The sequence below is a fragment of the Loxodonta africana genome, chromosome 2 (genome assembly GCF_030014295.1).
Source record: "Loxodonta africana isolate mLoxAfr1 chromosome 2, mLoxAfr1.hap2, whole genome shotgun sequence".
NCBI lineage: Eukaryota > Metazoa > Chordata > Mammalia > Proboscidea > Elephantidae > Loxodonta > Loxodonta africana.
This window is the reverse complement of record NC_087343.1, coordinates 52,883,433-52,955,521: the sequence shown is the minus strand read 5'-3', so window position 1 is coordinate 52,955,521 and position 72,089 is coordinate 52,883,433. Positions and strand designations below refer to the sequence as shown.

The 72,089-nt window shown below is 37.6% G+C and overlaps 1 long non-coding RNA gene across 1 annotated transcript; it reads left to right on the top strand.

The window, feature by feature from the left end:
• Positions 1 to 55,792: 55,792 nt before the first annotated feature.
• On the top strand, positions 55,793 to 63,994 carry LOC111749959 (uncharacterized). Its single transcript, XR_010318468.1, has 4 exons — positions 55,793 to 56,551; positions 56,801 to 56,870; positions 58,736 to 58,842; positions 60,004 to 63,994. It is a non-coding gene; the product is annotated as an uncharacterized LOC111749959 (long non-coding RNA).
• Positions 63,995 to 72,089: the final 8,095 nt, after the last annotated feature.

The following is a 72,089-nucleotide window of genomic DNA, read 5'->3' as shown; positions in this document are numbered from 1 at the left end:
TATTACTCTGCGCAGGAGCAGGGCAGTAACAATAAGCCCAGAGACAAGTGGAAGAAGCAGAAAGAGAGAAAAAGGGAGTGGAAGGGAAAGAAAGTTATTATTATTACCTCATATTTTCCATGTACTGAGATATTTTACATTTATCTCTTGAGAAGAGCTGCTTTGTCTTCCTAAGAGAACATGACAAATTCTAGTACCCTTAAAAGAAATAGGAAGAGTTATCTGATGATAATTTTCCTGCATATAAAACAGTTATTCAAATAAGATTTTAGTTGTATCTCAGAGAAAAGAGAATAGAACCAAAAGTAAACAAAACAACTTCTGAAGTCAAATACTAGTAACCCATATGATCGTATATAAGATGGGCATCCATATATTTGTATATACGTGCTAACAGTCTGGAATGTAATAGCAAAAAAGAAAAGAAGTGCAAGAAGCAAGCCATTAATAAATAAAAGTACATTTGGATAATACTTGTAATATCCATATACATTTGAATAACTACTTAGTTGCCTAATGCTGCCATAACAAAAAATATCACAAGTGTGTGGCTTTAAACAAACAGAAATTTATTTTCTCACAGTTCAGGAGGCTAGAAGCCTGAATACAGAGTGTGGCTCTAAGGGGATGTCCTTTATCTGTAGTTCTGGGAATTTCTTGATGTCTGTCTTCCCCACGTGCATGTCTCCATGTCCAGGCTGGTCTTTTATAACACAGAAGTGATTATGTTTGGGACATACACTGGTATGACTTATTAATGTAACAAGAGAAAAAACCCTATTTCCAAACAGGATCACATCCACAGGTAAAAAAGACAGGAATTCAACACATTTTTTGGGAGGACACAATTCAAACCATAACAGTTGCCTCTACCATATTTTCAGAAATGTGATCTCAGTTGAGTTCCATCTGTAGCCTTAATTCCCTTAGTCATGTAACACAACCACCAGGTATCAGGAAAGAATAGAACAATGGCAACTTTGGGCATCTCAGTCAGAAACTCAGAGATGATGCCAATGACTCCATTTCAAGAACACCATAACTTTCTATCCAAGATTCAGCTTTCTAGGAATGATCGCATGTCGGGTTTTTTTTTTTTCTGTCTGTTAGGAAGGAGCAGGCCACTGTGATTTACAGTCCACAGATGGTTTGAGCTTGACTACTAACTTAAAAGTTGGTGATTCTAACCCACCCAATGGTACCATGAAAGAAAAGCCTGGCAATCTGCTTCCTTAAAGATTACAGCCATTGAAAACCTGATTAAAAAAGAGCAGTTCTATTCTGTAACACATGGGATCACCCCAGTGAGTCAAAATCGGCTTGATGGTAATGATTTTTTAATTTAATTTTATTTTTTAAAGCCAACCAACCAACTCATCACTGTTGAGTTGATTCCAACTCATAGAGACCCTATAGGACAGAGCAGAGCTACCCCGCAGGGTTTTCAAGGGACAGCTGGCAGATTCGGACTGCCAAACTTTTGGCTACTGTATCTCTTAACCACTGTGCCACCAGGGCTCAGTGTGCTATTATTAAAAGCAGAAGAAAGCATGGCTTCTGGGAAGACAACAACAACAACTGATATTCACTTTATCCATGACTAGTGGGTCCACTGGGAAAAGACGTAAGGATAATGGGGCAAGGTCATTAGCTATACGTATGTGTGTATATATATATACACACACACACACACACACACACACTATAGATTCTATCATTAGAAATATAGATGTAAGAAAAATTAAAAGATGAAAAAAAGTATATGTACATAAGAGATGAGTCTCATCATAGGATGCATAGGTGACACGCTAGCAAATGTAGCAGAAGGAGCTAATGTTTTAAGATGCTTTTATATTTCAAGTAAGAACTCATTAGAGAAAATGCCACCAAAAATTACTTTAAAAATGGATGAAATGAAATCTTGGATAATTCTTTGAAAACAGTACTTCAAGAAATTGATAATAAAAAGAAATGATGCAAATCAGAAAAGTGAAACATGAAGCATTGAAATGTATCACTGGAAACCAGATCAGTAAAACTGGATTGGAAATTTAACTTAATTTAACTTTAATTAATAGAGTGGGGCAGAATTCCAATATAATTCGTTGCCGAGAGATGGCAGCCTCATTTGTTTTTTCCACCTAAATATATGTTTCTCCATCCCAAATTTGACATGATTATTTAACATTGTTCAGGCCAATGTAATAGGACATGTATATTAGTTTTCTATTGCTGCTGTAACAAATTAACATAAAGTTAATGACGTAAAACAACAAATTTATCTTCTCACAGTCTTGTAGATCAGAAGTCCAACAGGAGTTTCACTATGGCTAAAATCAAGGTGCTGGCAAGACTGATTCCTTTGTAGAGACTCTAGGGAAGAATCTGTTTCCTTGCCTTTTACAGCTTTAAAGGCTGCCCATATTTCTTGGCTCCTGGCTCCCTTCCTGCATTCCTTCCATCCTCCAAACCCAGCATCAGCTAGTAGATCCATCTAATGTCACATCTCTGATTTCTGTTATCACACATCTCTCAGACTGAAGCTGGGAAAAGTTCTCTGCTTTTAAGAACTCATGTGATTAAATTGAGTCTACCCAGATCATTTCCTTATTTGAGGGTCAGTTGATTAGCAACCTTAATTCCATCTATAGATGTAATGCTCTTTGTTATGTAACATAACATATTCACAGGTTCCAAGTGTTGGAACACGGACATTTTTGGGGAGCTATTTTTATTATTGGAGCCCTGGTGGTGCAGCATTTAAGAGTTTGGCTGCTAATCAAAAGGTCAGCAGTTTGAATACACCAGCCACTCCTTGGAAACCCTATGGGGCAGTTCTACTCTGTCCTATAGGGTCACTATGAGTCAGAATTGACTCAAACAGGAATGGTAATAAAACATGACATTGCCATGAAGTGTAAATACCTACACGAATGAGAGAGAGAAGAACTTAGCTAAATGTTTCTGACACAGATAGGAAAACCTGTTTTTTTTCTTTTTTCCCAGATATTCACAGATTAAATACAAACCACCTAATATTTCAAAAAGGTGATTGGAAAAGAATTATGCTGTACCATATGAGATTGCTGATATCAAACTGCGTTTGACTCATAAAAGTAGCAATTTCATGTGATTCAAATTATGGATAATTTGAATATTTATTGAGTGACAAGAAAACTTTTCATTGATCCTTTATAATCACTTATCCAAAGTTAGTAGCAAAAATAAAATAATACAAAAATAAAAATAATATAGCATTGACTAATTTCATAAATGTTGAGGGAAAACAGAATAGAGGAATGATCACAGTAGGAATTAAATGGAACATAATTCTTTGTGATGGCTTTGGAACTTTTCTTACACATTTCCATTGTGCATTGTCTTTTTTTTTGTTTGCGATAGGATGCCCTGGGCATTCATAAAATGTTTTTATTGGGGCTTCGAACTTCTGCTGAGAATTTGCATTTCTACCCCAGATGTACTGAATCGGAATCTACACTTTAACAAGATTCCCAAAACTCATCGCCGTGTAGTCAATTCCAATTCCTAGCAACCCTATAGGACAGAGTAGAACTGCCCCATAGGGTTTCCAAGGAGCAGCTGGGTGGATTGGAACTGCCAGCCTTTTGGGTAAGCAACTGAGTTCTTAACCACTGCACCACCAGAGCTCCGTGAGATCCCCCCAGGTGATTCTTATGTATAATAAATGTTGAGAACCACTGCTCTACTGGTGGTTTTCAGAACTGGTCCCTAACTAGGATCATTAGCCTCTCCTGGGAACTTGTTAGAAATGCAAATATAGGTAGGGATTTGAACTGGAACTAACTAGTTTGAAGCCCTGGTTTTTACAACCTTCCTGGTTTGCTATAAAAGGTTAGCCTTTTTAAGAGTAAGTACTTTCTGATATGGAATTTTAATACTAATAATCTCTTTGGAAAACACTTCTTTGAAAACTCATTTTGACAATAAAGACATTCTGTGTATAAATATCTTTGAAATGAGTAGTTACAGTGGCATCTCAGAGAAAGTTTGAGGTATTTTTCTCCAGAGCAGCTAAATAGCCTTTCAGCAGCATGTGCCAGGATCTATACTGAGAAGCCAAAATTTCCCTGGAGAATGTAATAAGAATAAAGATGGAATTTTTGTTTTGGTTTAGGAAGTGACAAAAGTCCCCTCTAGAGTTTAGGGCATTCAAATTAAATTCAAAGTCTCAAGTAAGAGAAAAAGCATTTGCCCAAGAGAACAGCATAAAGAATAAGCGAAACAGTTTCTGAGTGTGTCTAAACTAAAATTAAGGGGTTTCTGCCCTAAACAATTCTTGGGTTGTTAAAGGGAGAGCAAGTATATTTCAGCAGGAAAAATAAAGCAATATAAATACACTTTTCCCTCCCTCCAAAATATTTTTATTGTTTTCACAAATACCCAGGGTAGTTTTCTTTTTCTCTTAATCTTTTACTTCTTTATTTTCATTGGGTTTATGTCATTAAATGTACTGTGTTGAGACTTTTTTTCTTTCTCGTTTTTTTCCTTACAAACCCCATTCGCTCAAAAAAGTTGACCACAGGTAGAAGAATATAGACCAAATTCATCATTCAGAAATGATCACAGTGATAAAATACTTTTGGTTCGAATAGTAGTTATAGTTTTTTAAGTAGTTAGCTGTGCACTGTCTCGTTTCACACAGTCCATTGAGGTATGTATGGCAGTTGGTCATACATTCATTTGACTTGTGAGGAAACTGAGGCACAGTGTTGTTCATGAAGTGCTCACTATAAAGAGCAATACAGTAAAACCTTCAAAAGCTGAACCTGGGTGAGGCGCAAACCTATCAGAGAAGGAAAACTCAAATATTTTCTTTCCACTAATAGAGAGCAATAGAAGAGTGGTAAGACTGCACCTTGTCAAAGGTGGAAAACTTTCAAGACCCTGAAAAACAAGGCAGTCCCATTGAGTTCTGGCCCTCGTAGTTTTCACTGTATTAGAACGGGTGAGTCTGGGTTCCTAGTCTCAAGTTCTGAACCACAATTATCCCACAATGCTCATTGTGCGCCTGTGGCTTCCTATGGCAGATGTTTAGTGAGGATTCTGGCCTTTTATTAATAAATCTGGAAAGGACAGCTTTATTCTGTATTAAATATAAAATAAATAGTTATGTGAAGACTCAGAAAATTCAGGAGCCATATGGGTGACAGGGAAAAGAAGCTACAATTAAGGCATGCCAGACTGTTTTTCACCCTACAGCCTTCTGTGCAGACCAAATTGATTCTCAATCAACTCAAAAATTGATCTTGAGCAAGAAGTACATCTTTCAGACTTAGAAGATTTAGCTGAAATGATGACTATAAATACAATATCTAGTAGCTGAGTAAATACCATTGGCTGAATTATGTTCTCCAATTCTGTGACATCCACATTTGTTTCTTGGGAGCACTCTAGCTTCCAAGACTTCAAACCTTTGCTTACTAGGACTCCCTTTGGCTAACGTACATCCTGGGTTTTTTTGTTTTCGTTTTTTCAGAGAAAAGAGAAGGAGATTTTCTATCAAGAAGCAGTGTAAAACACAACACATTGCTATTGTGGTTAGGTGGTGTCTAGTTGGTTCTGACTCATAGCTACCACATGTACAACAGAATGAAACACCACCTGGTCCTGCTCCATCTTCACAACAGTTGCTATGTTTAAGTCCACTTTTGCAGCCACTGTGTCAATCCATCTCATTGAGGGTCTTGCTCTTTTTCACTGACCCTTTACTTTACCAAGCATGAAATCCTTCTTCAGGGACTGGTCCCTCTTGATAACACATCCAAAATATGTGAGACAAAGTCTCACCATCCTCACTTCTAAGGAGCATTCTGGCTGTGCTTCTTCCAAGACAGATTTGTTTGTTCTTTAGGCAGTCCATGGTGCATATCAATATTCTTTGCCAACACCATAATTCAAAGGCATCAATTCTTCTTCTGTCTTCCTTATTTATTGTCCAGCTTTCTCATGCATGATGCAATTGAAAAATACCATGGCTTGGGTCAGGCGTGCCTTAGTCCTCAAAGTGACATCTTTGCTTTTTAACACTTAAAAGAGGTCTTTTGCAGTATACTTGCCCAATGCAATACATTGTTTGATTTCTTGACTGCTGCTCCTATGGATGTTGACTGTGGATCCAAGTAAAATGAAATCCTTGACAACTTCAATCTTTTCTCCATTTAGCATCAAGTATGACAAACTGACAGATGAGTGGTGTAAAATACAACATAAAAAAACAACCCATTGCCGATGAGTTGATTTCAACTCATAGCAACCCTATGGGGCAGAGTAGAACTGCCCTATGAAGTTTCCAAGGAGCAGCTGGTGGATTCAAACTGCCGACCTTTTGGTGAGCAGCTTGAGCTCTTAACCACTGTACCACTGAGGCTCCAAAATATTACATCCCAGTGCTGGTGGATTCGAATATTCTGACAATTAAAAATATACTTACTCCTGGGTTCCACCCCAGAGGTTCTGATTTAATTGTGCCCAGGCAACAATATTGTATTTTAAAAAGCCCTCAAGCAATTCCCTATTGTAGCTAGGACTGAGAGTCACTTCTCAAAGGAAATCATAATAGATGTATTTTTAGAGAAGCTTCAAAGAAAAGATCAGAGGACAATGCAACACCACATGCATTTGAAATTTTAATAGAACACAAATGAAGAACACCTTAATACTGAGAAAATGCCACTTTTTTGAAAGGGAGTCAGGGCTGCAGTGGGAATCTTAATGCATATGAGTTTTAAATGGAATGGGCTCAGCTCTCCTGTTCAGGGAAGCTAAAAAAGAGGCAAATTTTACATTTTACAGAAGGAAGAATGTTTAATTAACTCAGTCAAGACAGGTTAAAAGCATAAGAGAACCTTTGAAAAGGCAGAAGTGAGAGAGGAAGATGTACAAGAAAGGGAGACGGTTGAATTTTTTTTTTTTTTTTTTTATGTGAGTTGAATCAAAAATATGAACTGGTGATGTGTGATGAAAATGGGACCTGGTGAGTTCCTGAAGAGTTCCTCTTAGCACAAGATGAAAGATGTGGTTACAATTACTCCATTATATTTCTTAATATTTCAGGGTAAAGTTCTTACAAAACAGAATCATGATGTTTATTCCTTTCCTGTCTTAGAAAAGGAAAAGTGAAAGTCGTTATTAATCTAATAGCTTTTTCCTAGACAGTTTGCAACACTTGGCAGCAAGTGGTAGTAGGAATAATATGTACTTGGGACTCAGACGGGGAATTATATGCAGACTCAGGTCAGTTATTGGAGTGAGAAAGGATCTTGAGATATTGAACTGTGTGCTTCCCTTTCTTTTCTGCACCGACTGACTGCTCTGTGAGTAAGCAGAGGCATCTACATTGCCTTGAGAAGTACTCGGTAGAGCCGAGAGGTCAAGATAAACAGCAGCTAATTTTCAATTGCTTTTACTTTCAATCTAGACTTTCGGGAATAAAAAGAGTAGGGGGACGGACCACAGGATACGTACCATAATCATTTATCTTTTCCCTTGGGAATACATATTTTTTGTTTTGGTAAATATATATGTAGCAAAGCATTTTCCATGTCAACATTTTTTTACATGTACAATTCAGTGTCATTAATCACGTCCCTCTTGTTTAACCATCACCAGTACCCATTTCCAAATTTTCCCATCACTTTTAGCAGAAGCTCAGTGTCCCCTAAGCAATGAGTCCCTCTTTCTCTGTCCTGTCTGGCCTTCCCTGGTAACCACTGATAAACTTAGGTCTGTATACACTTGTACTTAGGGTATATTACATTATTACATGAAGGTCGTCAGACTAGAGGAGAAGGTGGGAAGGAAAAGAGTGGGGAGACTCCTTGTAAGAGTTCTGAGGGTGGAAGTCTTCCTGGCAAGCAGTGATGTACCAACAGAGAGAGAGAGAGACAGAGAGGCTTTGAAGAACTTTTAAAAGATTTGCTTGAACACTCTCTCAGAGAATCTGGTGTAATTGGTCAGGAAGTGAGGCTTGGATGTCCACACATGTCAAAATTTTCCAGGGTGGATTTGACATGCAGCCAGTATAATGCAAAGCACAATGCCTAGCTGGGAGGAGCCCAATTAATGTTGGTCTCTTGCTTTCCACCTTTTCATTACTTCCTCCATTACCCTTATGCCCTTGTCAAGTCAAATCTATGTTACTGCAAACATGGCCTCACTTATTTCCCAGACTTTAATTTTCACAGATGAAATTATTTCTTTTACTTTGTCATTACTACGACTAAAAAACCACCAGTGAATTTACTCCCACTTTTGGAATAAATACCCAAATCTTTACCTTACAGTTTTAATATTTTCTACAAACTCATTCTTACATATCTATTCTATAATAACTAGCCCTTCAATTGTGCTGCCTTAGGTAAAATCAGCTACATAAAATTAACCATAACAGACAATGTTTCTTTTGTTTGTTTAATGAATAAATTTTATCATTTTTGAAATTTCTCATGCCAGTTACTTTACATACGTTGTCTCGTCAGTTCTCAAAACAACCCTAGAGTGTAGATTAGTCTTTCTATTTTATCAATGCATGTTTTGTAAGATTTCTGAAGAAAGCACTGTGCTCTGTGCTTTTTGGAGTCTTGCTCCTCAAAGTGTGGTCAGGCCCAGCTGCATCAGCATCATCTCTAGAAATGCAAAATTTGGGGTTCCACTCTACATCTATTGAATCTGAAACTCAGAAAAGTCAGTTTAATGGTATCCTCAGGTGACTTATTTGCACATTAACACTTGTAAAAGTTCTACAAGTTTAAGCGCTTAGCTAGGCACTGTACAAAATAAGGTGCTCAGCTATCTGTTGATTGAGAACAGGTAGTATTCATGCTGGAAAGGAGGGACTAGTGGTACTACTGTAGTATATAAATGAAAAATATTCACATTTACTTCCCTATCAAGAAAAAACATTTTTTGAAAATTTTAGTTTGTTTCACCCCATTAAACAAACAGAAAAACACCAGTTTGATTCATTGAGCTTTAGTCCATACAAACAGCTTCAAAGATGCATTAAATGAAATTTGAAGAATTTCCAGATGAAGGATCACTACACTTGATTAGTTTCAAAATACTACATTAAGGACAGTCATTGAAAACTACTGTTGTAACCTTTTAAAGAAAACTCAAGGGGAAAGTTTTATAGCAAAGGAGCTTCATTTTTGTTTGGATGCTATTTAAAAACAGATTTGATCTGTGAAGTTTCCTCTTTCAGTCACCTCATCAAGCAGTAATATTACTCTCATAACAAAAATGCTTATAAGAATTTTTAACCTGACCTTGAGAGACATATGCGTTTGATTATGGTAAGTATTCTTTCTACATTTATTGATGTTTAAATCATATTTTTAAAATACAGTGAAAACTCAGGTCCTTATTTCTGAAGATTAACTAACTACGAGCCTAGTACTTTGGTATACTCTTATAAGATTGCCAAGTGAAAAGTGTCATTGTTGAGTTTGACTACAAATAGGTAATTGTCTTAGTCATCTAGTGCTGCTATAACAGAAATAGCAAAAGTGGATGGCTTCAACAAAGGGAAATTTATTCCCTCACAGCCTAGTAGGATACAAGTCCAAATTCAGGCCATAGGCTTCAGGGGAGGGCTTTCTCTTGTCGGCTCTGGAGGAAGGTCCTTGCCATCAACCTTCCCCTGATCGAGGAGCTTCTCAGAGCAAAGATCCTGGGTCCAAAGGACACGCACTCCTGCTCTTCATTCTTGGTGGTATGAGGTCCCCTACTGTCTGCTTGCTCCCCTTTCCTTTTATATCTTGTAAGATAAAAAGTGGTGCAAGCCACCCCTGGGGAAACTCCCTTTATATTGGATCAGGAATGTGACCTGAGTAAGGGTGTTACAATCCCACCCTAATCCTCTTTAACATAAAATTACAATCACAAAATGGAGGACAGACACACAATACTAGGAATCACAGCCCAGCCAAGTTGATACACACATTTTGGGGGGACATAATTCAATCCATGACAGTAATCAACAGATATCACTAAAACCAACATCTCAAAAGAATGTCCATACATATTCTTATCTAAAATAATAATAATAATGGTAATGAAGTTTAACTACCAGTTACGAATCCATAAAGAAAAATGGACTTATCTGTAGGTAACTTTGTTTATGGGTAGCTCAGGTTTTTAGAAAAATGTGAACCCAATGTTCAAATTGTTGAAGAAGTTCCCCAAAGTCCCTTAAAGTGGTCATGAACTTTGCAGAGACATATTTTAGAACCTGACTTATTGAGCAAGCAATATTTAATAAGTTTTGCTATCTGGTTCTCTCTCAGAGATTAAATACTAAAAAAGAAAAAAATATATTGGAGGTCTGGAAAATGTGAACATCCTCAGTGGCATAGGAGTTGGCCAACTTCTATAGAAGGAAGAGACTTGGACTCTAAAATATGGTCCCAGTACTCTACTTTGATAGTGGATGTTCATCAAAAGTCATCAAGACAATGAGAACGTACATATAACACCCTCAGTTTAAAAAGGCAGAAATGAGATGCATTTAGTAATGATTCATCTAATATTACAAAAATTTCGTAAGGGCAGGGACCACGTTCTTTGTTGTAATGCATGGTTAGCCCAGTGCCTGGCACACGGTAGGCTTGTGTAGAATTTGTGTTTATAGAATAAATAATGAAATAAACAATGCTGCATCTTGGAGCACTAAGTCTTAGTTACCTCAAAAATTTATTTACTTGGGATACAAATCTCTGTCCCTGAGTGTTTAATTGTATTTCTCAGAGGAGCAGTTCATTTTCAGAATGTCAGCACTATAATTTCTTTGTATTTTCTTTAATTTACTAAGTGCACACAGTCCAAGTGCACACAATATAAAATTCTAAAGGGTCCCTACATAAAGTTCCATCACCATCTCATGCTTTCCCTGATGGCAAACATAATTCCTTGCTTCTTTTTCATTTTTTCCTAACTGCTATTAAATGCAAGCAAAATTTAATTTTTATTCAATTTGTCACTGTTTGGTGAACTTTACCCCCCAAAAGTAGGTGTTCCTTTTTATAAGGTAAACTTGTTATAACTAGGATAATTTGCATCCTACAGATTTTTTTTTTTTTACAGATGAAATGGGGCCCAAAATCCAATGATCCAGAAGTGTTCTGTGAACGTTAAAGTAAAAACGTGTATTGTTGTTCTTTATTACCCCCTGATAAAATTGAACTTGGCAAGAACAGAATCTGGGACAATGCCAATTTTATTCCCAGAGTTGCAATCAGAAGGGCAGGCTGTATCAGACTAAGGAAGCAGCATTGTGAATGTATTGGGGACTAATAGGGAGAAGAAAAGGAACAAACATTTATGAATTAGTAACAATCAGAATTATAACTGGCTCCACCACTTGCTGTGATCTAAATCCTAGCCTCCTCATCTTCAAAATACAATAAATAATAGTAATTTCCTGAGTCGATGTGAAGATTAAATGAGAAAATTAGTTTAAAATGTTTAGCTCAGTGTCTGACATCAGATAAAAATTCAGTATATTCTTTTTTTGAATTGTGATAAATACATATAAAATGAAACATTTGCCATTTCAACTCTTTTTATGTGTACAATTCAGTGACATTGTTTACGCTACCACTGTTGTACAACCATCGCCACTGTTTCCAGATTTTTTTCATTACCCTAAACAGAAACTCAATACATCTTGTCATGGATTGAATTATATTCTCCCAAAAACGTGTGTATCAATTTGGCTGGGCCATGATTCCCCGTATTGTGTGATTTTCCTATATGTCGTAAATCCTGCCTCTATAATGTTAATGAGGGAGGATGGGCAGCAGTTGTGTTAGTGAGGCAGGACTCAATATACAAGATTAGATTGTGTCTTGAGGCAAACTCTTTGGAGATATAAAAGAGAGAAGCCAGCAGAGAGACGGGGACCTCATACCACCAAGAAAGCAGTACCAGGAGCAGAGCTCTTCCTTCAGACTTGGGGTCCCTGCACGCTGAAACTCATAGTCCAGGGTAAGATTGATGAGGAGGCCAACAAAGAGAGCCTTTCCCTGGAGCTGATGCCCTGAAGTTGGACTTTTAGCCTACTTTATTGTAAAGAAATAAACTTCCCTTTGTTAAAGCCATCCACTTGTGATATTTCTGTTATAGCACCACTAGATGACTAAGACACCCCTTAAGCAATACCTTTCATTTCAGTACAATCTTGTTATATTTATTATGATAATGTTCTGGTAGATCAGACAATTTTCATTCTTTTTCACTGTGCTTGGAAACTGCCCCATGAAATTGATTTTGATTTTTAGTGGGGTGAGAAACTTAGGCTAGAAATTTCATTGACATTCATTCTCCCTCTTTTATCTCATTGTTAAAATAACAGCTTTGTTGAGGTATAATTCACAAACACCATTTAAAATGTAGAGTTCACTGGTTTTTAGTATATTTACAGAGTTGTAAAACCATCACCACAATCTATTTTAGAACATTTTCATCACTCCTAAAAGAAGCCCGGTACCCATTAGCAGTCACTCTCCTTTATTTCATCTTGTCTGTGAGAGTGAGATAAGGGTCATTCTTTTACTAAGACTGCTCTTGGAATAAAAGGGTGTTGAATAAATAGGCAGGGGGAGGAGAGGGAATATAATGAAATAAGTCTAAAATGTTTTAACAAAATGAATGCAAAAAAATGTAACGAATCCTGTTTGAAATCTATAATGATCTTTGTGGAAAAGGGAACACAGTATTTCTTTTGAGAAAAGTGATACCATTACCATATTATCATTCTTTTTGGCAACGGTCACAAAAATATTCATTATTCTTGACTTAGTAATGTTCTTCTGGGAATACATCCTTAGAAAATATTTCAAATTAGCAAAAAAGATTTTGCAAGAGTTCTGCTTATGATTAGGATATTAAAGGACATTAAAGACTTTTGCTCACACTGAAACAATAAGTTATTCTGTAAACTAAAAATCAGTACTTTTGTTTAAAACCACCATTTTGTAAAATTTCTATTTCACAGATACAAATAAATCTAAAAGAATTAAACTAGTCTAGAGAGACCAATAACTTCATAGGTGAGCAAGAGTTTGAGAACACTTTCACCTGGGTCAGTTGCTGCGGTTGCGGACAGGATAAGAAGGAGAAGGAGCGAGCTGCCAGAACAGGGACAATCTCTGCTTTAAGTAAGAGAAACCTGTCAAACATTTTCTGAACCTTTGGGCTAGTGTGAGGGCTTTGAATCTGAGGAAGGCTTAAATGCAAAGAAAATGCTCTTTCCCAGTTAATTCTCTTACGTGAGTATTTTATTGAGTAACCAAGTCTTGGGTCAGGCCTGAAAAGTGCAGGACATGGCATAACTTGCAAACTTACAATTTAAAATATTCTGAGATCTCCTGATCTCAGAAATCCTGCAGTCTGTAGGACTTGAAGCTGTGTGATCTTGCTGTGCTGTGGTCCCAAAGTATAACCAAAAAAGATTCACCCAGCTTCTATAAAGATCAGAGTTATCAGCCCTAGGGAGCACGGTAAGTTAAAGGTGGACTGAAAACCAAAGTTAGGATCTCTTGGTTCCTGAATTCTGAAGACTTACTAGAAGGCCTTGAAAATACAACACTAGCATAGCTCTGCTCTGCACAAGTACTTCGCCATGAGTTGGAACTTACTCGACAGCAACTAAGAGCTAGAAGAAATAAATTAATAACTCCAACCCAAACCAGCTCTACTCACGATTAGAAACTGATCATCTCTTCATTCTAGTTGATGTTGGTGTTGTTTTTAGGTGCCGATGAGTTGGTTCCAGCTCATAGCAACCCTACACACAACAGAATGAAATACGGGGTGGTCCTGCGCCACCCTCACAATCATTGCTATGTTTGAGCTCATCGTTGCAACCACTGTGTCAATCCATCTTGTTCGGGTCTTCTTTTTGGCTAACCCTCTGCTAAGCATGTTGTCCTTCTCCAGGGATTGGTCAATCCTGACAACATGTCTAAAGTATGTGAGACGAAGTCTTGTCATCCTCGCTTCTAAGGAGCATTCTGGCTGTACTTCTTCCAAGACAGATGTTTGTTTTTCTGGCAGTCCAGAGTATATTCAACACTCTTCACCAACTCCATAATTCAAATTCATTAATTCTTCTTCACTTTTCCTTATTCTTTGTCCAGCTTTCTCAGGCATAGGAGGCAATCGAAAATATCATGGCTTGGGCCAGGCACATCTTAACCCTCAAAGTGATAGCTTTGCTTTTTAACGTGTTCGAGAGGTCTTTTGCGACAGATTAGGCCAATGCAATATGTTGTTGGATTTCTTGACTGCTGCTTCCGTGGGCATTGATTGTGGATCTAAATAAAAAAACATCCTTGACAATTTCAGTCTTTTCTGTTAATCATGATGTTGCTTATTGGTCCAGTTGTAAGGATTTTGTTTTCTTTATGTTAAGGTGTAATCCATACTGAAAGATGTAATCTTTGGTCTTCATCAGTAAATGTTTCAAGTCTTCTTCACTTTCAGCAAGCAAGGCTGTATCATCTGTGCATATTGCAGGTTGTTAATGAGTCTTCCTTCATGTAGTACAGCTTCTTGGATTATTTGCTCAGCATACGGATTGAATAAGCATGGTGAAAGGATAAAACCCTGATGCATACCTTTCCTGATTTTAAACCATGCAGTACCGATTTGTTCTGTTGAAATGACTGCCTCTTGATCTATGTACAGATTTCTTATGAGCACAATTAAGTGTTCTGAAATTCCCATTCTTTGAAATGTTATCTATAATATTTTATGATCCACACAGTTGAATACCTTTGCATAGTCAATAAAACGCAAACACTTTTCTGGTATTCTCTGCTTTCAGCCAAGATTCATCTGACATCAGCAATGATATCCTTCCTTCCATGTCCTCTTCTGAACCTGGCTTGACTTTCTGGCAGTTCCCTGTTGATGTAGTGCTGCAACCATTTTTGAATTCTCTTCAGTAAAATTTTACTTGCATGTGGTATTAGTGATATTGTTTGATAATTTCCACATTCTGTTGGATCACGTTTTTTGGAATGGGCATAAATATGGATCTCTTCCAGTTGGTTGGCCAACTGTCTTCTGTATTTCTTTGCAGAAATGAGTGAGAGCTTCCAGCTTTGCATCTGTTTGTTGAATCATCTCAATTGGTATTTTGTCAATTCCTGGAACCTTGTTTTTTTACCAGTGCCTTCAGTGCAGCTTAGGCTTCTTCCTTCAGTTAATAATTTGTACACCTGTAAAAGGTTGAGTTGGCAAAAGTTGTATGATACATATATTTACAACAATGACAAAAAAGAAAGAAGAGTAGCTGCTGAGGCTGGTATGTATAACCAAACACCTCATGGGATATTGTTCCTTAGTTTGGAGGTTTAGGATAACGGTTTCATGGGATGAAACAGTTAATCGGCCTAATAATTTGTTTAGTGCTTCTGTTCTACCTCCAAGTTTGTTGCAAGTGGCCATCCAAAGCACAACAATTGGTCTCTAATCAACCAGAGCAATAGAGAAAGAAAGAGAGTCAGGAATAGAAGAAGGATACAGAGTGTGTGACTAATTGCCTCCATGAAAAACTGCCTCCTTTGCCATGAGACTGGAAGAAGTGGATGGTGCTCAGCTATCGTTACTGCACATTTGGATCAAAGATTCCATAGACGAATCCTAATCAAAAGGAGGAGAGTGCAGAACAGCGTTTAAAATCCTCACAAACTCCAGACTTTCTGGAGCATGGAGCTTTGGATGAACCCCTGAAACAATTGCCCTGAAATAATCTTTGTACCTTAAACCAAAAATACCCTCTGAACTCATCTTAAAACTGAACAATAGTTTAGTTTAACTAGTAAAAAAGGTCAGCTTTGATCAATATGCTTTTTTAAAAAAAATTCTATTGTGCTTTAGGTGAAAGTTTACAGTGCAAATTAGTTTCTCATTCAAAAATTTATACACAAATTGTTTTGTGCCATTGGTTGCAATCCCTGCAATATGTTAGCACTCTCCCCTTTCCCTTTCTACCCTGGGTTCCAAGTGTCCATTTGTCCAGTTTTCCTTTCCCTTCTTGCCTTCTTGTCTTTGCTTTTGGGCAGGTATGTTGCCCATTTAGTCTCGTATGCTTGATTGAACTCAGAAGCACATTCCTCACGTTTGTTTTATAGGCCCGTCTAACCTTTGGCCAAAAGGTGAACTTCCGGAGTGGCTTCGGTTCTGAGTTAGCAGGTGTCCAGGGCCATAGTCTAGGAAATTCCTCCAGTACCTGTCAGAACAGTCAGTCTGGTCTCTTTTTTTGGAATTTGAATTTTGTTCTATATTTTTCTCCAGCTCTGTCCAGGACCCTCTATTGTGATCTCTGTCAGAGTAGTTGATGGTGGCACCGTCTAGTTCTTCTGGGTTCAGGCTGGTGGAGGCTGTGGTTCATGTAGTCCATTAGTCCTTTGGACTAATATTTTCTTCATGTCTATGGTTTTCTTCATTCTCCTTTGCTCTGGATGTGATAGGACCAAAAGATGTATCTTAGATGGCCTCTCATAATTTTTTAAGACCCCAGGGGTTACTCATCAAAGTAGGATGTTGAATATTTTCTTTACGAACTATTTTATTCCAGTTGAGCTAGATGTCCCAAGAGACCACGGTCCCCAGCCCTCAGCCCCAGTAACTCAGTCCCTCAAGGTGTTTGGATGTGTCTCAGAAGCTTCTATGACTTTGCCTTCATCAAATTGGGCTGACTTCCCTTATGTCGTGTGTTGTCTTTCTCTTCATTAAAGAAGGTCAATAATTGTCCCTTACCTAGTTAGTGGTTTCCCCTCCTCACCCCTCCCCTTCCTCGAAACCATCAAAGATTGTTTTTTTTTTCTGTGAGTAAACCTTTTCTTTGGCTTTTATAATAGTGGTCTCATATAATATTTATTTCCTTTTGTGATTGACTTATTTCACTCAGCGTAACGCCTTCCAGATTCATCCATGTTGTGAGATGTTTTGCGGATTCATCTTTGTTCTTTATCTTTACATAGTATTCCTTTGCGTGTATGTACTATGTTTATTCATTCCCCTGTTGATGTACACTTCAGTTGTTTCCATCCTTTTGCTATTGTAAATAATGCTGCAATGAATGTAGATGTGTATATATCTATTTGTGTGATGGCTCTTATTTCTCTAGGATATATTCCTGGTAGTGAGGATACTGGATTGTATGGTATTTCTATTTCTAGCTTTGTGAGAAGCACCATTTTATTTTCCATAGTGGTTGTACCATTTTGCATTTCTACCAGTAGCACATAAAGAGTTCCAATCTCCTGCAACCTCTCCAACATTTGTTATTTTCTGTTTTTCTGATGAGTTCCAGTATTGTCAGGGTAAGTTGGAATCTCATTATAGCTTTGATTTGCATTTCTCCAATGGTTAATGATCACCAGCATTTCTGCATGTGTTTGTTAGCTGCCTGAATGTCCTCTTTGGTGAAGTGTCTGTTCATATTCTTTGTCCAGTTTTTAATTTGATTATTTGTCTTTTCGTTGTTGAGGTGTTGAAGTATTCTATAGATTTTAGAGATTAGACCCTTGTCAGATATGTCATAGCCAAAATTTTTTTCTCAGTCTGTAGGTTCCCTTTTTACTCTTTTGGTGAAGTCTTTTCATGATTTGGATTTTTAGGAGCTCCCAATTATCCAGTTTATCTTCCAGTGTCTGTGCATTGTCACTTATGGTTTGTATTGTATTTATGCCACTCATTAGGGCCCCTAGTGTCCCTATTTTTTCTTCTGTGACTTTATCATCTTAGGTTTTATATTTATGTCTTTGATACATTTTGAGTTAGTTTTTGTGTGTGGTATGAGGTTTAGGCCTTGTTTCATTTTTTTATAGGTGGACACCCTGTTTTGCTAGAACTATTTGTCAAAAAGACTGTCTTTTCCCCATTTAATGGACTTTGGTCTTTTTTCAAAGATTAGCTGGCCATAGGTGGGTGGATTTACTTCTGGGCTCTTGATTCTGTTCCACTGATTTATGTATCTGTCATTGTACCAGTACCAGGCTGTTTTACTACCATGGCTGTATAGTAGGTTCTGTGATCAGGTAGAGTGAGGCCTCCTACTTTGTTCTTTTTCTTCAATAATGCTTTCCTTATTCAGGGCATCTTTTCTTTCCATATAAAGTCATTGATCGCTTTTTCCATCTCATTAAAGAATACTGTTCGTAGTAGAATTGGCATTGCATTTTATCTGTAGATTGTTTTTGGTAGAATTGACATTTTTACAATGTTCAGTCTTCCTATCTGTGAGCATGTATGCTTTTCCATTTTTGTATGTCTCTTTTGGTTTCTTGCTAAAGTGTTCTGTAGTTTCCCTTGTATAGGTCTTTTATGTCCTTGTATGAATTTGTACCTAAATATTTCATCTTTTTAGGGACTATTATAAGTGGTCATGTTTTCCTGATTTCCTTTTCGAAGTTCTCTTTGTCAGTGTATAGGAATCCAACTGATTTTTGTATGTTGATCCTGTAACCTGCTACTCTGCTGAATCTTTCTATTAGTTCCAGTGATTATCTTGTGGAATCTTTGGGTTTCCCTATGTATAGTATCATATCATGTGTGAATAGGGATAGTTTTACTTCTTCCTTTCTAGTTTGGTTGCCCTTTATTTCTTTTTCTTGTCTTACTGCTCTAGTTAAGACTTTGAGAACAATGTTAAATAGTAATGGTGATAAAGGGCATCCTTGTCTTATTCCTGTTGTCAGGGTAAATGCTTCCAGCCTCTCTCCATGGAGAATGATGTTGGCTGTTGGTTTTGCATAGATGGCCTTTATTAAGTTGAGGAATTTCCCTTCTATTCATAATTTATTGAGTTTTTATCAGGAATGTGTGTTTGACTTTATCAAATGAGTGTTATGCTCTTTGAAGAACTACCTATATGGGATCAAATTGACAATAGCAACTCGAAAGATTAGACAGGAGCTTTAGGGTTCAGTGAGTTTATGTTAATGAGCGAGACACATCTCAGAAAAAGAGGGTGGGAATTGTTGCACAACTTGAAGAATGTAATCAGTGTCGCCAAATAGTACGTGTAGGAACTGTTGCATGTTTTGCTTTGTAAATTTGAAACAACAAAATAAGAAAAAAAAATTTCTGTGCCAAAGAAAGAGGGCAACAGAATAAATGTTATATAATTTATTTGTATCACATTATAGAACAGATCAAACTAATATATGGTGATAAAAATTTGTTAAATCTTTGTTTTGGGGTGGGAAGTGGTGGGACAGGATTAACTGAAAAGGGGCCCCAAGGAGCTTCTGAGGTGATGAAAATATTTTATATCTGTACAGGGGTGGTGGCTACATGGAAGTATACATTTGTCAAAACTCATTTACCTATAGCACTGAAGTCTGCACATTTTATTATATGTAAATTATATTGCAAACAATTTGATTTTGTAAAAGTACCTAAAATTCAAATAAATCTTCCAAAGAGTTATTTGCTGGGAAATATTTGTTTTAGTCTTGCCTAGTACAGACAAACACTGTAGGAAGCTACGTAACTCCAAGTTGGGCAATCGTGCAATCAAAATATGGTGCATTAGTGTTAAAAACATTATGCGAGCAGTTAAAATTCTAATGATTAAAAAACATGGTAATTTTTTAAGATTTAACTATAAACCTTTAACTAGAAAATTTAGACTAAAAAATTGGAATTTTATGGATTACTGATAGAGAGATTCATGGGACTCATTAGTCTAAGCTCTGCTATCTTGAAAAAACCATAATTTTCAGTTTTAGCTGATTTTCTACCTTACTGAAACTATGAAATCAAAATAATCATACTAAAAAGAAATAATAGTTAGCAAACTAAGATAGTCGAAAGTATTACCTTACATTCTTTGGACATGTTATCAGGAGGTACCAATTCCTAGAGAAGGACATGATGTTTGGTAAAGCAGAGGGTCAGCAAAAAAGAGGAAGACTCTCAGGGAGATGGATTGACACAGTGGCTGCAACAATGGGCTCAAACAGCAATGACTGTGAATATGACACAGGAGTGGGAAGTGTTTTGTTCTGTTGTACATAGGTTCACTATGAGTTGGAACCTACTCAATGGCACCTAACAACTAAGGTAGTAGAATAAATCCAGCATGTCTGGCTTATGGGATTATATTTATGAAATCTTATCATCATTCTTTCTCAATAAAATAAAAACCGGTGTGAAAATTTGGTTGCTAAAATTTTCATTTCTAACCTTATTATAAATATGAATATTTGTTGAAAATTTTTCTAATTCATTATGTTCATTTACTTCATTCATCTTCTTCACTAAGTAAAGGAAGCAGCATTAAGCTTATATTTCTGTGTGCTATTCTTTTTATAGGTGATAATATTTACAAAGCTTAACAAACTCCTTGGATCACCTATTTTATTATTACATCAGTTTATTTCCAAGTTCATCAGCAGCCAATACATATGAAGAAAAAATTTCTAAATAAGTCACTATTCCTGGACAAGTTCTGTAAATATATAAAATTATAATAAAACTTCAGCAAGAACGAAACAATATCCTAAAACTTTGAATACATTTATGTCTCAATTATGGACTATTTCTCAGGAGAAAATCCAAAACATTTTATAGGAAAATTTAGGAAATGCATATCAGGTTAAAGTTTCTAGAAAGCAATGCTTTAATGTCATAAAGCCTGTGTTCCTTTGTACAAAAATACAAGAAAAATGGCCTGCATTTCTAACCTACCTGGTATGGCATAAAACAATGTAATAGACAATGATATTATTTACACACATTTTAGCATGGAAAAATACTCACAGGAACAATTCAGCTACTCAGTGCTCTCAGTACCATCAGGAAAACAATCGACACCGACTCTAGTTGTATTTGTACCTATAACCTGTGCTGTACAGTGACTTCACGCAGCGTTTGCAGTGCAGTCGTGGGAAGACACGGAGTAGTAAATACGAGTTTGATTTACATTCTTGCCTTCAAGGGCACAGGATAAAGAATGATTAGGATTTGACCTGTTGTCAGAAGGCTTCAGAATAGTCAGCAATCAAACAAAGTGAGGCTCAAAATAGATCCTACAGATGGTGAAGGGTGCAGCCGGATTTTGTCATTGCAGCTGCATTTAATGAGTGAAAACAGTCTTTTGGTGAATATGTGCAGTCCCTGGCTGGTGCAAATGGTTACGTGCTTGGCTACCAACATAAAGGCTGGTATTTCAAAACTCAGCCAGTGGTGCTTTAGAAGAAAGGCCTGGCGATCTGCTTCCAAAAGGTCACGGCCAATGAAAACTCTGTGGACTGCAGTTCTATTTCTGAAAGTTCACAGCTGCTGAAAACCCTACGGAGCACAGTTCCACTTGGTCACATATGGGGTCACCATGAGTTGGACTTGGCTCGAGGTCAAAAGCTGCTTTTTTTTTTTTTTGGTGAAATATAAGATGCCAGAACTGATATTTACCATGGCTGCTCCTAGACAGAGAAAGAGAGAGAGGAAGATCATATCTCTTTGTACAAACTAGAGCTTTCTCAAGTCTAAAGTTGTTTTCTAGCCCTTGATGTTTCTCGAATGATTTGCAGTTTAAAATGCAGATGGCTGCCCATTTTTCTACTCCTCCCAATGCATTGTCTTCAAAACTCAGTTTCATTGGAAGGCCTTATAACATCTTTTCACAACTGAAAAATCACTATTTTCTGAATTACTTGGACATCTATCCTTAGTTACATATTTCCCAGATACAATATTCTACTTTGCTTTGATAAAATAGGTTCCGTGTGAGTATGTACTCAGCATGTGAAATTAAGTGGTTAATAAAAAGAGGCACGTAGTAAAGTACATTGATTTTTATACATGAGTTGTTTAAAAATTACATTAGCAAACGGGAGGTTCTTGTACTTTTAATGATGTATGTGGCCTTTAATACACAGTATGTGGTTTACAAAAGCGCAGATTTTTGCAGTGGGGAAGTTCTTAGGCGTGATGGAGTGGGCAGAGTTTCACACTAAAGACTCAGCACTGACTATTTGTATACTTAACAAATAGTATCTACAGCATGACTGGAATTGGACTATACTCCAAGGAACCATGGTGAACAAAATCAGTCATGTTTCCTGCACTTACAGTAATTATAATCTAATGGGAAAGACAAGCATTAATGAAATAGTTATAAAATTAAGCATCTAATTAGTGACCATAGTAAGAACCATAAAGGAAAGGTGACTATTTTTCTAAGAATATAGTAATAGACTTGGATGGTGAAAGGAAGATTATCTGAGGAACTTACTACTTAAACTGAAGTCTAAAGAATGATTAGGAGTAAAGGAAAGGTGCTCTAAAATGAGGCATCTGTCAGTGCAAGGGCCCTGGGGCAGAATAACAAGGAGCATTTGAGAAACAGAAAGGTTATAGTGGCTGGAGCTCAGAGTGGAGTATACGAGACAAAATGAAAATTCAGGGAAATCACCACCATTTTGAACCTTGGGTCTCAGTCCTTATTTAATCTGCCTTCTTCTTTCGGTATTTGTAGACCTCTTATGTTTTTTTTTGTTTTTAAAAAAATTTTTTTTTATGTTAGTTTTATGTAAAATGTCCAGGGTTTTAGTTGTACTTAGTGGAGAAATGGGTAAAATACGTCTATTCCATCTTCCAGGAAGTGAAAGTCTACTTGTTTTTCACATTTGTGAGTTTTTTTTGGTTTTTATTCTTTCATGAAAATTCTGTGTATGATTGTTGCATATTTAGCTTATTGAAATATCATTGTTATTTTTATTCCATTACCTATAGTTTAAAATGATTAATAATGTCATATTGGTTGCAAATATTTTACAGCCTTTTGATGGACTTTTAATTTTGCTCATAATGTTAACATATAGAAGTTTTAAGACTTTTGTAATGAAATTCATTGATAGTTTTCCATGTGATTTTTCCCTTACAATAAGCTTGAAAAGTCTTCCCCATCCAGATACCAGATAAACATTTGAAAATATTTTCTTTCCTTTTTTCTTTAATTGTGCTTTAAGTGAAAGTTTACAAATCAAATCAGTCTCTCATACAAAAATTTATATACGCCTTGCTATATACTCCTAGTTGCCCTCCCCCTAATGAGAGAGCACACTCCTCTCCACCCTGTATCCATTCAGCCAGGTTCTGTCCACCTCTGCCTTCTCATCTCCCCCCAACAGGAGCTGCCCACATAGGCTCATGTGTCTACTTGATCCTAGAAGTTCACCCTTCACCAGTATCATTTTCTATCCCGTAGTCTAGTCCAATCCTTGTCTGAAGAGTTGGCTTTGGGAATGGTTCCTGTCTTGGGCTAACAGAAGGTCTGGGGACCATCGCCTCTGGAGTCCTTCTAGCCTCAGTCAGACCATTAAGTCTAGTCTTTTTAAGAGAATTTGAGGTCTGCACTCCACTGCTCTCTTGCTCCATCAGGGATTCTCTGTTGTGTTCCCTGTCAGGGCAGTCATCAGTTGTAGCCAGGTGCCATCTAGTTCTTCTGGTCTCAGGCTGATGTAGTTCTGATTTATGTGGCCCTTTCTGTCTCTTGGGCTCCTAATTCCTTGTGTCTTTGGTGTTCTTCCTTCTCCTTTGCTCCAGGTGGGTTGAGACCAATTGATACCTCTTAGATGGCTGCTTACTGGTGTTTAAGAACCCAGAAGCCACTCTCCAAAGTGCAATGCAGAATGTTTTCTTAACACATTTTGTTATCCCAACTGACATAGATGTCCCCTGAAACCATGGTCTCCAGACCCCCACCCCTGCTACTCTGGCCTTCAAAGCATTCGGTTTATTCCGGAAACTTCATTGCTTTTGGTTTAGTCCAGTTGTGCTGACCTCTTCTGTATTTTGTGTTGTCTTTCCCTTCACCTAAAATAGTTATCTATCTAATTAGTGAATACCCCTCTCCCTCCCTCCCTTGTAACCATCAAAGAATATTTTCTTCTCTGTTTAAACTATTTCTTGAGTTCTTATGATAGTGGTCTCATACAATATTTGTCCTTTTGCAACTGACTAATTTCACTCAGCATAATGTCTTCCAGATTCCTCCATGTTATGAAATGTTTCACGGATTCAACATTGTTCTTTATTAATACGTAGTATTCCATTGTGTGAATATACCATAATTTATTCATCCATTCTTCTGTTGATGGGCATCTTGGTTGCTTCCATGTTTTTGCTAGTATAAACAGTGCTGCAGTGAACATGGGTATGCATATATCTGTTCATGTAAAGGCTCTTATTTCTCTGGGATATATTCCAAGGAGCGGGATTGCTGGATCATATGGTAGTTCTATTTCTAGCTTTTAAAGAAGCACCAAATTGCTTTCCAAAATGGTTGTATCATTTTACATTCCCATCGGCAGTGTATAAGTGGTCCAATCTCTCCATAACCTCTCCAACATTTATTATTTTGTATTTTTTTGGATTAATGCTGGCCTTGTTGGAATGAGATGGTATCTCAATCTAGTTTTCATTTACATTTTTCTAAAGGCTAATGATTGTGAGCATTTCCTCATGTGTCTGTTAGCTGCCTGAATGTCTTCCTTGGTGAGGTGCCTGTTTATATCCTTTGCCCATTTTTTAATGGGGTTAGTTATCTTTTTGGTGTTGAATTTTTGCAGTATCATGTAGATTTTAGAGATCAGATGCTGATTGGAAATGTCATAGCTAAAAATTTTTCCCAGTCTATAGGTAATCTTTTTAATCTTTTGGTGAACTCTTTGGATAAGCATAAGTGTTTAATTTTTAGGAGCTACCAGTTATCTAGTTTTTCTTCTGCATTGTTAGTTATGTTTTGTATATTGTTTATGCCATGTATTAGAGTTCCTAGTGTTGTCCCTATTTTTTCTTCTATGATCTGTATTGTTTTAGATTTTATATTTAGGTCTTTGATCCATTTTGGGTTAATTTTTGTGCATGGTGTGAGGTATGGGTCTTTTTAAATTTTTTTTGCAGATGGGTATCCAGTTATGCCAGCACTGAACATATTTTCTTTTAGAGTTTTAAAACATCTTTATCATTTTGTTTTACTTTACTCTTATCCATTTAAAATTTAGAGGAGACTTTTTTTAACTACAGTTTAGGGAAGAATTTCTTGACTGTGTTAATGATTTGAACATGTTTCCAAATATCCTCAGTTCCAGTACAAATCCTTGCTTTAATAACCAGAGACTGTGCCATTTTGTTTATTACATGGATTAGCAGCACCAGTCCTTTACGATGTGTCTGCATTTACCTCAGTTTACGTTGAGGATAATGGGGAAGGGAGCCTTGCCTGAGCTGTCAGCAATGGCTTCACCATCCCCAGGAAAATGACTAAGCTGAACAGCCTGTGTGGATGATGAAGGATGCCTAACTTGGGCTGTTGGAGGACACTGACTGAGGCACTTGGGCAGGCCTCCTATCATTCAACATGCCATTCCAAGCTCTGCAACAGAAAGTAGCTGTGCTGAGTTATTAATGGAGTGATTTACTTCAAGCACTGTCATTCCAATTGAAGTGTGATTTGAAAGACTAACAAGTGTGTATTATGGGAGACGAGGCTCTTTCGTTGTCTTTAGGAACTCTAGAGCTCAACCAAAGTCATTGTTTTGCTGCTATTTCAGACACCAGGAGACTCTCTAATCATCTCCCGGATTATAAATGGGCCAGTGTGGTGCTGCCATCTTGAGATACCAGGAAGGGGTGTTGGGATAGCAGCCACACAACTAAAAATAAATCCTTTCATGCTTTCTGTCTTTGCTTTTTTTTTTTTAATCCATTGAGTTTCTTCTGTATATATTCTAAGGCTTCATTAAAACCATAGACCGTATAAAACAACAATTCTCTGCTTAATGCATCAGATGAAGGAGAAAGAACTAGTAATTCTGTTATCACCAAGCGAAACTCAGAAATAGAATCAAAAACAGAATGTCACTGCTGAAGTGAAAAAAGCAGTTGTGCTACAACAGATAGACAGCTCTAAAGCCTTTATAGCACCATGGAAGATATTTTATGTTAATATAAAAAAAAGCAAGATGCAAGATATTTTGCTTAACAGGTTGTTTATAGGTGCTGTCAAGTCAGTTTGGACTGATAGTAACCCTATGTACAATAGAATGAAACACTTCCTGGTCTTGCACCATCGTCACAATCGTTCTTATGCTTGAGACCATTGTTGTAGCACCATACTAGGTGATAAACACAAATTATGATAGTAGTAGGAGTCAGGTTTTTTTTTTTTTTTAAATCTAAATTGTGTGTAAGGTTGCATATTTATTATATATCACAAAATCAAATTTTTACAATTTTTTTAAAAGGAGAATTATATAAATGAGGGAGTTACCCTGGTGTACCTTGTTGCTGGTTCCCTAGAGCTATATAAAAAAAAATAGACATAGTAATTTTACAGTAAAGCTTATTTACACAGTTCTACAACCATAAAATACTGAAGGTTGCCTTATCATTGCCTGTATTTTTATTGCTAGACAACTCAACAGTGGATTAAAAATAATAAGATTACAGAGCACAGCAATATTTGGGACCATCGAAATTTAGTGTAGTATGCTAAGAAACATTAGTAGAGCCTATGGCAGCCAACTCTGTACCCTGTCCATGTCCCCTAGTTTTTTAATATTGTAGGGCATGCCAATAGACTTCCAATGATAGCATGTACATCTCTTTGACTGAGAGTTTTCTCAGGCAGCCTGAGGCCGCTCTGCTGGTGTGCGGGTAGAAAGTACTAGGAAATTTATACCCTTCAGGAGCAGCCTTCAGCCATGACTTATGGGAGTTGGTGTTTAAATATCCCAGATCCCTTGACCTTCAACTGGGATAATGCTGAAGTACATTATCTACATTGGTTCCCAAAGCCCAAAATGGTAACTTGCTTAATAACACACCCTTATCATTGTGTATTATTATGTTATTTTGTTGTTGTGGTATCAAAATTGCCTTCCATTCCCTGTTTCACTTCCTCAATCTCCTACCAGTGTTTCCTGTTACACTAGAATCCTTTTTTCAGGTTTACTTGTGCGGGAGCCCAAACTAAGTACAGTGCTGGATTGTGATGATAAAAAAATGGTGAGTAAAACATATATGGTGCCTATACTCATGGACTTTACAGTGTAACGAGTACAGTGGATATTAATCTATCCTTACTCAATGTTTAATTGTGGCAAGCAGCATGAAAGAAAATACCAGACCCTATGTATGAGCGTATGACTGAGGATGTTGATCAAGTCGGGGAGTCTAGAGAATTCTATATAAGAAAGTGAAATTTGAGCTCACGCAGGAAACAGGAGTTAGCTAGAGGCGTGGTGAAAATATTTCAGCAAATAAAAGAGAATGAAAATGTGTTGAGACCTGAGATATCTTAGAATGTTGAAGGAACTGGCAGATGGTCACTGTGGCTGGTACATAGGGACCAAGGGAGAACAATGTGTGCTTGGACCTTTCTTGCAGGCTCTGTTAAGATTATGTTAAGGAACTTGGCCTTGGGAAAATCATTAAAGAATTTAAGTTGAGAAATAGGATAAGACTTATTTTTTAACCAATGACTCTGGACATTGAATTGGAAGACAGATTACTTTGATGTCCAAATAATTTAAGTTAAAGCCTGAAACTAAAGCCCAAGTCACTAGAAATGTCAAACTATTTTAAAATACATTGCTGCAACCTGACTATTTAATAATACATTGAGATTGCAAAGTATTTCAAATTCTTACTTGAGAGTAGTTATAAAAGCATAAAATGAGCAGTCTGTCAGAATGTCATGATTATTTCTCTGCTTCAAATTCAAAGGCACCTCATTTGCATTCATGGAATGCAAATGAGAATATATGTTTTATACACACACACTCATGTTGTTGTTAGGTACCATCGAGTCAGTTCTGACTCATAGCAACCCCATGCACAACAGAACAAAACACTGCCCAGTACTGAGCCATCCTTACAATCATTGTTATGCTTGAGCTCATTGTTGCAGCCGCTGTGTCAATCCAACTCGTTGAGGGTCTTCCTCTTTTCTGCTGACCCTGTACTCTGCCAAGCATGATGTCCTTCTCCAGGGACTGATCCTTCCTGACAACATGTCTAAAGTATGAAAGACACAGTCTCACCATCCTTGCTTCTAAGGAGCATTCTGGTCACACTTCTTCCAAGACAGATTTATTCGTTCTTTTGGCAGTCCATGGTATATTCAATATTCTTTGCCAATGCCACAATTCAAAGGTGTCAAATCTTTTTCGGTCTTCCTTATAATGTGATTGAAAATGCCATGGCTTGGGTCAGGCGCACCTTAGTCTTCAGGGTGACCTCTTTGCTCTTCAACACTTTGAAGAGGTCCATTGCAGCAGATTTACCCAATGCAATGTGTCTTTTGATTTCTTCACTCCTGCTTCCATGGGTGTTGATTGTGGATCCAAGTAAAATGAAATCCTTGACAACTTCAACCTTTTCTCCATTTATCATGATGTTGCTTATTGGTCCAGTTGTGAAGATTTTTGTTTTCTTTACATTGAGGTGCAATCCATACTGAAGGCTGTGGTCTTTGATCTTCGTTACTAAGTGCTTCAAGTCCTCTTCACTTTCAGCAAGCAAGGTTTTGTCATCTGCATAACGCAGGTAGTTAAGGAGTCTTCCTCCAATCCTGATGCCCTGTTCTTCTTCATATAGTCCAGCTTCTCGGATTATTTGCTCAGCATACAGATTGAATAGGCGTGGTGAAAGAATACAACCCTGACACACACCTTTCCTGACTTTAAACCAATCACTATCCCCTTGTTCTGTCCGAACAACTGCCTCTTGATCTATGTAAAGGTTTCTCATGAGCACAATTAAGTGTTCTGGAATTCCCATTCTTCACAATGTTATCCATAATTTGTTATGATCCACACAGTCGAATGCCTTTGCATAGTCAATAAAACACAAGTAAACATCCTTCTGGTGTTCTCTGCTTTCAGCCAGGATCCAGATCCATATGACATCAGCAATGATATCCCTGGTTCCACGTCCTCTTCTGAAACCAGCCTGAATTTCTGGCAATTCCCTGTCGGCATACTGCTGCAGCCGTTTTTGAATGATCTTCAGCAAAATTTTGCTTGTGTGTGATATTAATGATATTGTTCTATAATTTCCACATTCAGTTGGATCATCTTTCTTGGGAATAGGCATAAATATGGATCTCTTCCAGTCAGTTGGCCAGGAAGCTGTCTTCCATATTTCTTGGCATAGACGAGTGAGCACCTCCAGTGCTGCATCTGTCTGTTGAAACATCTTAATTGATATTCCATCAATTCCTGGAGCCTTGTTTTTAGCTAATGCCCTCAGAGCAGCTTGGACTCCTTCCTTCAGTGCCATCAGTTCCTGATCCTATGCCACGTCTTGAAATGGTTGAACATCAACTAATTCTTTTTGATATAATGACTCTGTGTATTCCTTCCATCTTCTTTTGATGTTTCCCGTGTCATTTAATATTTTCCCTATGGAATCCTTCACTATTGCAACTCGACGATTGAATTTTTTCTTCAGTTCTTTCAGCTTGAGGAACACTGAGCATGTTCTTCCCCTTTGGTTTTCCATCTCCAGCTCTTTGCACATGTCATTATAATACTTTACTTTGTCTTTTCGAGCTGTTCTTTGAAATCTTCTGTTCAGTTCTTTTACTTCATCAATTCTTCCTTTTGCTTTAGCTGTTCGACGTTCGAGAGCAAGTTTCAGAGTCTCCTCTGACATCCATCTTGGTCTTTTCTTTCTTTCCTATCTTTTCAGTGATCTCTTGCTTTCTTCATGGATGATGTCCTTGATGTCATTCCACAACTCACCTGGTGTTTGGTCACTAGTGTTCAATGCGTCAAATCCGTTCTTCAGATGGTCTCTAAATTCAGGTGGGATATACTCAAGGTCATATTTTGGCTCTCGTGGACTTGCTCTGATTTTCTTCAGTTTCAGCTTGAACTTGCATAAGAGCAACTGATGGTCTGTTCCACAGTCAGCCCCTGGCCTTGTTCTGACTGATGATATTGAGCTTTTCCATCGTCTCATTCCACAGATGTGGTCAATTTGATTTCTGTGTGTTCCATCTGGTGGGGCCCATGTGTATAGTCACCGTTTATGTTGGTGAAAGAAGGTATTTGCAATGAAGAAGTCGTTGGTCTTGCAAAATTCTACCATTTGATCTCCAGCATTGTTTCTGTCACCAAGGTCATATTTTCCAACTACTGATCCTTCTGCTTTGTTTCCAACTTTTGCATTCCAATCGCCAGTAATTATCAATGCATCTTGATTGCATGTTTGATCAATTTCAGACTGTAGCAGCTGATAAAAATCTATTTCTTCATCTTTGGCCCTAGTGATTGGTGTGTAAATTTGAATAATAGTTGTATTAACTGGTCTTCCTTGTAGGCGTATGGATATTATCCCATTACGGACAGCGTTGTACTTCAGAATAGATCTTGAAACGTTCTTTTTGACGATGAACGTAACACCATTCCTTTTCAAGTTGTCATTCCCAGCATAGTAGACTATATGATTGTCCGATTCAAAATGGCCAATACCAGTCCATTTCAGTTCACTAATGCCTAGGATATTGGTGTTTATGTGTTCCATTTCATTTTTGACGATTTCCAATTTTCCTAGATTCATACTTTGTACATTTCAGATTCCGATTATTGATGGATGTTTGCAGCCTTTTCTTCTCATTTTCAGTCATGCCACAACAGCAAATGAAGGTCCCAAAAGTTTGACTCCCTCCAAGTCATTAAGGTCGACTCTACTTTGAGGAGGCAGCTCTTCCCCAGTCATCTTTTGAGCGCCTTCCAACCTGGGGGGCTCATCTTCCAGCACTATATCAGACAATGTTCCAGTGCTATTCATAAGGTTTTCACTGGCTAATGCTTTTCAGAAGTAGACTGCCGGGTCCTTCTTCCTAGTCTGTCTTAGTCTGGAAGCTCAGCTGAAACCTGTCCTCCATGGGTGACCCTGCTGGTATCTGAATACTGGTGGCATAGCTTCCAGCATCACAGCAACACATAAGCCCCTACAGTACGACAAACTGACAGACACGTTACACACACACATATGTGTGTGTGTAACGTGTATATATATATATATATATCTACACACACACGTATATATCCCCCAAGATGCACTAGCCAGCAGCTTCTTTATTAACAAAAAATAAAGCCAAGTCAAAGCCCAATGTGTATTGAGTGCACAATGGCTTCCACAGCTGCCATAGTCACTACTTGTTCTTAATTTTAAAAACAATTTGCTATTGGTAGAGTATGATGTTCCTCCCTTTATTTGTGATGTATGAAGCTATCATTCTGTCAAAATTGTGAATAGATTAATTCTAAGAAGCCTGAGCAACAGAAAGAAATTCTGTAATACAATTTAAAATGTTTATGTGGAATCACCAATCAAATTTCTATTGTTCTCTTCTTCTCCTCTTTTCCCTCTATTTTCTTCCTTTCTTCTTCTTTGCCTTCTTCTCCATCTCCATTTCATCTCTGACTCCTCTTCCTCCTCTGCTGTTTCTTTTTCTTGCTTCTTCTTCTTTTTCTCCTTCTCCTCCTTTTTTTTTTTTTTACTTTTATACTCCTCTTCCGCCTTCTTCATTCTTTAGGCATTCTTCTTGTGTATTTTTCCCTTTGAGCTAAAACTGTTCTATAGAACTACGTGTTTAAGGGTATTAACTTGCCCATTTTCTCTTCTTGAGCATTTACCCACTGTCTAACACTGAGTCTTATTATACACTAGACAATTGTGTCCTGTTATGGATGGTCTGCTTCGTGATCCATTGCTCTCACAGGACGTCAAGACTGAAGCATTTGGAAGTTGGGGATCCTGTACATAAAATAACATCATAGTATTTTCAAACGATTGTGAATGCATTCTTATAAAGGGAGATTACTGATAAAAACAGGTAATGCACTCAGAAACTTTATTAACAAGAGAGAGAACCCATAGTTCTGATAGGCCAAAAGTGAAACGGCTTTGCTATCAAATATTTCACCAGAAGCTCTCAAAATATTTAATAAATAGGAAAGTAACTTCAGTAAATACATCTTATAGTAAAAAAAAAAAAAGCAAAACAGTTAAAAATTTATTTTCTAATATATAATTAGTTATTTTTGTGATACATTGAAAATGGTAACCATTCTCATTGAAAATGAAAACGGGGATATAAACTAAAGCAATATTAGAAATTTTAGAAATCATAAGAGCATAATGAATAAATATATGCCATTAAATTTGCAAACGATTTAAATGACATTTTTCTCTAGGGATTAAATTAAAATAATCATGCGAAGTTAAAAAAAAAAAAAACCACTGAGTCAGGTAATTTAGTGGTAATGCAGATTAATCTCATTGTTTTCCTGAAGAAAAGATTAATCAAGGGGTGGTGACAGAAGAAACACATACTAAAGAAAAAAATTTTCTCTAGTATTTGAATCACAAAAATTATAACCCAATGTATTATATTTAGTACATTGAAAGAGAAAAACTTTTTAAAATGTGTGTAAATCTGATTTGAAAGTACAATAGGTTTTCTATTCCAATAAAGCTGCAATATAACTTTAAAGACAATAATTATTTTATTCTACTATTCCAATAAATCTATAATGTAACCTTAAACAAAGTAATCACGTTTTACCTTTTCAAGTTCTAATGTTAGTCATATTTGGGACAACAATTCTAAGTCTTGATGAGAATTATTAAGGTAATTATAATCAGGAGAAGAAATAGTAATGATATATGAAAATGAAACATATCTTTTTAATTTGCAGTCATTCATAATCAATTGTTAATACACTTTAGCTTTTTTTTTTTTTTGCCTCTATGTAAACCATCTACTTTACCTTTAAGTCAAGTTATACTAAATGAAGTTCTGGAAAATGTTATGTAAGAAGATGTTTATGAACAAAATTTGCTTTAGTAGGTTTTGCTTAAATTGCGCGGTCACAGTGGCATTGCAAAACATGCTTTATTTAACTACTTATCTTTTGTCTTACATAGTTATTCAGTTTTTTAAGCCATGCAGGTGTGTCTTGGCACAGCAGGGAATACTGACATGGGAGTATTTTAGGAGAAATGGAGTTGGGTAGATTCCTAAAATATTCTAAATGATTCATGTATGACAGTGTAAAGGTGGTTAGATTATGGTAACTTTTTTTTCATTCCCTGAAAATGACTATAATATTTTCCTGCTGTAAAATGAAACCATAAATTAGAATCTAGAAGGCAATGAAAGAGAGAAAATTTGTCAAAACACGTTCAAAATTGTTAAAGATGTAAGTGGATGTGTCTGGCTCAATTCAATTTAGAACTCTTAAGCTTTCCTTTACTTTAAAAAGGAAAAAGATCTTGAATTTTTAAATCTAAACAGAATGATTAAAGAAAACAAGTAAGACATCTTTAACATAGCCAATGGAGCCCTGGTTGTGCAGTGGTTAAGAACTTGGCTCCTAACAGAAAGGTTGGCAGTTCAAATCTACCAGCTGCTCTTTGGAAACTCTGTGGGGCAGTTTTGTTCTGTCCTGTAGGGTTGCTATGAGTTGGAATTGACTCGACGGCAATGGGTTTAATGTAGCCAGTCTTTATGCCCTTAGTTATTTTGATCATTTGTCCATGTCCTGTATCCAATCGAATTATATAACATTTTAATACAAAGACAGAAATTTTACTGAGAGAGGAAACTAAACTGAAGAGACCTAATAAATAAATGCTTTATTGGAATGCTGTAATTAGCAGTGATAACAGCCATGCATAAAGTAAATTATGAGAGTAAAGTGCTTTTCTCCCTACAAGGCTATAAAAAATGTTTTTAAAGACACATTAGTACCATTCCCTTCTTAATGTAAGCTTGGGCATCAGCCCAGGTACTGATTCTAAAAGCAGTAAGCACTTAACAGGGCGCCCTGTAGAAAGAAATACATCAGTCATGTTGCTCAAGGGGAGCTATGCATTCATTCCCAGCGGAAGGACTAAGAAGTCATTAGTGGCACTTATAGAAGTCTTTTGGGCTACTTTCACAGGACAGCAAAGAGGACATGCACTGAATTTCTCTCGAAGATTGATTCTAAATGAAAGGCATGCATTTGCAATTCAAGAAATTTAATGAAAATGGCAATTAATCACATTTCCTGTTTAAGAAAAGATTAGCTAGACTTCAAGGCTAAGATGGCAGAAGAAAAAAAAAAAAAAAGATGGCAGAAGAAATACATGTTAAAATACTTCTTTCTGTGTGCATTCTCTGTGTGTGTGTACACACACACACGCATATATATCTCACAAGTGTATTTATCACACATGGAGCCCTGGTGGTGCAGTGGTTAAGATCTCAGTTGCTAACCAAAAGGTCAGCAGTTAGAATCCACCAGCCACTCCTTGGGAACGCTATGGGGCAGTTCTACTCTGTCTTATAGGGTCACTATGAATCAGAATCTACTTGATGGCTTTATATTACAACAGGTTTTATATTACACATACATACATGTAACTCTTCCTGCTATGTATATAGGTATGTATGTGTGAATTTTATAGGTCCCTAGGTGGTGTAAATGGTTTGTATTTGGTTATTAACTGAAAGGTTGGTGGTAAGAATCCACCCAATGGCACTGTGACAGAAAGGCTTGGTAATCTACTTCCATAAGATAACAGCTATTGAAAGCCCTGTGGAGTGCAGTTTTACTCTAGTGATGAGGACATGGGGTGGGGATGAGTTGGAGGCAGACTTGAAAAGCACTAACAACAACATGTATATATGTATATGCAGGGGCAGATTAACCAGTAAGCAAGGTATGCATGGTTTTACATTAAACAAGGTATGCACGGGCTTACTTGTGTTTATTTACTAATCTGTAGAGCACAATTTCACATGGGCTTCACCACATCTTTCAAAACCATGTGAAATTGTGCATTACAGTTTAGTAAGTAAACACAAGAAAGCCCGTGCATACCTTGTTTAGTGGGTAATCCCTGTGTATATGTATATATCAGGAAGATGTACTGGGAGATACGTTTACTGTATCCTCAAGGTCAAAGGAAGAAAGTAAAGCATCTAGAGGTCTAGCTGCCAGAACCTGAAGGAACGTATAGCAGTGAAGACCATGCAGTGATTGCTACCTAGAAAGTCTCATACAACAAGGCACCCAAACGGGAAAGACTACCTGCAGGCCTGAGATTCCCCTTTCCCACCTAACTTATTAGAACTCAAGTCACCTCATTTGATATTAATGTTCAGAAGTAAGAAAATCACTTTGGTTTGGGTTAATCAGGATAGATTTTTAAGAGGATGTAAAATATGAGCAGGGAGAAATTTCACTGGGTGGTGAGAAATAAAGGGAACATTACAGGTAGAGAAGAATGGCATATATGAAATCCACAAAAGGATAGAAATGAGAAAGCTCATTGCACGCTTTTATATTAAATAAAAGTGAATATTAAAATAAGTGATCCAGGTTGACTGGAACAGAAATTTTATTATGTAGGTAGTTCTCTGCCAGTTTCTTATTCCATTTGGTGCTTGATCTAGTGCTTTATCCATTCATTTGATGCTTAGGTTTCCAGAACTGACGTTTGTATCTGTTTTACTTAGTTTTTTGGATCTTTGCTGTAGAGGGATGACATGGTGCTTCTGTATATAGTGCCATGATCAGGACAAACTTATTTTTAAAGGAAATTTCAAAAATTACAATTTGAATGTCTAGAAAGTATATGCATATTTAATATCTAATTCTATGACATTGCCAAATAAATGAGTTACAACCCTTTTTTTTTTTCATCAAGCACAAATTATATAGCCTTCATATTCATTGGAGGATGTTTAACCTGAGCATCTTAAAATTATTAGTTTTCAGGTTTATCTGAAAATCTGCTTTTGCATTTATTATGAAAAGTATTTTTTCTTGAATTATTTTTCATACCATCTTTCTTCCTTACTTTCTTGCTTTTTTTTATATAATTAGATTTTTTTGTTTTTATTTGCTGTTGTAGTCTCCAAGTTTATAAGTATAATTGCTATATATTTTTTCCAGGCACAGTTAGTCATTGCTGTTGTCAGTGAACATTTATTAAGTACCCACTAAAACAAGCAAGCAAACAAGAAACTTCTAATATGTGCCAGGCACTCCATTAAATTACACAAAGCATTTCATTTAATACTGAAAACAGCTTATAAATTAGGTAATATTATCCTCATTTAAAGATAAGAAAATAAGATACATAGAGATTAAGTAATTTGCCAGCATTTATATAATTGAGAAGTGAAAGGGCCCACAGGCAAACCCAGGTCTTCATTCACTTATTCATTTATAATTTAGGAGATTGGGAAGAATTGACTCTGCATTTCAGCATAGCAACGCTTGAGTTGGCGTTCACCAAGCTACCCACCATTTCCCATGTCTTCTGCTCTGCATGATTCACTCATGGGGTCATTTGCCTGGTCTCTAAGTGAGACCAATAGATCTTGGATAATCCTGTTAATTAAAAAATCCCTCTAGAATAACTCCCAGGGTTGTAAACTTCTGAAAAATTAAAAACCGATATGGCATTCTAAAAAAGCTAAGGACTATACTGTGGCTTCTTGGGATTTTCCGTACACGTACACAGACATCTTGACAAGCTTCTAAAGCTTCTTCTACCTCAGGAATCTTCTGAAGACTAAGGGAATAGGATGTGATTCCAAAGATATCCCCATTTGTGAGTTACTGACAGCTGTGCGAAACTCCAAAAAGAACTATAGGTAGTGATTTCTCTAACTATATTGGCCATCCAATTTAATAACTCATGGAGAACTGAGGTGTTAATTTGATCAACATTTTAAAAATTCAACCTCCAGTGTGAACTTTACATGGTGCAATATGTTAGGAATTTACTGGAAAATAGGTTGGGCAAGGTCTTTGCTCTCACAGAGCACGTGTCAGTCTAGAAGAAAATGATAAACAAGTAAGCAAATAAAACTGTGTAACTGTGGATTTCGAAAAGTGACAGAGCAGTGTTGTGAGAGGAAATGGTATGTTGCTGTTGTTGCTAGTTGCTGCGGAGTAGGTGTTGACTCATGGCAACCTTACTTATAACCTAATGAAATGTCGCCCAGTCCTGTGACAACCTCATAATCTTTAGTACGTTTGAGCCCTTTGTTGCAACCACCATGTTAATCCATCTTATGAAGGGTTTCCTTCATTTTCGTTGATGCTCTACATTATCATCCATGATGATCTTTTCTGGTGATTGATCTTTCCTCATGAGGTGTCCAAAGTTAACAGTTGAAGTTTCCCCCTCCTCACTTTTAAGGAACATTCTGGTTGTATCTCTTCGAAGATTGATTTGTTCATTCTTCTGGCAGCCCAGGGTATACTTAATATTCTTCGCCAACTACAAGGCTTTATTTTAGATTGGGCAGTCATGGAAGGCATCTCTGAAGATATGACCTTTGAAAGATGAAAAGGATCAATCACGTGAGGGGGCAGAAGCAGATTTCCAAGTAAAGCAAATTATAAGAGTAATGTGGTGTGTGTGTGGAGGGGGGGGATGGGGGTGGAAATCTTGGCCTGTTCTAAGAAGAGATGCAAGAGTAGGATAGCTGGAGCTTGCTGAAGAAGGAGGCTAAAGGCAGAAAATGAGATAATTATTTGTTGTTATTAGTTTATTTCATTAATTAAATTGTCATGTTCTGGCAAATTTTTAGAACACAAGTGTGATGGTTAAGATTGTGTGTCAACTTGGCTGTGCCATGATTCTAAGTGTCTTACCCACCCAGGCCTAGTCTTAGCAGTCATATAATGTTGTGATCACTTCCCTGTTGAGATTTGATATGTGATCACCCCAATGGTGGGATCTGCTATGAGTAACCTGTCAGTTGAAAGGGAGTTTCCTTGGGTGTGTGGTCTTCAATGAATATAAGTGGACATTCTGGCAAGGCTTCAGGACTTTTTGCTCATGCTAGATCCTGCAGCTGGCTCCTGTTCATTTCACCTCCAGTTCTTGGGACTTGAGCTAGCAGCTTACCTGTGGTCTTGCCTGTCGATCTTGGGATTCATCAATCCTCACAGCCTATGAGCAAGAGCCCTGCTCTCTGACCTTATGATCTTGGGTTCGCCAGCCTCTTGCAGTTATCCGAATCAGGAGAAGCCTCTATCCTGACCTGCGGACTTGGGACATTCGAGCTTCTACAGCCACGTAAGCCATTTCCTTGATGTAAATCTCTCTCTCTATATATTTATATGCTTTACTGATTTAGCTTCTCTAGAGAACCCAGCCTAAGATAACTAGACTCCCAAGTGAATGCTGCACTTTTCATTGTTTAAAACTGAATAAGAAGACAAACACGCCAATAAAAATGTGAAAAATTTGAGAAGACACTTTACAAAAAAGATACAAGAGGGTCAACAAGCACATGCAAAGATCCTCAACATCATTATTTACAAGGGAAATGCAAATTAAAACTACTAGGGGGTACCACAACCCACTAAAATGGCCAAAATTAAAAAGACTGATAATATCTAGTGTTTGCAAGGGTATGGAACTACTGAAACTCTTGCACATTTCTTGGGAGTTTAAAATGGTGCAGCTACTTTAGAAAATAATTTGGTAAGTGTATGGTAAACATACAGCAATTCCACTACTAGATTTTTACCCAAGATAAATGAAAGTGTATGTCTACTGAAAAGCTTACTCTCAAAGGTTCATAGCAACTTTATTAGTAACAGTAAAAAATTAGAAAAAATACAAATGTCCATTGACATGATATATCAGTACCATGGAATATTACTCAGCAATAAAGAGTGTCTTAGTCATCTCGTGTTGTTGTGACAGAAATACCACAAGTGAATGGAATTAACAAAGAGAAGTCTATTCTGTCATAGTCCAGTAGACCAGCAGTGTGAACTTAGGACCCTGGCTCCAGGGGAAAGCCTCTCTCTGTCAGCTCTGGAGGAAGGTCCTTGTTTTCAGTCTTCCCTTGGTCTGTGAGCACCTCACCGCAGGAACCTCAGGTCCAAAGGATGCACTCTGTTCCTTGCACTGCTTTCTTGGTGGTAAGAGGTCCCCATGTCTCCCTGCTCGCCTCTCTCTTTTATATCTCAAAAGAGACTGGCCCAAGTTACTACCTAATCTTGTAGACCTCATCAGTATAATTGCCACTAATCCGTCTTATTGCATCATAGTGATAGGATTTAAAACATATAGGGAAATCACATCAGAATATAAAATGGTAGACAATCATACAATCATACAAGGGAATCGTGACCTAGACAAGTAGACAGATATTTTGGGGGGATACAATTCAATCCATGACAAAGAGGAACAAACAACTTACATACAAAACTATATGGATGAATCTCAAAAACAAGATAGGATTTAAAAAGTTAGACATATACATATGCATATGTGCATGTGATGATAATGGATTTTTTCCATATGAAATTCTAGAATTGACAAGCCTCCTCTATCCTGACAGAAAGTGAGAGTAGATGAGACCAGTGTTTGCCTCAGACTGAGGGAAGGAAATAATTGCTGCAAAGGGTCATGAGGGAACTTTCTGGGGTGATGCAAATATTGCACATCTTGATTGTGATGGTGGTTACACAGATGTACGTACGTAAACAATTATTAAACTGTACAGTTAAAATGGATGCATTTTATTACATATACATTGTTTCTCAATAAAATTCATTTGAAAGGGAAAAAACTGAATGGATTAGTTTTTGTTATGTCTATCATTGTTCTTTATAAGATCTACTTTCCATTAAAAAAAAAAGTGTTGCCATGGAGCCGTTACTAACTCATGGCGACCCCATGTGTGTCAGAGTAGAACTGTGCTCCACAGGGTTTTCGGTGGCTGATTTTTCAGAAGTAGATCACCAGGCCTTTCTTTCAAGTTGCCTCTAGATGGACTCAAACTCTTAACCTTTCAGTTATCAGCTGAGTATGTTAACCATTTGCACCAGCCAGGGATTCCCTATTTTCCACGTTGTTGTTGTGTGCTGTCTAGTCGGTCCTGATTCATAGCGACCCTATAGGACAGAGTATAACTGCCCCGTGGGGTTTCTAGGCTGTAATCTTTACGAGAGCAGATCACCATGTCTTTTCTTCTGTGGATCAGCTGGTAGGTTCAAACTGCCACCCTTTCTATTAGCAGCAGCGGATTGCTTAACCATTGTGCCATCTGGGCTCCTTCCCTATTTTCCATAGTAAGGCGTAAATCACATGTTTTCTGTATTTCTTTTAAAATGCTCACTTCTTATTATTTTACTTTCCTTCATCAGTCCTGAATAAGGAATTAAAAAAAAATCAGTATTCTACATTACACGGCACTAAGCTGTGAGAAAAATAGGATCTTCTCCTAAACTAAATTAATTTAGTGACATTAAGGAGATAGGACAGAGTAGAACTGCCCCGTAGAGTTTCCAAGGAGTGGATGGCGGATTTGAACTGCCGACCTCTTGGTTAGCAGCCCTTAACCACTTAACCACTACGCCACCAGGGTTTCCAAGGAGATCCCTACTTGAGATTTTTATTTTAATTTTTATTTTGGGATGTTGTTAAAGAGTGGTAGCTGGATACACAAGGGACATTTTACAGAAAGACTTTTAATTATTATCATAGTATTTTAGATTTCTTATAGGTTTAGGAGTAGATATGCCCTAAAGTGGGTGTTTTGAGTTTTCCTAAAAAAACAGAACCCAAGTCAAAGCTTAACTTATGTTGTAAGGCTTTATTAGGAGAGTCATTGCTGAGGTAGCAAGAGTGAGAGAAAAAGAAGTGAGGCAGAGAAGAGAAAGGTGGTACAGAAGGCCACAGCTTCAGAAGAGAGTAAAACATGTTGCTTAGGATGGGGAAGGACATATTCCAGCAAGGTCATAAGAAACTCCTGCTCCTCAGAACAGGAGTGACAGCTGGAAGGAAAGGAGACAATTTATCTGCTGGCTGTTTCCACTTTTCTGACTCTTTAATCAAAGCTTGCCCACATGGCATTAACCCCTACACTTACAAGTTATTTGTCACTGGGGAAGCTCTGTCCCAAGGTCTCATGGCACAGTGTTTCATCCAAGTTTGGACTTTGTAGCAAGAACCAGGGCTACTGTGGGTTCTGTCAAATTGGCTCTGGGTGCTGGGGCTTCTGTGGTTTCCTTTGTGAACAGTGAATGAAGGCTGTGCTGGAGCTCAGTTTATACCAGGGAGGGCTGAGACTAGTTAGCAAAGAAAGCAGTAATGGTGACAGCAGGAATATACATTCCAATGAGCAACCCATGGAAGCCTAGGGAGCAGGTGTGAATGTGGGAATTGGAGCAGGTGCATAAATTAGGTTCTATACTCTTGATGGAAGCCCCGGTGGTGCAGTGGTAGAGTTTGACCAAAAGGTCAGCAGTTCGAATCCACCAGCCGCTCCTTGGAAACCCTATGGGCCAGTTCTGTTCTGTCCTGTAGGTTTGTTATGAGCTGGAATCAACTCTACAGCAATGAGTTTTGGTGAAGGAAGGAAGCAAAGTGTTTTTCTTCTGGAAAACGTTGGGAAGGGAGTCTATTTTGAATTAATAATGATAAATGGTTATCCAATAGACTACTAGCCAAAAGTTTGGTGGTTTGAATCTACCCATACGTGCCTCAGAAGTCAGGCCTGGCAATCTGCTTCTAAAAGGTCACAGCCTTGAGAATCCTATGGAGCAGTGCTACTCTGCACAGATGGGGTCACCATGGGTCAGAATCAACTGTATGGCAACTAAAAACAGCAACAGCAATGGTGCATTTATCCTAAAATAATCCACAGGCATTGTTCTCATGAAGTCATAAATTCAATTTCTTTTGATAGCATCACTCTATTTGATTTCCACCATGAGTGCACCTGCCCGACTTTATCATGCTATAGAATTAGGTAGTCAGAATATCCACCTGTGATTGTGTGCCATTGAGTTGATTTTGACTCATAACGACCTTATAGGACAAAGTAGGACTACCCCGTAAGATTTCCTAGGCTGTAATCTTTACAGGAGCAGACCGCCAGGTCTTTTTTCCCTCTGAATGGCTGGTGAGTTTGAACTGCCCTTTTGGGTAGCAGCTGAGAACTTAACTATTGTACCACCAGGGCTCCTTGAATAGACATCTGCAAGGATCAATATTGAGATTGTGGTTTGGTCACATTTGCAACTTAACTCTTAAAATGAAAACAACAAAAAGAACCACCATAAAATAATATATATATATACACACATATATGCACAAGACATTGAATTAATAGAAATTTTAATTAAAATAGCTCTGTACACTGTGTTAAGAAATAAATGAGCACCTTAAAGTTTAAATGAAGATTTCATTCTTATAAATTCAATACTATTTTAAATACTAGGCTAAGTCCATTTGAAAGCAAATAATTCCTACTTAATTTATAATTTTCGGCATCTTAAGATTTTTTTCCACGTAGAGTTTTGTATCCTTAAAATGCAGTTATGCTAGAATTTAATAAAGTCACTTAAGTTATACAATCCTAGGGATACATTGCTTGACCCCAAGTAAGTAGAAAATCCTAAAAAAAAACCTCCTTTTCAAACCATTTCTCCTCAAAATTTATTTTCATCTTGAAGAAATTATATTTTTCATGCACTTTTTTTTCTTTCTGGTCCCAAGTAATCAAAGAAGTGTCTTTTTTTTTCCCCTCCACCAAGAATAAACCAGAGGAAACACCTGTTTCACTTTTTGTCATGCTAGGAAACTTTTATTATGTCAGGGGAAAATTCTGTTCAAGTCATGAGTTGCCTTGGGAAAACATGTAAATGCTGCTAAATATTTTGGGCCCAGTTACAGTAAATACATATAACCAGTATGGATTATATAATTTTATATAGAATGCCAGAGAATTTTGATATTTTATACAGGTGAGTAAAAATGAGATACACAAAAGTAAGATCGGAGAAGTGAGGTGATAAAACTGGCCAGTGACCAGAGGATACTTAGGATATTGAAAATCTACGGTTAAGTATTTTGCTCTCCCAAAAGTCCATTTTCTTACAAGGCAATTTTTGTCTGTATATGACTGTGAAATTCAATGGAAGGAGAAGAAATTTTCTTTTTATGTTCATTCAGCAATTCCTCAACAGTGTTTACATCCAATATATAATTTCAACACTGAGACTGGCAAAGCAAGGATTTCTGGGTCAGAGACTAAAGCGAGTAACACTTTAGTCCATATACAAGTTAAATCTCAGAGAAACCAAATATGCATGTTTGATCACAATTTGTGTTCTGTGTTTCAGATCGATTTCCATAATTAAAATTTGTTCAGTGGTTAAGTGCTACTGCTGCTAACCAAATGGTTGGCAGTGCAAATCCACCAGCTGCTCCTTGGAAGCACTATGGGGCAGTTCTACTCTGTCCTGTAGGGTCGCTATGAGTCAGAATCAACATGACGGCAATGGGTTTTTGTTATCACAGGTACTTTTTACTGGTGCCATGGATTGAACTATGCCCCCTAAAAAATATATGTATCAATTTGGCTGGGCCATCACTCCCAGTATTGTGTGGTTGGCCTCCATTTTGTGATTATAATTTTATGTTGAAGAGGATTAAGGTGGGATTGTAACACCCTGGAAACCCTGGTGGTGCAGTGGTAGGGTTCTACGGGTGCTAACCAAAGGTTCGGCAGTTCAAATCCACCAGGTGCTCTTTGGAAACTCTATGGGGCATTTCCACTCTGCCCTATAGGGTCACTATGAATCGAAATTGACTCGACAGCACTGGGTTTGTTTTATTTTTTGGTTTTGTAACACCCTTACCCAGGTCACATCCCTGATCCAAAGTAAAGGGAGTTTCCATGGGGTGTGGCTTGCACCACCTTTTATCTTTTAAGAGACAAAAAGGAAAGGGAGGGGAGCAGACATGGGGACCTGATACCACCAAGAAAGCAGTGCTGGGAGCAGAGAGTGTCCTTTGGACGTGAGGTTCCTATGTGGAGATGCTCCCAGACCAAGGGAAGACTGATGACAAGGACCTTCCTCCAGAGCCGACAGAGAGAGAGCCTTTCCCTGGAGCCAGAGCCCTGAATTCGGACTTCTAGCCTACTGGATTGTGAGAAAATAAATTTCTCTTTGTTAAAGCCATCTGCTTGTGATATTTCTGTTATAGCAGCACTAGATAACCAAGACAACTGGATACATACACACATGCACACACACATATTTGCACACAGTCACATGCCAACATACAGATTCATACACTTCTTTATGAAAAATCTGGTAGACCTTCTTGAGACAAATGTGGATAATGGATAACAATGAGAGGCTGAATTTGTGTCATTATATTTATACTAGCTGAGATTATATCTGTCTCCCATCCCCAATTATTAGATCTGATTTCTTATTCATGTACCTTATTTTTATGCAAATAATGCATGTCTTCTACTTTTGTTTGCCAACCATGCCCTCCTCCCCCATGGGGTATTTTCATAAGCACTGCTATACCAATTTTTTTTATTTTTTGCTGTAAAAAAAAATTGGCATAGCGAGTTTATGAAAATACCTCATGGGGGAGAGTGTAGTAGGCAAACAAATGTAGAAGGTGTGGGTTATTTGCATAAAAATATGGCATTACTCTGCAAGTTATGATTGTAAATTGGATAAAAAGCCCTTAATAACATTAGTGACATATTGATAAGAAAACAGTGAGGAAAGTAATTCCTAAACTTGGAGGCAGCAAAAACTAATGAGAGCTTTTATGTACAAGATAATACTATGTTAACTAACTCTCAAACCACACAAATATTTATGAAACTACAAATATTTAGTCAATAGATTTTTAATTTTTAAAATGTATTATTTAATATTTCATGTGTTCCAAAAAGTTAAACAAAAATCTACATAATAATGATTCAATTTATAAATAATACATTCCGAATACAGTTTAAACCAGTTATCAATCCCTTTTTTTAAAAAAAATTTTATTGTGCTTTAAGTGAAAATTTACAAATCAAGTCAGTCTCTCACACAAAATCTTATATACACCTTGCTACATACTCCCAATTACTCTCCCCCTAATTTTTTTTTTTTTAATGAGATAGTCCACTCCTTCCCTCCACTCTCTCTTTTCGTGTCCATTCGCCATCTTCTAACCCCCCTACCCTCCCATCTCCCCTCCAGGGAGGAGATGCCAACGTAGTCTCAAGTGTCCACCTGATCCAAGGAGCTCACTCCTCACGAGCATCCCTTTCCAACCCATTGTCCAGGCCAATCCCTATCTGAAGAGTTGGCTTTGGGGCTGGTTCCTGTTCTCAGCCAACAGAAGGTCTGGGGGCCATGACCACCAGGGTCCTTGTAGTCTCAGTCAGACCGCTAAGTCTGGTCTTTTTTATGAGAAATTGGGGTCTGCATCCCACTGCTCTCCTGCTCCCTCAAGGGTTCTCTGTTGCATTCCCTGTCAGGGCAGTCATCGGTTGTAGCCAGGCACCATCTAGCTCTCCTGGTCTCAGGCAGGTGTAGTCTCTGGTTTATGTGGCCCTTTCTGTTTCTTGGGCTCATAATTACCTTGTGTCCTTGGTGTTCTTCATTCTGCTTTGATCCAGGTGGGCTGAGAACAACTGATGCATCTTAGATGGCCACTTGCCAGCGTTTAAGACCCCATGTCTCTCTACAAGGTGGGACGCAGAATGTTTTCTTAATAGATTTTATTATGCCAATCGACTTAGATGTTCCCTGAAACCATGGTCCCCAAACCCCTGCACCTGCTATGCTGGCCTTCAAAGCATTCGGTTTATTCTGGAAACTTCTTTGCTTTTGGTTTAGTCCAGTTGTGCTGACCTCTCCTGTATTGTGTGTTGTCTTTAGCATCACCTTGAGCAGTTCTTATCTACTATCTAATTAGTGAATACCCCCTCCCACCCCCCCCTTCTCGTAACCATCAAAAAATATTTTCTTCTCTGTTTGAACTATTTCTTGAGTTCTTATAATAGTGGTCTTATACAACATTTGTCCTTTTGCAACTGACTAATTTCACTCAGCATAATGCCTTCCAGATACCTCCATGTTATGAAATGTTTCACAGATTCATCACCGTTCTTTATCAATGCTTAGTATTCTATGGTGTGAATATACCATGGAAACCCTGGTGGTGTAGTGGTTAAGTGCTATGGCTGCTAACCAAATCGTCGGCAGTTCAAATCTGCCAGGCGCTCCTTGGGAACTCTATAGGCAGTTCTACTCTGTCCTATAGGGCCGCTATGAGTTGGAATTGACTCTACGGCACGGGGTTTGGTTTTTTTGGTTTGAATATACCATAATTTATTCATCCATTCATCTGTTGATGGGCACCTTGGTTACTTCCATCTTCTTGCTATTGTAAACTGTGCTGCAATGAACATGGGTGTGCATGTATCTGTTTGTGTAAAGGCTCTTATTTCTCTAAGATATATTGCAGGGAGTGGGATTGCTGGATCGTATGGTAGTTCTATCTCTAGGTTTTTAAGCAAGTGCCAAATTGATTTCCAAAGTGGTTGTACCATTTTACATTCCCATCGGCAGTGTGTAAGTGTTCCAATCTCTCCACAGCATCTCCAGCATTTATTGTTTTGTGTTTTTTGGATTAATGCCAGCCTTGCTGGAGTGAGATGAAATCTCATTGTAGTTTTGATTTGCATTTCTCTAATGGCTAATGATCGTGAGCATTTCCTCATGTATCTGTTAGCTATCTGAATGTCGTCTTTGGTGAAGTGTCTGTTCATATCTCTTGCCCATTTTTTAATTGGGTTATTTGTCTTTTTGCAGTTGAGTTTTTGCAGTATCATGTAGATTTTAGAGATTAGGTGCTGATTGGAAATGTCATAGCTAAAAACTTTTTCCCAGTCTGTAGGTAATCTTTTTACTCTTTTGGTGAAGTCTTTGGATGAGCATAGGTGTTTGATTTTTAGGAGCTCCCAGTTATCTAGTTTTTCTTCTGCATTGTTAGTAATGTTTCGTATACTGTTTATGCCATGTATGAGGGCTCCTAACGTTGTCCCTATTTTTTCTTCCATGATCTTTATTGTTTTAGATTTTATATTTAGGTCTTTGATCCATTTTGAGCTCGTTTTTGTGCATGAAGTGAGGTATGGGTCTTGTTTCATTTTTTTGCAGATGGATATCCAGTTATGCCAGCACCATTTGTTAAAAAGACTGTCTTTTCCCTGTTTCACTGATTTGGGGCTTTTGTCAAATATCAGCTGCTCATATGTGGATGGATTTATGTCTGGATTCTCAATTCTGTTCCATTGGTCTATGTAACTGTTGTTGTACCAGTACCAGCCTGTTTTGACTACTGTGGCAGTATAATAGGTTTTAAAATCAAGTAGAGTGAGGCCTCCCACTTTGTTCTTCTTTTTCAGTAATGCTTTACTTATCCGGGGCCTCTTTCCCTTCCATATGAAGTTGGTGATTTGTTTCTCCATCTCATTAAAGAATGTCGTTGGAATTTGGATGGGGGTTGCATTAAATGTATAGATCGCTTTTGGTAGAAGAGACATTTTTATAATGTTAAGTCTTCCCATCCATGAGCAAGGTATGTTTTTCCACTTATGTAGGTCTCTTTTGTTTTCTTGCAGAAGTGTATTGTAGTTTTCTTTGTAAGTCTTTTACATCTCTGGTAAGATTTATTCCTAAGTATTTTATCTTCTTACGGGCTACTGTAAATGGTATTGATTTGGTGATTTCCTCTTCAATGTTCTTTTTGTTGTCAACCCCTTCTCAATAACATCACACTTTCTTTCCCTGTTGAGGTAACCACTTTCATGAAATTGGTATTTTTTGGCAATCTTTTTGTTCAACATGAAATTGGTAAAGTTCTTGTATATGGATAAATATGTTGTTGTTGCTGTTAGGTGCCATCGTGTCAGTTCCAACTCATAGTGACTTTATGTATAACAGAAGAAACACTGCCCAGTTGTGCGCCATCCTTACAATCATTGCTATGTTTGAGCCCATTGTTGCACCCACTGTGTCAATCCATCTCACTGAAGATCTTCCTCTTTTCACTGACCTTATGCTTTACCACGCATAATGTCCTTCTCTGATCCTTCCTGATAACACATATAAGGTAAGTGAGAAGTCTCATCATCTTCGCTTCTAAAGAGCATTCTGGCTATAGTTCTTCCAAGACAGATTTGTTCATTCTTCCGGCAATCAATGATAAATTCACTATTCTTCACCAACACTGTAATTCAAATACATCGATTCTTATTTGCTCTTCCTTATTCGTTGGATAAACACAAAAAAAAAAAAATTTTTTTTTTTTCTTTTTTTGGGTAAACATAGCACTGTCTTATTTCTCTTCTCTGTATAACATTCCGTTGTATGAATCTATCACAATTCACCCATATACCTTCCCATTGGTGGGCATTTTCATTTTCTGTATTTGTTTTTATTGTAAAAACCAGTGCAATCAGTTATTTTATTTGTTATCATAGGTATAATATGGATTCTGTGACTTGACAAAATTTGGGCAGCCGATTTGAAAACAAAATTTACCTGTGTATATTTTCCTTTGGTTTTGCACATACTTACGTTTAAGCAGATTTTTCTTACCTTTCCAGCATTCACCCATCTGAAATCAGATTTTTTATGTATAGATACTACTGTGTACTTAGTCTACACAAAGGAAATAAATAGAATATTTTAAAGCCAAATTAGGGAAGATAATTTTGGAGAAGAAATTGGAGAAGGAATTGTTTGGTTGGTTGGTTATTATTATTTTACTCCTTCCCCACTGTTTTATCTTTGCCACCTGGAACTGTACCTAGCATATAAAAAAAAAAATAGAAAGTACTTAATACATTTTGTTGAATTAATGAATATTTTGGCAAAACAAATTTAGAAATATTATTAATAATTTATAGTGTGGGAGTCCTATTTAAAATAGCTGCTGGCTTATCGTTTCCCAGTTTTCCATTAAAACATGTATAAAGAGAAGGAGAAAGTTTACACTGCCATCAACACTTATGCTATTGCTAGAATCTGAGACGAGCGTTTATTATCCACAGACAGGTACAACCGGTTAGAAAAATGCACTGGATGAGCCACGTGTGAGAGAACATCCGAAATGATGCACCCTTGCCTTTCTGGAGGTAGGTAGAAAGCAGTGGCTGCTGCAGTTGGCTGGCTCTGGTTGGAGAAAGCCAGGTGCTAAATTTTCAGGTATTTTGCAAGTTTGTGGTTACACTGCTTGAAGCTTAAAACCAGCCATTGCAGGAGTATTTGTACCATGGAAATCGTTAAAGACTACAAATGAGTCTTTATTTCCCCCTAGATTGTTAAACACTTACTAGTGTATCACTCCTTCTACCTTCATCCCTTCCCCTTTGTTATACTAATCAGAAATCTAAGTGCCTACCACTGCTATTTTAGGGGGCAATGGTGATTCAGTGGTAGAATACTTGGCTTCCATGAGGAAGACCTGGGTTTGAGTCCTCGCCAGTGCACCTCATGAGCACCCACCACCCAACTGTCAGTGGCGGCTTGCATGTTGCTATGATGCTGAACAGGTTTTGGTGGAGCTTTTAGACTAAGACAGATGAGGAAGAAAGGCCTGATGATCTACTTCTAAAAATCAACATCTGATCATGGGGATGGCACAGGACTGTGCGGCCAGTGACATTTCCTACTTCTGTGTATGGGGTCGCTATGAGTAGCAAGCTGACTCAAAAGACTCTAGAAACAACATCACTGGTATTTACTGCCTGCCTACTGCTTTTAAGGCAGCGGGGATATTTTTATACCTTTTATTCATGCTTGTCTTTCTTTGTCCAGTGGAACACTACAGCTGCCAGTGAAATGTGGGTAGGGATAAGCCCAGCATTAAAGTATTATCAGTCAGTTGGAGGAGGTCTGGCAAGGGGAGTGGTGGACCAATCAAGCCTACATTTACACTGAATTCTATTTCCAAATCGTACAGGTACTGACTGGAGAAGTGATGGAATGATGTGGAAATCCACCAAAATGTTTACTGGAGCCTGGCTTATCATATTGAGATGGACTTATTTGATGTAGTCCACTTTATTTCTCATGATTCTGTAAGATTTTAGTAAAAATAGCACCAATGAGGCTATTTTTACTAAAATCTTATGCTTCAAACTATTTCCTCTAATGAACCATGCCCTCTTTCGCCTAATGACCTTTGTTTTGCCTTTCCCCTTGCCTGGATTACCTGATCTTTTCCTGCCCATAAATCCTTAGTCAAGTCAATGCAGCCATGTTTATACTTCTCTGCTGTGAACATTTCCTATACTCATGTATATTATTTTTATACTCTCCTTACTTCTTGAGTCTCTAATCTTCCTATTGTGTCTGCTCAGTGTCATTCATGGTAGTTTATTTCTACGTGCACTGTTATTTTTTACTTGTCAGCTTATGTGAGTGAGGCTCTTTTTTGCCCTTTCTTTGAAGAGTATACTTGTGAACCGGCTTTGGGGAACAGTTTTGCCCTTGGCTTTGCCAAGAACCCTATGGATAATCAATGTCTTAGGAACCATATAGAACATGTTAAAATTAACAAACCATGGTAGCTATAGGCCTGGAATTTCACCTTATTCAGCCGTTTTTTTTTTTTTTCTCACATAGAGGCTAGGCTGAGACAGACAAGCTGCCTTATCATCTCCTCTGTGACACCGAGCAGTTTTGAAAAATTGAATCATTCACTAAATGAATAGTCATTTGAGGGTCCCAGCTCTGTTCAGGTCACTCAGTTCCAGTCCTCAGTCATGTGAAGGCCCAAGGGCTTGTCCTTGTCTAGTGGAAAATACAATGTAAGTCCCTAAAATACTGGGAAGGAAAGTACCTCACAGATCAGCCTCAGATTCCACTCACATGCTTACTATTTGAGTTTTAGTTTCCATTTTATTTCTGATACCTATGAATTTCCTTGTCTTTGGTGAAAGTTTTGTTATGAATTTAAAATAAGTTTTGTTATAACAAAATATCTAGGTATTTATGCTGCTAGGGATTCTATTTATCTTAATCAGCTAACCTTCTAGAAATGGAAGTTGCATTATACATATCTTTATATTTAGGGAAAGAGAATTAAAGAGAATTTAGCTCTATGCTGCTAAAAATTGGGTACTACATAAAATTTGTCACTACAAATATATGTGATGGCTCTTAAATTGGTAGGGTTTTCCTCAATTTGATAAAGAAATAAAGAGAAAGCTTCCTGTAATATAAAATGTTACTAAGAATGTCATCACGAGATTATAGGGAAATAAGACATACTAGAAATATTTAGCTTTGTGGAAAATTTGAAGAAATACGAGTGAACTTTTTCTCAACACAGAGTAGTTAATTCATACTCCTGCTAAAAACTGAGTTGCTAAAAGTAGTTGTATAAATTATTGCTAGACTGCAACAATGGTGATGCAATATCACATTTCAATTTCATTTCACACACATTTGTATTGCATATAATATCTGCCAGGCACTGTGCTCAGACCGGGGGTACCAAAACACCATGATTGTTCTCAAGTATCTTACTGTCTAGTGTGAGAATGGCATGTAAACAAATTAAAACCCAGAGTAACAGTACAGTACAAATAGTAGGTATAAGGGACGGAGGTAAGTAATACAGGGAAGAAAGACTTCACTGAAGAGATTGCACCCTGGCAAGTTTGAAAGATAAACAGGTTTTTGACATGTGAACTAAAAAGGAAAGTCTATCTCAGGCACAGTGAAGGCACCTGACATGTTGACGCACAGCCTAATGGCAATGATGCTTATTTGGGATACTCTATAAGGAGAAGATTACGCAAACATTGATTCACAGAGTTGGAGCCACACAACTTTGGAGTATCTGAATCCTCACACGTTAGTTCTATTCAGTTATTCATCAAGGAGAAACCCATTTGAAAACTGAAGCAGAACTCCAGTGTAAGATAAGCAGACCAAATTAGGAAAAAAAAAAAAAAAATTAGAAAGCTGAGTATAAATGGTAGAGTTTGTTAGAGTATCCCATGGAAAGTTAACTGAGAAATGAGTTAACCTGGATGGCTGCTTGCTTTGTATCAATGCAAATGAATGCTGCGTGTTATCAGATGGTTGTATGATCAGTCCTGCATAATAGGTCCCGTTCTTCTCTATACACTGTATATGGTGTGGTGGCTTTGAGCACTGGGTCTGGAGCCACAATCTTTAAATGCTTAGTTTAGTGTTGCTGTAACAGAAATACAAGTGGGTGGCTTTAAAGAACAGAAATTTATTTTCTCACAGGTCTGGAGGCTAACAGTCCAAATCAGGGTATTAACCATGTCTGTTCTTTCCCTTTAGGTAGTCCCGGGCAATCCTTGGTTCCCTTCCTTATAGACAATCTTTCCATGGTGTTTGTCTTCCTGTGTATGTGTGTGTCCAATCTGCGCTTTTGGTAACTCAGGAGTGATTAGATTTAGAACCCACTGTCCTAGGGTATAATCTAGTTAACATAACAAAGAGAACGTATTTCCAGACAGGATTACATCCAGAGGTACAATGGCCAGGAATTCAACACATATTTTAGGAGAACACAATTCAATCTATAACAGGTTCAAATCCCAACTCTACCACTTACAAATTCTGTGACCTTGGAGAAATTGCTTAATATCTAAATGCCTCAGGTTTCTCATCTGCACCATGAGAATAATGATAGTATAGTTCCCTGTAAGGATTGAGTGCATAAAGTATTTAGGAAAGTGGCTGGCTATAGGTATAAACTCTTTGAAACCCATTGCCGTTGAGTCAATTCTGATTCATAGTGACCCTACAGGACAGAGTAGAACTGCCCTACAGGGTTTCCAAGGAGCAGCCGGTGGGTTCAAACTGCCGATGTGTTGGTTAGCAGCAGTAGCCCTTAATCATATAAAAAAAAAAAAAAAAAGCTATGTTTATTATTGCTACATGGATAGTCAGCTCTGACTTTGTCCCTCATTCCTGTTACTAAAACAGCTGTCAGGGTTCTCTTGAGACAAAAAAAATCCATATATACACAAAACAATATTATATATTGTCTATGGGGTCATGTTCAAGGAGACCTTAATCTTATCTACAATATTTTAATTTTTACAAGGAAAAATATATTTATGTAAAAAAAAAAGTACACAATAAAAATTAATTTAAAATCATTACTACTCTCTTGTAGTTTTGGCTTAATGCTAATTGATACACAAACTTTATCTTACCAAAGATATTTAATTTATATTTTTGGCTTTTTTCAGATGAATCACAAGTATGATCAGTACGTTCCTCCCCCACCACTGCATTTGACATTCATTCATTCACTGGCTCATTTATTCATTCTTCAGTTATTGAGTTCCTACTATGTAGAGACATTGCTTTTAATCATTTAGATATGTTATAGTTTTATATTCAAAATTAGCAACTGGGTAAAGGAAAACAAAATTACAGTGTAACTACACTTGGAGCATCTCAGTAGGAAATCAATATTTTAGGAAAAATGATCAGGCTTATAAGAAATACAAAAACGATTATCATATATGTGTAACAAATAGGCAAAGTGCGGATGATAGCACCACCTGGACAATTTTAAATTTAGCTTGCAGTGAATGGGCGGAGAGGTTCTTTTTCACATATATATACACATACATACTCATTTTCTTTAAGGACTATAAACTTAAATATGGTCAATCAAATATGAAGTCCAAGTAGGGTATTATTTCTGAAATATGTCTGAAAAAGGACAAAATAAATTTTTACATAGCTCTGTAGGTAGAATAAAAAAAAATTTTTTTTTTTTTGTAGGTGCATAAAACAAGGAAGAAAACAGAATCTATGTTTTTTGTTTGTAGTTGCATTGCTTATCATTTCTTTGGATAGGAAACAAGAAAGATACTTCAAGGCTGAACTAAATTTTTGTAACAAAATACTTGGCTGAATCTGACAAATGGCAAAATATTCTTTATTGCCTTCTCCTTCTTCTTTCTCTGTCTCTTTCATGAATCTGAATAACATACTTTTAGAAAAAAAAAACCTTCGTTTCTCTATTCTGGTGGAAAAATGTAATGATTAACATTTTGAACAGTTTCATTTTGAAGTCTCTTGATGTTATTTTAGAAGCCTTGTGATGTATTTCCTCCTGCTTTTTTTTTTTTTGCCTCCACTGAGTTTAAGAATCTTTATTAATCATAAAAGAATCCTTGGCTCCGTACTACTCAATATTACAGCTCTTTCTCACACCCATCTACTTGCTTTACCCTTAACCATTGTCATTTCAGATCTATTCCCTCTCAGGGCAGCTTGAAATCAAAGTTCATCAAGCACATTCCCCCCTCAACTCCACCTGACATTGGTTATGACTACTTTACAGCACCCTAGAACTTGTAGTATTAATTTAGATGAACGGTTAGTTTGTACTAACGTATCTAGTGGGTTTGTTCCTCATAGCTAGTGTGTTTGGCTAAAATAACAATAGCTAAACTCTTCTTACATTTACTTTACAAATACATTTTAAACTCTTGAAAAGTAGAAACTATGTCTTATATTGACTTTGTGTTTTTTTTTTTTTGTCCATATCTGAATATTTACATGAGAAACAAAGAAAGAGTATTTTATTTCTCTCTGCATTCTAATAGACCTAGAGGAAGTTTAAAACGAAACAAGTAAATGAACAAACAAAAAACCCAAACCGGAGAACTGATCAGTATAAACTCTACCTGTAAAGACTGATCTTTCTTTGACTCTTTCTCTAAAGATGATGAGAAAGGGGTCTCTTAAATGACTGGATTTGCTCTAACTGTCTTCAAGGACAAAGTTTATTTTATCAACTGAGGGAATCTCTTTTCCTAAGAGAACATATTCTCATTGTGTATCAAGCCAGAAAGGAAATAAAGAGGGGGTCAAATGAGTTTAATGCAAAGTTTGTTTTCAACTTGAACTTTAAAAATCAGCAGAAATTTAGTGATTTATTTTATTTTGATTTTTTAAGTTCCCAGAATACCCTTTCCCTCTCAGTCCTTTCTAGTTTAAGGGCTTATTTTTCAGTTTCCTGTGCATTCAGTAAAAAAAAAAAATCTCTATATAAACATTGTCCACAGGGGTTTGTGAGATGCATTTATATTTATACTCTATATTTATATTTTATATGAGAAAAGAGAGACATGGAAGAAAAGAGAATTGATTTAAACATAGTAATAAATAAACTTTTTTTTTTTTTGCAATTGCTCAAATCTGTTAAAATTTCCAAAAGATGATAATAATTTGTGAGAATAAAATTCTTCTTTAGCTTTTCCTTGAAATATGGGGAATATCACGGGACTACTTTAAACCACAATGAAATTGAACATTTTGGTTAGCTTTAAAACTGAATTAAAACTTAAAAAATACACACAAGTCATCTTTCAAAAATTTTGAAGTGGGATCTAACTCCTCTTCTCTCTGTGACTGCACACTGTCTCTTTCTACATACATTTTAGTAGATCTCAAATTTAAAAGTTACTCATTTCTTCCTTTAAATGTGACTCCAGCTATGTCAATTTTCCTTCATGCCTTTAGAATTCCTGGCTCAGTACAAAGCACTGTTGCTGCCTTCCTGGCTTCCCAGGTTTCCCTTGCCAATGCATTCCATTAGCCACTTCCAGATATTCTAAAACAGTATTTTATAATAACACTCCTTACTCGGGAACTCATAGAATTTCCTACTGCCAATTCAATGGGTATCGTGGAACAGTGAAAAGACCTCTGTACTAAGAATCAAATGATACTCCACCACGATATTAAGCCTTCTCCACTATAAAAATTAATAATGGTCATCTCTACCTCACAGTCTTATTAAAGGGATCAAAAAAGATAAATACGTTAAAGTAGTTTTAAAATTAAAAAAAAAAAAGAAAATTTAAAGCACCATACAAATAGAGTTGGAGACTATTAAGTTTCAAGTCTTCTCATAAATTGACCATCACACACCTATCTAAACATATTCCTATCACTCTTCTCATGGGCATACTCTGTTCCAGGTAAACTAAACTCCCTGTGCTAGCATGTTGTGCTCATCCCTGTCTTCATTACCTCTGTTCATCCTGTCTGTTCACTTCGCCCGTTTAAATCCTATCCAACTGCCCAGCTAAACTTTTCATCCCCTGCCACGACTCCTGCTCTGACCTCTTGCTGCAAGTATCATCAAGCCATACCTCGTGGGTTAGTTTATAGCCAGATTACCAGACCTTGGAAGGTAGTCCTCCATTAGGGATTTCCAGAGCACCTACCACAACAGTGAGGACACGATAGGTATGCAGTAAATATTTGCCAATGGGTAGGTTTTTGTATCACTCTGTCTCTTTCCTCTGAATGCTTATGACATGGTTTTGTTAGCTTGAGAAGCCAAAGGAAACAAATTAAAGTCACATTTGCTCCAGCGGGGTCCCTTAGGATGTTGCGTATCAAAGTCTTTTTCAGACGCAAAACCAGTTGCCTTTGGAGGTTGGAAGTTCTTGTCCACCCAGAGGCAACTTGGAAGAAAGGCCTGGTGACCTGCTTTCAAAATATTTGCTACCGAAAACCCTATGGAGCACAGCTCTACTCTGATACACATGAGGTTGTCATGAGTTGGAATCGACTAGACAGCAACTAATTTACTGGTATGTTTGTTTATTTGATCATATAGAATCTTATTAAGGATAGAACAACAACTGTTAGTTTTTAAATATATGATGTTTTACATTGCACTAATTTTCAACGATTACAATGTCAAATGTTTATTAGAGAACTTAGACACTTTTGTAGTTAAAAAAAAATTGTTTTGAAACTGTGTGGTTTCCGGAGCAGAGAAGAGGAAAGCAGAAAACTTTAGAAGTTCCTCATTGCTCTTCTTTTGTATAAATTTACAGGTTTCATAGCATGAATTATTACCTGGGTGGAAAAAGTGAAGACTCTTCCCATTTCAGAATTATGAAACAGGTAAAACACATTAAAAATGTAAATGACTGAAAAATGCAATTAAAGTACAGAGAGAAAAGCATAACATGTTTTAAAAATTAAATTAACAACCACACGTACGTATGTGTCTGGTGGTTAGATTTTTGAGGTCTGGTATTTCCTACTGGCTTTTTTATGTATCTTTTCAAAATGTAGATTAATAAAAAATTTCTGTTCATTTTCCACTTTCTAAATATTTATATATTTTATCTTGTTGATTACCCTACTTTTAGACATCTTTATCTTCTTTTCTGTTCACAGAATTTATTTCTTTTGTCTCTGTTTTATTTCTTGCTCGTTTTGGTTTCTATTCTCTATAGCCCCTCCCTCCTTTTATTGTCTCGGTTCTCTGTTGTGGAAATGTAGACGTAATAACTATAGTCTGTACTGTGATTTATATTTTACTTCTTGGCCTGTGGTAAATCGGAACCCTGGTGGCGTAGTGGTTAAGAACTATGACTGCTAACCAAAACGTTGCTGTTCAAATCCACCAGGCACTCCTTGGAAACACCATGGGGCAGTTCTACTCTGTCCTATAAGGTTGCTACGAGTTGGAATCATCTCGACGGCAATGGGTTCTCTGGTAAATTAAGTGACCAAGCCTTGCATATAGTAAGATCTTAGTGTGGTATGGTTTTATTCAATTAGAACAGAGATTTAAGTTACCAATAAATTAGGGCGGAGGGGATTTTCACTCAGTGAACATATGCCCTTCTTCCAAGAGACCACCTCTCTCTGTTGTTTCCTATCTGAGGGGCAGGGCAGCACCACTCACTGAGCTGTCCATGGTCCAAATAAGAATTTCATCTTTCACGTCTCCTCTTCCTCTCTTGCAGCACACATCGAAGTAATTTTCAGTTCCTTCTATTTTGCCTCCTAATAACTTTTGAATAGATTCGTTTCTGTTCTTATCCTGTCTTGTTTATTCCTATCCATTTTTCAAAACAAAGCCTGATACTTTCCCATTCCCTTGTGATAAAGCATGAACTCTTTTGCATACCCTAGGCCACATTTTAGGCTCTGGCCCAAGTTTTTGTCCTTCATCTTGGATTTATTCATCACTCTCTTGAAATCCTGGTGGTGTAGTGGTTAAGAACTATGGCTGCTAACCAAAAGGTCGGCAGTTGGAATCCACCAGGCGCTCCTTGGAAACCCTATGGGGGCAGTTCTACTTTGTCTTATAGGGTCACTACAAATTGGAATCCACTGGATGGCAATGGGTTTGGTGTTTTTGGGGAGGGGGGGACAGTCTCTTTCATACCCCCACCACTCTAATCTCCAGCCATATTTACTTTTAGCTACTTAAATCTACTCATTCACTCGTGTTTGTGGATTCTTTCTCTTATTTCCTGGCATTTACACATGCTCTGCCCTCTGTGTGGAACATCTTTTCTCAACTCATCCCCTGTCTAACCCCCACGTATCCTCTAGGACTCATCTGAGAGGGCATCTCCATTGGTAAATCTTTCCCGACTCCTCAAGACAAGTTCTCTGAAGAACTCTATTCTTGACTCCACCAAAGTACTTACACACTATTTTTAAGTAGGTTGTCCACCATACTGTCCTTTTGTACAGCAAAGCCTATTTTAACTAGATTTGCCCACTTGAGTTCTCTCCAATTATTTAAACTTCATGGTTTTCTTGTTTTGTTTTGTTTTTTGCCTTTGCTTAACTCTTCCACCTGTTGGATTTAAAGTAAATTAAGTGTATCAAATAAGCTTTACTATATAATATAAATTTAACACAATTATATTAGCTTACCCTAATTATTTATGTAGAATTTGAAATTTAGAGAAAGTTGATATGAATTGATACCAAGATATTTGATTTCTGATTTCTAATTCCAGATGTTGGTGTCCAATAACAGCTGCTTATGTGTCAAGTTTATGTATATCCCTGAATGGTCATGGCTGTCCATTCTTAACGTTACCCTAGTAACTCTGTTCTGAAGCAAGTAAGCAACCTCTCTCTTTATTCTACTCTTTTCTTTCCCACTCTAAGGCAGTGATTACAATCTACCAAGTAATGCTGTCAAATTTTCTGACATCAGAAGGACATGTCTTAGTTATTTCACTAACCCAGAGAAGGGAAGGTAATAAAACTTTCTTTATGGTAAGCGTTTTTCCACTCCAAATTCAAAGAAGAAATACTTACAGGAAGTTTTAGGGAGCATGAAGTAAATGCTATCAGTCAAACAGAACAGACTTGTTAAGCCCAGAAGTCCTTTTCTTCTCACATATTTATTGCTTTATCCTGATCAAGGGCAAAATAATGCATGGATAAATTACATGGTTCAAGTTCATATTTTGAATACTTGATCCACTCACTAAATCTTGTAGTTTATTACTAAGTATAGTTCATCTTCAATTCCCCTTTCTGGCTCCATTTCATGGTTTATAAATATAAGGTGCAAGGTCTTACAGATAACTCAATTAATTTCTTGCAGTTTAATATAGCCCTCTATATGATATATTTATATGCCGAAGTTGTATGGTCCAAGAAGGTATTTTAAAACTCTATATGAACAGCTCCGGTGTAAAATATGTAAAAAAAAAAAAATGTACAAATATTTTACACCTTTTTTATTCATTTATTTTTTGATCAGTTCCTAAGTGTTAGGTAAGATATTGAATGGGTACATTACTGAATATTCATCTCTAGTAAATATGATTGACCAGCATGCATGCTTACAGGAAATCTCATATGGACTATATAACATTTCTTGAGTCACTGTAATTTGTAAGCAAAACTGGGCGTAAATCTAAGTCATATTTATTCCCATCTAACCTCTTCTTCATTTTTATTTATTCCTCTATTTATTTTCTCTTCATTCTATCTCCTGTAAACCTCAAGCCTAATTACGATTACTGACTTAATACTGCTGGGGTATTAGCTGTGATGAAAATTTTGAACTTCATTGCCAAAGTTTAAAAATCTGGTTAGGTAGGCTCACAGAACATTTCAACATGTAGTTCTGGCAATATTATCTCAAACAGCATATACCTAGCAATCCCTCCAATCCTTGATTTATTTGCTAAGACTTTTTTCTATTTGAGTTCTTTGTCATTATCATTACTTATAACTTAGATTCATATATTGTTTTCATATGTATCAGGTGGTGAAAACAGTTTGTGCTAGACTACTAAAGGTTGCCAGTTTGAACACACCCATCAGTACCTCAGAAGAAAAGACCTGGCAATCTCCTTCTGTTAAGATTACAGCCAAGAAAACCCTATGGAGAAGTTCTGCTCTGTAGCACATGGAGTCTCAATGAGTTGGAATTGACCTGATGGCAACTAACAACAACAACATGAGGAGTCTGTTCCTGAGGCACCAAAAATCTGCTCTAAGAATTCCAGTTAGTGGGCTGAGGGCTTGGGACCATGGCCTCAGGGGACATCTAGCTCAATTGGCATAATATAGTTTATAAGGAAAATGTTTTCTATATCCTACTTTGGTGAGTAGTGTCTGACATCTTAAAAGCATGTGAGTGGCCATCTAAGATACGTTTACTGGTCCCATCTCGTCTGGAGGAAGGGAGAACGAAGAAAACCAAAGACACGTGAGAAATATTAGTCCAAAGGACTAATGGACCACAACTACCACAGCCTCTACCAACCTGAATCCAGCACAACTAGATGGTGCCTGGCTACCCCCACTGACTGTTCTGACAATCATCACAATAGAGGGTCCCAGACAGAGCTGGAGAAAAATGTAGATGAAAATTCTAACTCACAGAAAAAGACCAGACCTACTGGTCTGACAGAGACTGGAGGAACCCCAAGAGTATGGCCCCCAGGTACCCTTTTAACTCAGCACTGAAGTCACTCCTGAGGTTCACCCTTCAGCCAAAGATTAGACAGGTCCATAAAACAAACAATAGTACAAGTGGCTCAACCATGTATATGAGACTAAATGGGCGCACCAGCCCAGGATCAAGGACAAGAAGGCAGGAGGGGACAGGAAAGATGGATGAGTGGAAACGGAGAACCCAAGGTCAGGAAGAAGAGAGTGGTGACATGTCTTGGGGTTGGCAACCAATGTCACAAAACAAAGTGTATATTAATTGTTTAATGAGAAACTAATTTGCTCTGTAAACCTTCACCTAAAGCACACACACACACACAAAATTCCAGTTAGGTCTTTGCTATTATTCATCTTTCTGATACTGAGGAAAGGGGAATGTGGAGGGGCTGGTTGGTGGTTGTTTACACTGACAATTTCTCTCTTCATCATAGAACAATCAAAACATTGTTTTATGTCTAAATTCAGAGTGGCATAGTGATTAAGAGTTCAGCTGCTTACCAAAAGGTCGGCAGCTCACATCTACCAGGAGCTCCCTGGAAACCCTATGGGGCAGTTCTACTCTGTCCTATACAGTCACTATGAGTTGGAGTCGACTCAATGGCAATGGGTTTGGTTTTTTTGGGTTTTTTTAATAAGCATATTGGGAATGGGGGTATGGTAAGAGAACAGGAAGATGAATGATTTCCTACAGCAATGAATAGATTTAAGTAATCATTTTTTAATCATTCTTTGATTAAATCTTTCAATGGCTACCCTACCTTTCTGTCTTAAGAAGATTGTTCTTCTTGGAGGTGAATGCTACTTTTCAGGAGGAAGGGAAGTAATAATTTTCATGTAAAAATGGTTTGTAATTTTCATAGGCCTTAAAGTGGGGTGAGAGCTCATAGGTAAGGTCAGGTAAAAGTAAAGAAGAGTTCTTGTTTCTAGAGAAGAAAGGATTGCTTTAGAGCTGTTCTCAGTGAAATGAATGACATTGAAGAGAAAATTACTTCTGCAAAACAATTCCCAAACTATTCCTTAATAAATCCATGAAGATATGTTGCAAATTGCTTGTGACCATAAATTTATAAGAACAAACTTAAAAGGAAACAAAAAACAATTTGAACTTAATAGTACTAAGTTAACACCAAAACCAAAAAAACCCAGTGCCATGGAGTCGATTCTGACTCACAGCAACCCTATAGGACAGAGTAGAACTGCTGCATAGAGTTTCCAAGGAGCGCCTGGTAGATTCGAACTGCTGGTTTCTTGGTTAACAGCCCTATCACTTAACGACTACACCACCAGGGTTTCCCAGGTTAATACCCAAAATGGGTTATTATTCAAGAATTTCGCATAAAATCAATGAAGTCATACTTGAAATTACCACTAGAGGGCAGAAAATAGGGAAAAAAAGGTCCTTAACAGTAGTTAGTGGGTTTCTGGAATCAGAAATTTCAAGGTCCTGGAACCTCTGGAAACAACCATGACAAGAATAGTTGTTAACATTTATGAGGTACCTACTATGAGTCAGACACAGTTCTAAGAACTTTATAAATATTAACTCATTTAATTTCACAACAACTCTACGAGGTAAATACTATCAGTGTCTCTATTGTATAGATGAGGAAACTGAGGTTAAATGATTAGTACAAAATTATTCAGTAGGTAAATGGTAGCACAGGATTCAAATCCAGATGATTAGAATTTCAAGTCTGCACTGTACTTCTCCCATGATGACAACTTTTTTTATAAATGTGTGTACTTTATTACAAACAACAGTGTATAGAATCACTTTCTGAGCTATGAGAGAGAACAAGATGTTTCTTTTGGCATGATTTGGTGATAAATTTCCTAACTTAATTCTACTGCATTGCTTGATAAGCCAGGGATTTCCCAGGTGGTTTCATAAACACATCTTGGGAAACAAACCTAAAAATTTGTTTTTGTTCTTTCGATGCTGCAAATTATCATGTTTTCTGAATAACTTGAACTAATAAACAGAACCTACTGGTACCACTATTAACAGTGTAAGGGAGAGGCTGAGCCCCAAATGGAAGAGTAACTGCATTGGCTTAGCAAACAGCAGTAACATCAGGGCACTGCTGGAGTAATTTGGTTGAGGCTGGATGACACGGGGGCAGGAAGACAAGGTCCACAGCTTGTCCTCCAGCCACACCGGTGATGAAGGAATGGTGCAAACAAAAAGGGAAGGGTTGAATCTTGATTGTTTAACCAGAGGCTGTCTGCATTGCCCCCATTTCTATATTCACCAGGTGGGGCACAAACTAGGGCCTGGATTTGAATTCCTCCCCCTGAGCACATATTACTTAGCAAGGTAGCTAATGCCCCTATAGCACTGCACAGGAAAATAATGAGGAGATGAAGAATAGTGCCAGTGTTATAAAGGAAAGGCAACAAACCAAAACCTACAGTCAGTGGGATTAATGGACCAGACAGAATAAGAATTTGAAATATGCATGGTCAATATTTTCAAGGAGATGCTATCTTATTTTCAATCAAAATTCAAGCAGGCTCTTTTAAGGAGCCTTTTACAGAACTTAGCAACTGAATTTAGAATATATACGGAAGAATAAAGGTCTGTGAATACTTTACTCATTTTATTTAAAGAACAGCAAAAAATGGGGACACATTCTGTATGTAAGACATCAGACATAGCACAAAGCCATATTAATAATGAAACTAATGTGGTATTCATTACAAACAGAAAGACTAAGGAACATAGTGGTAATCTCAGAAATACACACTCAATACATATACCCAGTGCATATACACATATGCATTTGAAACATGCTAAAATTGACATATAAATAAGTGGGGAAAAGATAGATTGTTTAGTAGAGGGCACTGGGAAACTGATATGAAAAAATTAAGTTGGATCCATACCTTATATCATAAATAAAGACATACCGGATGTATAAAAGATCAAAGTGAAAAGTAAAATGTAAAAACAAACAAAAATTCAGGAGAATACATTTGCTACCTTGAAGAAATAGAAAGTTTTCTAGAATATAAGAGGACAAACCATTAAAAGAGATACAGAGGTGGGGTGGGGGGAGCGAGACAGAGAGAGAGAAATAAAGGAAGCATTTAATTATGTTAAAATTAAAGATTTTTCTTCATGAAGAAAACTCAGAGATAAAATTAATAAATGATTGACAAACTCGGAGAAGATATTTGCAATGTGTGGGACAAACAAGGGGTTGGCATCTAGAATACGCAAGGACTTCCTGAAAGTCAATGTGAAAAGACAAGAAATTCAGTAAAAAAAAAAAAAAAAAAAGACCAAAGAAGAATAATAGGCAATTTCCATAAAGGGAAAACTGAATGGCCAATAACTCTGTGGAAAGTTGTTCAACTTACCTTGTAAACAAAAATATGCAAATTAAATCAACAGTGAAATATGACTTTATCCATTATTTTGGCAAAATATAGAAAGTTGGATATCATGATGTGGCTTATCGGTCTTAGACATAACCAAAAATCTCATGGAACTGAGTTACTGGTCTTGAAGGTTAAGGATCGTAGTCTTGGGGGACATTTAGGTCAATTGGCATAACAGTTCATAAAGACAGCATTCTACATCTTACTTTGATGAGTAGCATCTGGGGTCTTAAAAGCTTGCAAGCAGATATCTAAGATAGAACTATTGGTCTCTTTCCAGCTGATGCAAAGGAGAATGAAGAAAACCAAAGACTCAAGGAAGCAATTAGTCAAAAGGACTGATGAACCACAGGAACCACAGCCTCCACTAGCCTGAGACCAGAAGAACTAGATAGTGAGAAGGGCAAGAGATCAGGCTGGCTATCATTAAAAGGCCTTTGCCTCAGTATTCTTGGAATTTAAACCTAAGTGCAGACCACCATATTACTTTTACTCCTAGCACCTGAGAACTACTTGTGATTAACAAACTAGGTGCTCAGACAAGATAAAGGGCTACATTCCAAGGCCCTGTGTGCTTGATTAGCTATAATTAAGTAACCTCTGATTCAGTATTCTTGGAATCTAAACGCAGACCACCATATAACTTTTACTGCTGATACTCGAGGACTACTTGTGACTAACAAACGAGGTGCTTAGATAAGATAAGGGCCATATTTCCTATCCGTACATGCTTGACCAGCTATAAATTACTGATAACCCTCATGAGTTGTTTTTCAAGTCTCCCACCAGGTGCAGAGCATGTGTAGTAACAATCAAGGTATCCTATGAATGATCGCCCACGTAAGATAATCATGAACAAAGATCCCTTGCTGGGACTCGAACCAGGATCCAGAGACATCACGCATGTGCAACATCCCAGAATAAGTCCTGTTTGACACCCCAGCAGTCCTCTCGACAGACTCCATCTTAGTTCCAACAACCCCTGCGAGGAAATCCATCTTGAATTCCAACTGCGTGTGTATTTGATTTTCATAATGCCTCCCCTTCTCCTGGAAATCTCCACTCATCTAATAAATGAGGAAAACCTTTATAAACCCTAGGAAATTCTTCGTCGAAGAGAGACTGGAGGCTAGCGTAGGTGGAAACCCCTCTCCATCTCTGCCTTGCAAGCCTTTTTACTTTCTTTCTGTCCCTAATAAACCTTTGTTCCTGTGGAACTTCTGAGCCTCTTCTGGTCATTCTTGGTCAGAAGAGGTTAAGAGCCTAAGCAGGGCTTAGTCCCGAGCTGGGAAGCCCTGCCCTATAACAGTGCCCAGCTACCACTACTAACCACTTTGGCCAGGATCACAATAAAAGGTCCCGGTTAGAGTGGGAAAAAACTGTAGAAAAAAACTCGAATTTATAAACTAGACCAGACTTACTGGTCCTATAGAGGCTGGAAGAACCCCCAAGACACCCTTCTAACTTGGAACTGAAACCACCCCCAGAGATAACCTTTCACCCAAATAACAGACAAGCCTATAAAATAAGCAACAGCACCATGAGGAAAGTGCTCCTTAAAACAATCATCTATATGAGACCAAAAGGGCAACATCTACACAAAAGCAAAGATGAGAAAACAGGAAGGGGTGGGAAACCCGGAGGAATGGAAGTAGGGAACTCAGGGTGGTAATGGGGAGAGGGGGGATTGCAACCAATGTCATGGAACAGTTTGTATATAAGTTATTGATTGGGAAACCAATTTGCTCTGTAAACCTTTACCTAAAGCATAACAAAATGTTCAAAAAATAAAATTTGCATTGATTCCAGGAAAAAAAAAAAAAAACTGACCCAAACTGCAAAAGCCTGCCAGAAACTGCTCTATAGCAATGTAAATTTGTCTTATCCTGCTACAACAGGATAGTTGTCAAACCATTACCTCCTAATTTAAATCTCAAAAAGTCTCTTGGCTGCAGGTGGGTGGAGGGCCAAATTATTAGTAGCCAGGGCAGAAGTCTTTAGGGCAGAAGTAAACTGGTATCAGTGTCCTTAGCAAAGGGGGAAGGCAGGGTTCAATCAATCATGTTAAGATTGGAGACTATATTTCTCCCTCCTTTTCTCTTTGTGGGGGCACTGTGTTAAGAGCTATGGCTGCTAACCAAAAGATTAGCAGTTCAAACCCACCAGCTGCTCCTTGGAAACCCTATGGGATAGTTCTACTCTGTTCTATAGGGTCACTATGAGTAGGACTTCACGGCAATGGGTTTTGGTTTTCTTCTTTTTATAAGACCAATTCTTTGAGCTATTTGCTTTTTTTGGAATCACAATGGCCTCCCTCTGTGCATATAGAAAAACTGCTCAGAATAAACCTTATGTTCAAATTCCTGAGTTTCAATTATTTTTAACAATAATAAAGGAGCCTTGGTGATACAATGGTTAACTCATCTTGGCTGCTATCTGGAAACGTTGGCAGTTGGAACCACAAGCAGCTTTGCAGGAGAAAGGACCTGGTGACCTGCTTCCATAAAGATTACCTCATGGGGCAGTTCAACTCTGTACTATAGGGTCACTGTGCGTCTGAATTGACTGAACACCACACAACAACAATATGCTGATAATACATAGAATATTATGAAATTATTTTGAAAATCAATTACTGTTAAGGAAATATTTTGAAAATGATATCGCCTCTTATATTTTAATAACAATAAAGTAATAACTTACTTTTGGGGTACTGGGCAGAAGCAGCCTTGGGTTATGAGCTAAGTACAATATGGTTTGTGTGAGTATGAGAAGTCAGCATGGCAGATATCATGGGATTGGCCTTTTCGTGCCTATACTTACACCTGATTGGCAAAATTTGGCAAGAGGAAATCAAGGGTAGAATAGGAAGGAAGGAACTAATTTATAAAAAATGGAAAACATTTCAGAATCCTTGAGCTTTACAAGAATTGGTTGGTATTCTCACTATATCCATAGGTGGCTGCTAGAGACACAGGCTACCTATGATGCAAACATTGGTTATAATATGTGAGATGATCAGAGGATGCCAGATAACCTATGTGCAAAACCATAAGCATTCCTAAGTGACCAGTATTTTGTATCTTCAATGCTTTTGTCTATGAAATAGAATTAGTCACATTTGAAAGAATGGTGACTACTAAAGCAACTGAAAGTAGGTAAGAAACGAACTCATATTTTGGTTTATCATCTTATTTGGCATTAATAGACATTACTACCAGAGACAATGGAAACTTTTATTTATCTTACACCTAGTTTTTACAATTCAATAGATACATTCAAGCTGCCCAAGGAAGCATAAACTATTTTAAGTCACTGTGCTCTTTTTATGACTTTATTAAATTGCAGTTTTTCAACCTGAAATTTTCTGAATCTCTTATGGAAATTGCTTATATTTTACAATTTTCTCATTAGCTGTTTTTTTCTTTTCTCTCTTTTTTTTTTTTACAATCTTGAAAGAACATATGCTTATGAAGAGATGGCACATGGATCATGCCATAATAAAATCAAATTATAGATATCTATATAGCCCATTTTGTAGGTTAAGTAGTTCAATATATTTTTACGTATGATCTCAATTTTATTTCTTTAAGCATTTCCTTATGTATCTAAAAATAAGTATGTATGTAGAAAATTTTGCAAAACTATGACAAAATATTAACTAAAGGCTGTTTTCTGTGGGTGATGGGGTTACAGGTACGTAGTATTTCTTAATTATTCTCAGTGTTATCCAATATTTCTAAAATAAACAGGGCTTTGAACTTAAAAAGTAGTGTTAATCTTTTTTTGAGTAGTTCTATTTTATTATAAAATTGCTTCTGTTGTCCATTAATTAATTGATCAATTAATCCAACAATTCATTAACTGATCATTTTTTGATCACTTTACACATACTTGGATATGTACTGAGCGCTGGAAATTAAAAATTTTACACACACACAATAATCCCTACCTCTGTAGAGTTTGCGGTCTAGAGGGATTTTTAGACTTTAAATTGAACCAAAAATCTACCTTACTGTGACATTTTAACTGTTGATCCACTGCGGTAAACCAAAACCTACCTATTACCTCTTCCAATCTCAAGATTGTTATCATGGTTTCATTTTTAGCCTTCTCTTTTCTAGGCTAAATGAGTTACCAGAACCTTCCTTACAGGGTCATCGTGAGTGCACTCTCAGATCACATTTCCTTTGCTCCAATGCTCTCTTAAAAATGCAATACCCAGAATTGAATGTAGACTTTTCTCTACTAAATCCAGTAAAATTAATAAGTATGAGAAAACAGATGACATGCTTTCTTTTAAAGTAGCCTGGTACGTCAGCAGTACATCATCACTCTTTTGGCTTTGTAATGTGTTCACTTGGCTGATTGGAGCTACGTTTTCCATAATTCCCTTTCTTGTATGTTAGGGTGCGCCACAAGGGAGCCACTCGGGAGATTCGGAGGGCAGAAGGGAAGCAAGAACTCTTCCGTAGCTTACACGTGTTGTTGCTGATCTGCTGACTCACCTCCTTGGGGTGAAGTAGCGGCTGGGCCTGCAACTGTTCTACCTTGCCTTGATTCCGGCTTCAGCTTCTTCTACTCCTTGGCCAGGTACATGTTTAGCTCTGTGACAAAGGGGCCCAGATTCTGCAGGATATCCCTGTCACCAAGGTGAGAGGCAACAAAAACTGACGTGGATTTCAGTCCGACCTCTTGGAATTGCAACCCATGTTTATGGGTTCCAGCCTTCCCTTCATCTTCCGCATTTTACATCCATCTTCCCCTCCTGACCACCTGTCTAGTGGACTTGAATTCCAGCATCAGATGCAGAGACAACAGACTTACACAAACTGCCTAACCAGTTCCCACAATTGCGCAGCTTCCTGTAACAATACAGTTTGCCCAATTTCCTGTAGCAACAGTCATGCGCCGCATAACATCCATTCGAACAAGGATGGCATACACATCAGTGGTCTCATAATTTTTTTTTTTTTTTTAAAATGGGAAAGTAGCTCTCTTTTTGTCTATTATTTCCCCCTAACGGTTTTAAAGACCCCAAACTCCAGAATGAACAAGCAGGAGAGCTCCATGGCACATGCCAATCACTGCAGTGTCTCCTTCTCTGCTTCCCCTTTCCCCTTCTCCTGGCTTTATTCACCCACCGAGCAGCCAGGGTGCTGGTGGGTACTTGGCTCCGGGGTGGGGGTGGCAGTGGCGGAGGCGGCTGCACATGATTAGGAAGCCGCCAAACCAACAGGATGGCACCCACGCACCCAGTCCCGCGCAGCCAGTCTCCACGCACTCACATGTGCCTCTCATCCTGTGCTGGGACACTGAAAAAGTCCTGATCTGGCTGCTGGCATAGCTCCGCTTCTGCACACCCAGCAAAGCTGGCCTCCTGTATCCCGAGGTTACAGCTCTTGGGCTTTGTCCAGTGGGCTGCCGCTGTGCCCAGGCTGCTCCAGCTCCTCAGGCAGGCAGAATATTGGGCAGTGCTGGGCAACCCGGGGAATGGCTGTATACACTGTAATACGGTGTTCCCGCAATGTCCAAATCACGCAGTGTCGTATTTCACAGACCTTTTGTGGACGCTAAGCCACGCATGACTGTATATAAAAAAAACCCATTAATTCCGACTCCTAGAAACCTCGTGTGTCAGACTATGACTGAGCTCCGTAGGGTTTTCAGTAGTTGTGATCTTATGTAAGTAGATTGCCAGGCCTTTCTTCTGCAGCACCTCTTGGTGGATTTGAATGCCAACCTTTCAATTAGCAGCTGAGCACAAACTATGCACCACCCAGGGACCTGTAACACACACACAGAGAATATATATTCTGCTTCTCTGTTTGAACCATGACTGATACGACTCATATAGATTTAAGTTATTATTGTTTTTAAATTTAAATTTGAAATAATACACACACATACATGCACATACGCCGATACACCTCATCTATGAAACAGAACATTACCAGTCAACCTGATACTGATCCACACTGGCTCCTGTTCACCACTGCACCTGCATTGCTCCACGTGCCCATCCTAACTAACCACTGTTCCAAATTTTGTACTTATCATTCCTTTGTTTTCCTTAAAAGTTTTAATATACATATTCTCTGGTTTTGCTAGTCTTTGAGTTTTAAATAAATGGTATAATTTTAGACAGCCATATAATAATGATGTCTCACAAAAATTGTTTACTTAAATCACATATCTTCTTTGTTAAAAATATTTTCAAGATAGGTGTCCTCTATCCATCCTGTTCGACATAGTGTCCTCAATAAATTTTACTACACTGATTTTGGACCATCACCCTAGGCTGTTGACAAATAGTTTGGATCTTGTTTAAACTGTCCAGCACGTTAGGTGACCCACCCTGAAATTTATTTTCCTCGAAAATTTATAAGAATAGTTTCTGTTTCCATTTAAATGATAAAAATATTAAGAGGAGAGTTTCAAGGATATATGCTACTGTGAACTTCACCTTTGAATGACCTGCTGGTTCAATTTATGTGCTACTTTGCAGAGTGACCAAAGTGTTCTCAGCATCATCTTTATCACACTCCTTCTGAAATTGTTTACTTATCACTCTTACCAGCTAGAGAGTAATATCCCTCCCTAGTGAAGTGACAAAGCCAAATTCAATTTTATATTTTCTGTGCAGCCACAATTCTTGGCACTAAATAGGCATCAATGATTATTTACTGACTGTACAAGCTTAGTTTCAGAGGATAAATAGAAATTTAAAAGATGAATATGGTAGAAACGGTGTTTTCGGTAGTAGTAGCAATGATGGGGCAAAGTTTGGCAAAATTAGTGATAAACTCAGTACTGTTAAGCTACCTTTATGGAATTCATATCATAGAAATGTAGCTAGCCAGACAAACCAACCATCATACTGGGCCTTCAGCTTAAGTACCTCCAGAGGTTTCAATAAAATACTACAGGAAGATAATAGTGGGGAGCCGTCTCCTTGGAAAGAAATGTTATTTTAAATGGCAAAAAATGGGGTTGCCTTCTCTGGTCTTATGTCTGTTTTTGAACAGGTTGGTGTGGATTTCAGATGAGCTGGATACACTATCATATTTTTTGCTGTAAAAACCAACTCAGAGATAAGTTATTTAAATATTTGTTTCTGTAGTCATAAGCCAGGATTTTTTTGTGTGTGTGTGAGAGTAAAGATAACAATATAGACACCTATTCAACATTTTCTACATGTACAGTTTGATGACATTAGTTACATTCTTTGCATTATGTCATTGTGATTGTTAGCGTTGCGTGTCAGTTTGACTGGGCCATGATTCTCAGTGGTTTGGTAGTTATGATGTAGTTTGGAAGCTGTATAATGATATAATCACTTCCATGATGAGATCTGATATAATGTGATCACCTCATCTGCTGTGAGTAGCCAATCAGTTGAAAGGAGTTTCCTTGGGGGTGTGGCCTGTATCCAGTATAGGTGGACTTTCTGGCAAGGCTTGAGGGCTTTTGCTCACTCTGGACCCTGCACCTGGCTCCTGTTTATCTGACCTCCAGTTCTTGGGGCTTGAGCTAGCAGTTTACCTACTGATCTTCGTATTCGTCAGCCTCTGTAGTCTATGAATAAGTGGCCTACCAGCCTACCTGCTGATCTTGGATTTGTCAGCCTCGGAAGCCTGTGAGCCAGAGGCCTGTTGTCTGACCTGCTGATCTTGGGTTTGCCAGTCCCTCCAGCTATGTAAGTCAGCAGACGCCTAGCCTGATCCATGGGATTTTCCAGCCTCTACAACCATGTGAGCCATTTCCTTGAAATAAATCTCTCTTCACTGGTTTTGCTTCTCTAGAGAACCCAGCCTAAGACAGTCACCATTCTTGATATCTTTACTCATATTGTTTCAACACCATTAGCTTGGACTCTCTGTTCCCTAAACTTTTTCTCTGTATTTTAGAGTTATTATGTCAATTTGATCTCAGATAGACAATTCTTTAAAAGAGCATGTGCTCAAGGTGAACATTCTTTACTAGTTGAGCTAAACTGTTATTTAATTT